General features: G+C 35.3%; 9 protein-coding genes and 3 pseudogenes across 12 annotated transcripts; 1 reads left to right on the top strand and 11 right to left on the bottom strand.

Annotated features, from left to right (window-relative positions):
- Window positions 1-2037: 2037 nt before the first annotated feature.
- Window positions 2038-4914, bottom strand: LOC147286810 (G-type lectin S-receptor-like serine/threonine-protein kinase SD2-5). The gene is made up of 2 exons (XM_086242544.1): window positions 3407-4914; window positions 2038-2225 (listed from the first exon to the last, which is right to left on the bottom strand). Exon 1 carries the CDS (start codon window positions 4706-4708, stop codon window positions 3419-3421), a length of 1290 nt encoding a protein of 429 aa, XP_086098670.1. The 5' UTR covers window positions 4709-4914; the 3' UTR covers window positions 2038-2225; window positions 3407-3418.
- Window positions 4915-5641: 727 nt separating this feature from the next.
- LOC147286811 (G-type lectin S-receptor-like serine/threonine-protein kinase SD2-5) lies at window positions 5642-8361 on the bottom strand. 3 transcript variants are annotated; one of them, XM_086242100.1, is made up of 3 exons: window positions 8237-8361; window positions 7073-8116; window positions 5643-6230 (listed from the first exon to the last, which is right to left on the bottom strand). In XM_086242100.1, the coding sequence occupies exons 1-2, from the start codon at window positions 8287-8289 to the stop codon at window positions 7081-7083; spliced, it is 1089 nt and encodes a 362-aa protein (XP_086098226.1). In that variant the 5' UTR covers window positions 8290-8361; the 3' UTR covers window positions 5643-6230; window positions 7073-7080. The 3 variants fall into 3 exon arrangements, with proteins under 3 accessions (XP_086098225.1, XP_086098226.1, XP_086098227.1); XM_086242101.1 differs by having other exon boundaries at window positions 7073-8112; window positions 8237-8360; XM_086242099.1 differs by having other exon boundaries at window positions 5642-6230; window positions 7073-8355.
- A 1768-nt stretch (window positions 8362-10129) lies between these two features.
- On the bottom strand, window positions 10130-11448 carry LOC147286812 (G-type lectin S-receptor-like serine/threonine-protein kinase SD2-5 pseudogene; annotated as a pseudogene).
- Window positions 11449-11570: 122 nt separating this feature from the next.
- Window positions 11571-13841, bottom strand: LOC147286813 (pentatricopeptide (PPR) repeat protein). Its single transcript, XM_086242110.1, has one exon. It carries the CDS (start codon window positions 13764-13766, stop codon window positions 11781-11783), a length of 1986 nt encoding a protein of 661 aa, XP_086098236.1. The 5' UTR covers window positions 13767-13841; the 3' UTR covers window positions 11571-11780.
- A 3192-nt stretch (window positions 13842-17033) lies between these two features.
- On the bottom strand, window positions 17034-21334 carry LOC147286814 (ATP-dependent zinc metalloprotease FTSH 2, chloroplastic). Its single transcript, XM_086239249.1, has 4 exons — window positions 21133-21334; window positions 18690-20191; window positions 17905-18145; window positions 17034-17530 (listed from the first exon to the last, which is right to left on the bottom strand). Exons 2-4 carry the CDS (start codon window positions 20189-20191, stop codon window positions 17192-17194), a joined length of 2082 nt encoding a protein of 693 aa, XP_086095375.1. The 5' UTR covers window positions 21133-21334; the 3' UTR covers window positions 17034-17191.
- A 2451-nt stretch (window positions 21335-23785) lies between these two features.
- Window positions 23786-25093, bottom strand: LOC147286815 (expansin-A3-like). The gene is made up of 4 exons (XM_086240038.1): window positions 25056-25093; window positions 24898-24962; window positions 24430-24748; window positions 23786-24095 (listed from the first exon to the last, which is right to left on the bottom strand). The coding sequence occupies exons 1-4, from the start codon at window positions 25091-25093 to the stop codon at window positions 23786-23788; spliced, it is 732 nt and encodes a 243-aa protein (XP_086096164.1).
- A 3211-nt stretch (window positions 25094-28304) lies between these two features.
- Window positions 28305-30037, bottom strand: LOC147286816 (uncharacterized). Its single transcript, XM_086241957.1, has 3 exons — window positions 29667-30037; window positions 29492-29568; window positions 28305-28866 (listed from the first exon to the last, which is right to left on the bottom strand). The coding sequence occupies exons 1-3, from the start codon at window positions 29838-29840 to the stop codon at window positions 28461-28463; spliced, it is 657 nt and encodes a 218-aa protein (XP_086098083.1). The 5' UTR covers window positions 29841-30037; the 3' UTR covers window positions 28305-28460.
- A 697-nt stretch (window positions 30038-30734) lies between these two features.
- Window positions 30735-34036, bottom strand: LOC147286817 (Peroxisomal membrane 22 kDa (Mpv17/PMP22) family protein). The gene is made up of 6 exons (XM_086241527.1): window positions 33580-34036; window positions 32099-32254; window positions 31816-31948; window positions 31667-31706; window positions 31083-31216; window positions 30735-30997 (listed from the first exon to the last, which is right to left on the bottom strand). Exons 1-5 carry the CDS (start codon window positions 33844-33846, stop codon window positions 31129-31131), a joined length of 684 nt encoding a protein of 227 aa, XP_086097653.1. The 5' UTR covers window positions 33847-34036; the 3' UTR covers window positions 30735-30997; window positions 31083-31128.
- Window positions 34037-37907: 3871 nt separating this feature from the next.
- On the top strand, window positions 37908-38438 carry LOC147286818 (protein FAR1-RELATED SEQUENCE 9-like). The gene has a single exon (XM_086240836.1). The coding sequence runs from the start codon at window positions 37908-37910 to the stop codon at window positions 38436-38438; it is 531 nt and encodes a 176-aa protein (XP_086096962.1).
- A 5719-nt stretch (window positions 38439-44157) lies between these two features.
- On the bottom strand, window positions 44158-46722 carry LOC147286819 (F-box protein At3g07870-like; annotated as a pseudogene). The gene is made up of 3 exons (XR_015121983.1): window positions 46598-46722; window positions 45094-46409; window positions 44158-44514 (listed from the first exon to the last, which is right to left on the bottom strand). The product of XR_015121983.1 is annotated as an F-box protein At3g07870-like (transcript).
- A 1589-nt stretch (window positions 46723-48311) lies between these two features.
- On the bottom strand, window positions 48312-52170 carry LOC147286820 (F-box protein At3g07870-like). The gene is made up of 3 exons (XM_086241959.1): window positions 52069-52170; window positions 50559-51889; window positions 48312-48733 (listed from the first exon to the last, which is right to left on the bottom strand). The coding sequence occupies exons 2-3, from the start codon at window positions 51872-51874 to the stop codon at window positions 48595-48597; spliced, it is 1455 nt and encodes a 484-aa protein (XP_086098085.1). The 5' UTR covers window positions 51875-51889; window positions 52069-52170; the 3' UTR covers window positions 48312-48594.
- Window positions 52171-62972: 10802 nt separating this feature from the next.
- Window positions 62973-64100, bottom strand: LOC147286821 (F-box/kelch-repeat protein At3g06240-like; annotated as a pseudogene).
- Between the last annotated feature and the right edge of the window lie 6639 nt (window positions 64101-70739).

Raw genomic sequence — 70739 nt, forward strand, 5'->3', positions numbered from 1 at the left:
AGTAAGAGCAAAAGCCCCATGTCCCACAAAGCAAATTAAGAAGACAAGAATCGCCCTGCACAAAATACAAAAACAGATGAGCAGCCCAGCAACATTCAAGAAAATACCTCCAAAATTGATTAACCCACCTCCGACCACCCATCCACAACTTTTTTGAACAATAAGTAATTGAGTACGGCAAATCTTTTGATTACTATGACACACAATTGTCTCACCACCTATTATAATGTTTTTTTGAATGATGTTTGGTTTATTAAGTTATGAACAATATCTTAACAAAACAATCAACATATAAAACATGCCATATATGCACATTTTGTAAATTAAACTTAGTGAACAAACATTTTCATGTCAATATTTACAAACATATTTAGATTTCTATATATATATGTATAAAGTATTATTCTTCCATTAAAAAGGCTCAACTACATTTACATCCACCAACTATAGAGCCTATTTCAAGTTGATCCACGAACTATTAAAGAATTCAAATGCACACTTAAACTAATCAAAACATACCAAATTGCCCCTCCCCATCTATTCAAGCATTCATCTTAGGGGTAAAATTGGATTTCTCTCATTTCTCTCTCTTCTCCTACGTCACTTTCTCTCTTTTCTCTCTTCTCTCTTATTCTTTCGCAACACATCTAGGAGCTGATTTTATTGACTGCATGCCTAGTTTCTGAATCAGTGTTCACACAAGCATAACAAATTAATAAACTATTTGGAAATTCTTATTACTTTTTCTTTAACTATGTGTAATTGAAGGCTCATATTTTGGCAATTTTGGTATGTGCCAGGCAAATGGGACAAGCTTAATTGGGGAGGCGTGGACCAAATGTAGATACAAACCCAAGCCCCAACAATGTTCAGATGCTGGTGGGATTAGCAGAGGAAATGCTGAAACATAGGAATGTTGAATCTGTGCTTTTTGGTGGCAAGAGGATTGGTGAGCAGAGCAATTTCGAGAAGCTTGACTGGTTCGCCGGAGAACTGGTGCTGGAGCATCAGAGGAGGAGTTGCAGAATAGCTTCCACTGTTGCCTTCAAGCAAGCTGGGCGAGCTGGGCCAGGCGGGGAGAGGAGAGGGAGAGGAAGAAGATGGAAGATGGAAGATGGAAGAGAGAAGGGAGAAGAGAATGAAAAAAAAAAAGAAAGAGAAAGAGACGGGGGAGAGGAGAGAGAAGAGAGAAAGTGATGTGGGAGAAGAGAGAGAAATGAGAGAAAAGAGAGAAATCCGATTTTACCCCTAGAGTGAATGCTGGATGGGGAGGGGCAATTTGGTATGTTTTGGTTAGTTTATGTGTGCATTTGAAATTTTTAATAGTACGTGGACCAACTTGAAATAGGCCTCATAGTTGGTGGATGTAAATGTACTTGAACCTAAATTTTATTAGACCATGAACAAATATTTTATAAATCTTCTAAACATTTTATAACCTTTTAGCACCCGCAGCATCGCGGCGGGTACAATTTCTAGTATTAATCTAAACATAATTCTTAGTAGGGGTGGGCATCAACCCGTCCAAACTCGGCCCGCCCGCCTCCACTGACCCGCCAAGCAGCAAGCCGACCCGTCCGATCACTAACGGGCCGGTGTCGGCCCGCCCCCTTCCACCGACCGTCGAAGCCGGCCCGCCCGCCAAGCTTCCAGCCACCATCTTCTCAGGCAAGCCAGTAGCCACCATCTTCTCAGGCACTACAAGTATGCAACCATCTCCATTTCCGTCACCGTTCACCTCCATTCCGCCACCAACCACCTCCATTTCTGCCACCAACCACCTCCATTTCCGTCACCGTCCACCATCGTCCACCATTGCAGCACAAGAACCACCTCCACCAGCCACCATTTCTCAGGCGAGCCACCTTCTCCTTCTCGGCATCTTCTCTCTTCTGCTTCTCCTTCTCCTTCCCGGCCAACCCATTTTCGGACCGTCTCCGACCCGTCCCCGACTGAGATCCGAGCCGTTTAGTCCCGAGTCGATTAGTCGGAGATGGTTTGGGCTCCCACCCGCCCGATGCCCACCCCTAATTCTTAGAATGATAATAAAATTTCAAAACCTCTATTAATCTAGCATAATCTTCCTTAATTCAATAATCATATTACATACTCAAAAGGATGAATTTTGTAGAGTCTAACAGAAAAGACAAATCCAAATAACTGGGGTTCTATCGATTATCGAGCACCCTCTTGCTAGCTTATCCAAACATCCTTCTCCTGAAAATCTGTTGTAATAAACAGAGTTAGCTGGCAGCTCAATAAACAGAAAATATCCATATCCCTAGACAAAGGATAAGGCCATAAATTAACTTATGATATTGCCACTCTTTGAACTATGATGTTAGGTGCGGCGGTATGTACTCTACCACTGGAGTGGAGAACCCCACGACCATGAGAAGCTTCACTGGTGCATAAAACCAATAACTCTGATGTACGTTAGGTGTGGGAGTAAATGCTCTCTACCACTTGAGCTACAAAACCCCACGATCATTAGAAATTTCACTGATGTATAAATAACAAATGGTACAAATGCATGAGTGCATGGATTTAACGAAAAAGGAGCACAAAGATGCAATGTTGCAGAATTCATGATATGCATATCCTTTCCTTGGATTACCATTTCGCACCAGAGTGGTATAGCTTAGTTACAACTTACAAGCATGAATGGGTCTATTATGCATTCCACATGGTGGCCATCATGCAATAAGTAAACATCTGAAAGTAAAACAAAAAAAGATGAAGACCCCAACTCTTATACAGAATGCATTCACGCCCCCACCTACATGACCATGAAGACGCCATGAATTTTGACATTATTCTCAGGAAACACACAGTACACAAAGAGAGATATGATAGGGTCAAATGGGTTAATTTAACTCCCTGGAAAATGGTTGGGACAGTGCTGGGAAACTCCAATGAAATGAACTTCATCAATAACAGCCCTGTAATCCCAAATATTTTGCAAAATATAACCTAGAGCATGCAACAGATTCCTACATAAGTTATAATTTGTTTTTAACTTTTATGGATAAATTTTTGGCCCTAATGGTAGCTAATCATTTAAAGAACAATTTCAGAGCTATAGCTACCTGCCTTGTTTACAATGATACTTTATGATGCACATTGGTCCTAGTCTTGTTAGATAAGCTAAAGGCTTTACATAGGGAAGTGGTGGGAATGAACCAGGTGAAATTGCAAACTCTTATTCAAATTGTCTTTTGAGATTACAATCATACTCCAATTTCTGGCAGGCTCATCTTGCATTTAAAATCATATATAGAAATTAATTTATATAGTCGCTCACATGGAAACTTAATGATTTCTAACATTATTTTGCAAACAAAGGACAACAAATGGAAATAATTGTTTACAAAGGTAAGTTCAAAATGCTCTATGTTGTTTTTACCTTAATTTCTTTTCATCTTGGAGCAGAAAGAATAGATGCTTGCGGTGCTGCAGAAAGAATAGGTTCTTCTGGTGCCACACAAATAATGTGATGATCATGATTTGCAGCAATAGGGGAGGCTATTGCATAATCTGCATGAGCAAACTTATAGATGATGTTGGGATCTACTTCCATATCTCCTTGTAAGGCTTTCACCACTGTTGACATGGGAGGCCTTCTTGTATGATCATCCTGCAAACACCAAGCTCCGATCCTGATCATCCTCACCACTTCTTCCCCATGATTTTGCATGTCTTCGTCTAAATCTTCTACAATATCGATAAGTTGGTCCTGATCTGCAGCCTTCTTCTGCAGCATCTGAAGTAAATGGAAGCTAGACACTGACCGCAAGCGATCCACATTTCTCCTTTGGGAAACAATTTCAAGAAGAACAATTCCAAAGCTATACACATCAGCTTTAACAGTGAATATTGATTGTTCCAACTCAGGAGCAACATACCCAAGAGTTCCCCTCATTCCGGTTCCAGTAATCACTCGGCTCTCATTCCTTGCAATTAGCTTGGCCAACCCAAAATCAGAAATTTTGGCATTGAAATCCTCATCCAAGAGAATGTTATGTGGTTTTATGTCAAGATGTATGATTCTCTGTCGACAGTCTTCGTGAAGATAAGCCAGCCCTTTGGCTATATGGAGTATAATCTTGTTTCGAGTTTGCCAATCTAGACCATTGTTCTGTTCACTTTGCTCGGATCTCTTGAAAATCCATTTGTCTAAGGACCCTTTACGCATATAATCATACACTAGAAGCCTATTTGAATTTTCTGCACAATATCCAATCAACCTCACAAGGTTAAAATGGTGTAGGCTCCCAAATGATTTAACTTCTTCTAGGAACCCAGTCACCTCTTGACCCATTCTATCCAACCGCTTTACTGCAATCCTTGTTGTGCCATCTGCTAGAACCCCTTTGAACACATGTCCAAAACCTCCCCTGCCAATAACTTTACTGAAATCCCTTGTTGCAATTTGCAAGTCATGGTATGAATAGCTCTTGAGCAATCCGGAAACTAGCTCAATATTGTCTTCCCCGTCTCCATCCAATTTGGCCTTCCAACATGTAATCGCAAAATATATGATAACTATAACAACAAGGACACCAATACCATATATACTAGTAACTAATACTATTTGAGGATTAGTAAGAGCAGCCCATATTGCCGTGATCGGTATCAATGTAAGTACTGCTAAAACTATAAGAATCTTTTGCTGTTTGGAACTCAGTTTGCGTAGATTACAGGCCATGATTTCTTTAAAATGGTCCCTGCGCTTTGGCTTTGCCTCTTGTAACAGAATGTTGGCTGGAGTTAGAGAGAGATAGAGAGCAAGACATGTGATAGTTGAAAAAAACAAATGAATACTTCATACTGAAATGTATGACCAAATTAATAGAAACAGAGGACTTATTATAATTTGGGGATGATTTCTTTGGTTAGAAATATAGTTCGATAAATATGTGAACTTTTAGCTCAAGTGGTAGTACAGTAGTACTAGAGCACTTTAACCTCATATCTATGACTATGACAACAGTTGGATTTTTGCTCTCTCCATGAATGGAAATGTGAAAAACATAAATATCATTTGATCAAATCTCATGTTTGCCGACAGCTTCTTTCTTAGCACAATGCCACATACACATTTGACAATATATGTATGTATGTATGCATGTATGTACAGATATAAATGCATGTATGTACAGATATAAATGCATGTAATATGTTGTTAATGGAAAAAAACCAAGCCTTCTTATCAGTATTTTGGATGCAACTGTTAATCCTTCATGTTGAATTTTAAACTGTTGTGGCGAGATGTAGACTAATACTTTCAGTGCTAGAGCACTTACCACACATTTACAGCTAAGAGTTCAGCTTTTGCTATTCTATTCCTTGAATAAATTTTTTTTTTTTTTAAAAGAAGAAGAAAAGAAGACTGTTATGGCATACATAAAACAAGAACTCAAGTCTCCCAACCTTTTAATAAGTCAACTGACCTTGACCCAGATGTCGGCAGTCAGACCCTCACCCAACGCAGAAAATACAGAAATGAAAATAAAGGTGATGGAGGACTAGACTTTTCAACTCCAAGTGGTACAAAGTGAAAAGTGATTAAAATATAGTCAGCATACGGGTTGGAAACCAAGTTTGGATGAGAAATCAAGTATCACGTTAAAATTATCATGTACATAATAAACATGACTACATGAGCTAAGCATCCGGTGATTTAAACTGGCTGGCTGATAGCACAAGTTGTTGTCAAAAATTATAACAGTATGTAAATCAGTAAATGTTTATAATGTTCTTGGCCTCTTCTTCTATTACCAATTGGAAAAACCTACACGAGGCTATAATTTTTTAATGTGAGACAACACACTCCCCATTTTTACATAAGTATTAAGGTGTATGAAATAAAATTGTCCCACTCTCAGATACGAGAGTCCAAAAGTTTTGAATTAAAATATACAGATTTTGGCAGGAACTTAATAGGTCATTCATCAATTTTTTGATTTGATGCCCCCTTCCCGGTTGAACAATTTCATTAACGATGCAATTTTCGACAGAGGTTTAAAATGCCAAACTTGTAAATTTCATTAGCGGCTAGCTAGCATCTGCTTCCGAGGATAAACAGAAACTAGTTGTGATACCCTCTTTGTCTCTGCTACCAATCATAGCTCTAAATGTCACCTGAGGTTGGCTAACGAAATTCGTCATTGTTCTGTTCTTCCGAGGGCATATGGATATGTAAATTTAACCTTTTAATTTGTCAACAACTGCAAGAAGGCAAACAATATTGAGATGAAATTTCCTTGGAAAACTAAAATTAACTTAAACATAATTCTTAGAGAGGAAATAACATTCCAAAACCTCTAGCAAGACTAGAATGAGCACCTCACCATCTCCTATGGAAGTAATTCTCACTAGCTAGCAATTAAGAGAAACCACTATCTGCCAAAGGGACCAATTTATTGACAATCAAATAACATATATAGGGTAATGATCGCTAGCTCATTGAACACAAATCACAACCAAATACCATAGGGTAATGATCACAAGCTCATTGAAAACAATCAAAATGATACCAAGAGCAAGCTTTAACTCCCCAGACAATGATTGAGACAGTGCTGGAAAACAAATGAGCTTGAACTCAATTTTCTACTATAAAGTCATTGCTAATTGAACATAAAACATGAAAAAACAGATTCCCACATAGTTTGACTAAAAGTTATATAGATCAAGTTTATTGTAGGTCTGATTAATGTTTGGTTGGTTGCTAATCATTTTAAGAACAATTTAACATCTATATCTAGTTGCCCTCTTTCCAATGATACTTCATTGACGCACATGGTTCTTCTTGTTTGATAATTAAGCTAAAGGCTTTTTATAGGGAACTGAAGTAGTGTGAATGAACCAAGTGATATCGCAAACTCATATTCAAACTGTCTTGTCAGATTTCACTCATAATCCAATTGCTGGTAGCCTCAACTTGCACTTGAATTCATATGTAGACAATTTATATAGTTGACCACATGCAAACTTAATGAATTTATGATTTTAGTTGCAAACAAGGATATATAACAAATGGAAATTTCAAACTGCTCTCTGTTCTTTTTACCTTGCTTTTCATCTTGGAGCAGACAGAATAGATTCTTGTGGTGCAACAGAAATAATATGATCATTTGCAGCAGAAGATGAAGCCATTGCATAAGAAAACTTATAGATGATGTCCGGATCAACTTCCATATCTCCTTGCAAGGCCTTCACTACTGCTGACATGAGAGGCCTTCTTGTGTGATCATTCTGCAAACACCAAACTCCTATCCTGATCATCCTCACCACTTCTTCCCTATGATTTTGCATGTCTTCATCTAAATCTTCCACAACATCAAACAGTAGGTCCTCTTCAGCCTTCTTCTGCAACATCTGAAGTAAATGGAAGCTAGACTCTGACCGCAAGCGATCCACATTTCTCCTTTTGGAAACTATTTCAAGCAGAACAATTCCAAAGCTATAGACATCAACTTTAACAGTGACTATTGATTGCTGCAGCTCAGGAGCAAGATACCCAGGAGTTCCTCTCATTCTGGTTAGCACTTGGTTCTCATCTCTTGCAATTAGCTTCGACAACCCAAAATCAGAAACTTTGGCATTGAAATTTTCATCCAACAGAATGTTATGTGGTTTTATATCAAGATGTATAATTTTTTGTCGACAGTCTTCGTGAAGATAAGCCAGTCCTTTGGCTATGTCGAGTATAATCTTTTTTCGAGTTTGCCAATCTAGACCATTTGTCTGCTCTGATCTCTTGAAAATCCAATGGTCTAAAGACCCATTAATCATATACTCATACACTAGAAGCCTGTATGAATTTTCTGCACAAAATCCAATCAACCTCACAAGGTTAAAGTGGTGTAGGCTCCCAATTGTTTCAACTTCTGCTAAGAACTCCCTCATCCCTTGACCTTTGTTATCCAACCGCTTTACTGCAATCCTTGTGCCATCTATCAGAACTCCTTTGAACACAGATCCAAAGCCTCCACTGCCAAGTTCTTCCTTGAAATCCTCTGTTGCAACTTGCAAGTCAACAAATGAAAAGCTCATGATAGGCAGGCCAGGAACTCGCTCAATATCTTGTTCCACTTCCTCCAATTGGGTCTTCCTTATGATCACATTGTATACGAAAGTTAAGAAAAGAATGGCACCACCAACAATTGCAAAAAGTGTTCCTGCATCCCAAAAAAATCCTACTATAAAGAATGCTACAACTAAAAATCCTAACCATGTATTGAATCTTCGTCGTCCTGAAAACCAGTTGTTTATGTTAAAGGCCATGATTTCTTTAAAGAAGTTCACTCCTTAGGCCTTGCCTCTTGTAGCAGAATGTCGGCTGGATTTAGAGAAAGAGAAGGAGAGGGCAAGGCTTATGATAGTTGATCCTTCATCTTGGAAAAGAAAATAACTTACAACCGTGTTGACGGATGTATGAAAATGTATAATGGAGAAGAAGTTGTGTACTTAATTGAGGATCTTAAATTATCGTGTACAACTTGTAAGTGACACTACAGTTACATGTTAACGTAGGTATTTTGTAATTGACCTAAAAAAACATGCAATACTATTATACTAACCCCATAGGCTCTTAATGGAGTCAACTGACCTTGACCCAGATGTCGATTGACGACAACCCAACGCGGAAAAGGTGATGGAGGACTAGACTTTTTTATTTTTGACCAATTGGGAGGACTAGACTTTTCAAATCCAGGGATTACTAAAGTGAAAAATCAATAATGTATAGACCACAGCATACGGCATGGAAACCAAGTTTGACTGAGAATCAAGTATCACGTTAAAATTATCATGTAAATAATAAACATTTATTAAGCATCCCGTGATTTAAATTGGCTGGCCCTTGGCACAACACAAGTGTTAGGGATTGTGTAGATCAAATACAATTGTCTCATGTCAGATAAGTAAGAGTCCAATATTGCATATGTTAAGAAGGATATCTCCTTAATTTACACAAAGACCTTCGAGACAAAACCTCATACATAGACACAGTCAACTTTACTATGCGGAGAGGCATACATAGCTAGTGGTGTTTTGATTCAAATTATATTCTGGCATAACATGCATGGTATTCATCTTCCTAAAATTAACGACAGATTTTGGCAAGAACTTAATAGCTCATGCATCAATTTGTGGATTTGATGACCCCTTCCCTGTTGAACATTTTTATTAACAACGCAAATTTCAACATAGGTTTAGAATGCCAAACTTGTAAATTTTGGTAGCGGCTTGCAAGCTGCATTCAAAGATAAATAGAAACCGAAAGAAAATTGGGACATCCAACCCAAAATCTTCTCCCAACAGAAACTAGCTGCAAGACCATATTCATCTCTGCTACCTACAATAGCTTTAAATGTCACCTGAGGTTGGCTAACGAAATTCGTCATTGTTCTGTTCTTCGAGCCATATGAATATGTAAATTATACCTTTTAATTTGTCGACAACTGCAAGAAGATGAGCAATGAGAGAGAAATTTCCTTAGCCAACCTTTAGAAAACTAATATTAATTTAAACATAAATCTTAGACTGGAATACCATTCCAAGACCTCTAGCAAGACTAGCATGAGCACCTCACCATCTCATGGAACTATATTCTCATTAGCTAGCAATTATCTGCCAAAGGACCAGTTCATTGACAATCAAATATCATAGGGTAATGATCACAAGCTCAGTGAACACAATCAAAATGATACCAAGAGCTAGGTTTAACTCCCCATAAAATGATTGAGACAGTGCTGGAAAACAAACAAGCTTGAGCTCAATTGTCTTGCATAAATTCATTGCTAATCGAACCTAAAACATGTGAAACAGATTCCTACATAATTTGATTAAAAGTTTTATGGATCGATTTTATTTTAGGCCTAATGAAGTATTAATGTTTGGTTGGTTGGTAATCATGTCAAGAACAACTTAAGACTGAAGAGCTATAGCTAGCTGCTCTCTTTACAATGAAACTTTATTGATGCACATGGTTCCTCTTGTTTGATAATTAAGCTAAAGGATTTCAATAGGGAAGTAGTGGGAATGCACCAAGTGAAGTTGCAAACTCTTATTCAGAGTGTCTTGTCAGATTTGAATCATATTCCAATTGCTGGCAGGCTCAACTTGCACTTGAAATCATATTTAGAAAATTTATATAGTTGACCACATGCAAACTTATATGAATTTTTTATTTTGTTTGCAAACAAGGATATATAACAAATGAAAATTTCAAAATGCTCTAGTTTACTTTACCTTGCTTTTCATCTTGGAGCAGAAAGATTAGATTCTTGTGGTGCCACTGAAATAATGTGATCATTTACTGCAGAGGACAAAGCCATTGCATAAGTAAACTTATAGATGATATCTGGATCTACTTCCATATCTCCTTGCAAGGCCTTCGCTACTGTTGACATGAGAGGCCTTCTTGTGTAATCATTCTGCAAACACCAAACTCCAATCCTGATCATCCTCACCACTTCTTCCCTATGATTTTGCAAATCTTTCCACAATATCAATCAGTCCATCCTCTTCAGCCTTCTTCTGCAACATCTGAAGTAAATGGAAGCTAGACTCTGACCGTGAGTGATCCACATTTCTCCTTTTGGCAACTATTTCAAGAAGAACAATTCCAAAGCTATATACATCAACTTGAACAGTGACTATTGATTGCTGCAGCTCAGGAGCAAGATACCCAGGAGTTCCTCTCATTCTGGTTAGCACTTGGTTCTCATCTCTTGCAATTAGCTTCGACAACCCAAAACCAGAAACTTTGGCATTGAAACTTTCATCCAAGAGAATGTTATGCGGTTTTATATCAAGATGTATTATCTTCTCTCGACAGTCTTCATGAAGATAAGCCAGCCCTTTGGCTATGTCAAGTATAATCTTCTTTCGAGTTTGCCAATCTAGACTATTTATCTGTTCTGATCTCTTGAAAATCCAATTGTCTAAAGACCCATTAGTTATATGCTCATATACCAATCCAATCAACCTTACAAGGTTAAAATGGTGCAGGCTCCCAATTGTTTCAACTTGACCTAGGAACTCCCTCATCTCTTGACCTCTGTTATCCAACCTCTTTACTGCAATCCTTGTGTCATCAACCAAAACTCCTTTGAACACAGATCCAAAGCCTCTGCTGCCAAGTTCTTCCCTGAAATCCTCTGTTGCAACTTGCAACTTGCAACTTGCAAGTCAACTTATGAAAACCTCAAGATAGGCATGCCAAGAACTCGCTCAATATCATCTTCCACTTCCTCCAATTCTGTCTTCCTTATCATCACATTGTATACAAAAGTTACAACTATTACAAGATGGCACCACCTATTACAAGAATTGTTACAGTATCAATAAAATATCCTATTACAAAGAATGTTACAACTAAAATTCCTAACCATATATTGAAGTTTCGTCGTCCTGTAAACCAGTTGTGTATAAGGCCATGTTTCCTTTAAAGAAGTCCACTCCCTAGGCTCTTCCTCTTGTAACAGAATGCTGGCTGGATTTAGAAAGAGAGAAGGAGAGGGCAAGATTTATTATAGTAAAACATATTTATATATCGCCCACGAGTTTGAATGAGTGAACTAGTATTGGAGATACCATACATGATCATTGATCAGAAGCTTCTAAATTGAGTTGTATAAAATAAAGTTCTCTCCATTGAAGAATGGTATGGTTACAAGCACAAAAATGAACAAGAAAAGTCAAAAATTTCTAAATGAGATGAAGACAAATAATTTTCTTGACTGTGGAACAGTATAAGTTAGAACCTCTGTTTACCAGTAATCTCCGCAAGAACACTTCCCACTTTTAAAGTGGTGAAATCTACTAGCATCACGTACAATAATTTCTCGGTTTTTGATTTGAGATATGTACTTAATAGCAACATGACAATCAATGCAGACGCGCAAGTTCTTCATCACCCTTACTGGTACACCTTCAGGAGTGTTCATTAAGGCAAAAGCAATAGCCAACTTTTCACTATGGTGTGCCAAGTTGTATTCTTTCTCCTCGTTATCCATGTCATGCAAAACAGAGCCAGTATCAGGCACATAACCATGCAACTTCAACTCTGACGTTAGTTCTTTAAGATACAAATCAATCACCATAGATTGTGGATGGGATTTATCACCCATACAGAACTGGTGAACTTGATTTTTAACTTCCAGCCAGCTTATACCTGGCTCCTTCTTGACCTTTCTATCTCTCATGGCTTTCCTCACCTCAGAAACATCCTGCCACCTTCTAGCTGAAGCATGAATGTTTGAGAGCAGTACATAGGAAGCTGAGTCCTCTGGATCTTGCCTAAGAACTTCTTCAGCAATCCTTTTTGCCACGTCTGCATTCTTGTGGATTTTACATGCGGATAACAAAGTTTTCCATATGATAGCATCTGCTTTAACAGGCATTGATCTGATCATTGCCTCGGCTTCCTCCAAACAGCCAGACCGGCCAAGCAGGTCAACCATACATGTATAGTGTTCTAGTCGAGGATTCAGTCCATACTTTTCTACCATTAAGTCAAAGAACTCAATTCCTTTCTCCTTCAATCCACAATGACTGCAGGCATAAAGCAAGCTCAAGAAAGTAACATCATTTGCCTCCAATTCTTCCTGCTCCATCTGTTCAAACAGCTCGATTGCTTTCTCTCCTCGTCCATGAAACCCATAAGCAGTAATCATGGAACTCCATAATACAGCATCTGCACCTTCACTTTCCATGAAAGCTTTCAGAGAATCTTCAAGACACCCACATCTTGAATACATGCTAACTAATGAACTAATCACCGCAACAACAGAGCTAGCCCCACCTTTAATCGCTTCAGCATGAATTTGCTGACCCTGTCCAAGTGTTGCCAATTCCGAACACGAACTAATAACACCCACAAATGTGACCTTATCAGGTCTAAATCCTGCTATTTTCATCATATTATACTGATCTAACACTTCCTCGGAATGCCCATTTTGGGCTTTCCCCGCAATCAGCGTATTCCAAGCAACCACATTGCGAATTGGCATTGATTTAATTACTTTTTCTCCTTCTACCAACCTACCAGACTTCATATACATATGAGCCAAAGAGCTCCCAACAACCAAATTGAACTCAAACCCGCATTTCATCACATAAGCGTGAACCTGATGCCCCGCGTGCAATGCTCTCAAACCTGCACACCCCCTAAGAACACTACCCAATGTGAACTCATCAGGCAAAAACCCCAACTCATGCATTTCTGAAAACAAACTCAAACCCTCTTCATTAAATTCGAACTGGGTCAAACCCGTGACCATCGCATTCCACGTGGCCACATTCCGTTCAGGCATTTCATCAAACACCTTCTGGGCACTTTCCAAATCAGCTTTTTGCACATACCCATTAATCAAAATGTTACAAGACATAATATTTCTCCTTGGCAGATGACCAAACAGAGTTATAGCTGCCTGCAAGCCTCCAACTTTGGAGTACAGGTTTAGGAGGTGATTGGATACGAACTTGTCTGAGGAACACCCAGATGTGACTATCAAAGAGTGGAGCTGTTTTCCTAATGGAAGTGACTTGCTGGGTATGCATGCTTGGAGGAGGTGTGAGAAGAGAGATGGGTCTGACCATATCTCGGATTTGAACCTCTCAAAGGCTTCTTTGATATGTCCTTTGGAGCAGAGATTAGTGAGTTGTTCAGAGAGAGCTTTAGAAGTGTTTGTGGACAGAGAGCGTGAGGTTGGGATGTGTATGGTGTTGAATAGGGTACACAATGACTTGCCCATACACCTGACTCGCCGTGGCGGGGTTGTCTTGAACAAATGTAAGGAATTTATGTACGAGTTTATAACTTTATATGACTTTTTTTTATTTATTCTCTTTTTCATATATTCTTGTCTTTCATCAAACCGAAGTCTCACGGTTAGCTACAGTGGTGAGCCAGGATAGAATAGAATAATATGTTAATTGTTAAGATTGAAATAAGTTTGGAGTTCGATTTTTATTAATATAACAAAAAGAATTTGCAAAAGCTTTTATATTAACCCTTCTATTTTTCAATGTGGCATTTTCGATCATAATAAGTAGTCATTTAAATAGTCTGGACTTTTAAATAATTATTTTTCCAATATAAGTTATAAATACCAAAATCCAAAATATTTCTTATCTTGATCTCCTAAACCCAAAAGGGACAATTAGATTCCAAGGCCCTATACAAGCATACTTGGTCTAAAGCCAAAATACTTTCAATTTCCAAGCAAGAGTAAAGCCCCATTTCAGCATCTAAAACTAGGCCCGTGAACCCACAAAAGCAACAATAGCATAAGACCAAAACCAACAGATGCACCATGCATCACATATATGCACTGATGCAAATACAGTCAAATATGCACCGATGCAGCGTTGATACAGATGAAATACTGATTTACAGATGTAGCAACTTTTTCTAAAGAAAAAATAGATTCCCTCGTCAACAATGTCCGTTTGTAGAACCATGCATGGCAAAATTAATTTCAAATCAAAACATAGCAATATTCGATTTCATTTGTAATCTAGCGTGCCTCAACATGCATATATATGCATGAGGCCTTCCATGTTGCAAAGCACGGCCAAGAGAAGAAAAAAAAATTTGTGCTCCCTGCTCTCCAATCCTCTCTCTCTTTCACATCTGTAATCAACCTCGTGTACTCAAGCAATCAAACAATAATATTTAGTAAGTTTTCATTAACTCATCTTTCTCTGTTTCTTTAAGTTTAACTTCAATTTCAAAATAGGAAAATACTATCCTAATATATTATTATCTTGATAAACACGTTCCTTGTATATATTTCTTTTCTCTCGCCATTAAGCATATAGACACAAGAAGCTTTTGAGAAGCTCATCGCACAACTATAACAACAAACACAAGCAAAAGGAGACAACTAGCATTTTTGAAATATCCTCACTGACGAAGAACTCCACAATATTGAGAACATGATGGAGCCATAGCCATAAGTCATCTTCATATTTTGCAATTATGGAACAGCAGTAGCCACTTTCAGCAAAACTCTTATCGAGAATCTTATCATTGTCCTATACCAAAGCATGGACAATACATCCAAATTTTTCATTGTTTGATAAGACTGGTGCTGGACCACATTAAGGAACCCTTGGTCATTGAAGAAGAATACATGGACAATACAGTCATTTTGCACAATACAGGGCCTTTAAACCAATATATGGGTATAAATGACCCTTCAGCCTAATTTTCCCAACCCAAAATGCTTAACTCAAACCCTGAAACAACTTTGTCTTAGACATAAACACAACATTAGCATAAATATATAATATAAACAAAGGATATCAAATAATAAGGTTAATTGATTTTGGCATTTATTTTTTTGGAGGTTGATTTAAATAATGTATACCATAATTAAAAAGTAAAAACAAACAACATCACTCAATCCCAACTAAACGGTGGAAGCCTTGTAAGACCAATTCTAAGGGAGTTAATGAATCAAAGTTGAGTCAGTTACAATAAAATCTCTATAAATTAATACTATGGGGACTAGGGGTGTGCAAAAATACAGAAAAACCGTGTTTCGGATAACAAACCAAGCCAAACCAATGATGAACGGTTTGATTTTGGTTTTCAATATTGAAATTTTCGGTTTTAACCGAATCGAACCACCACTTATAATATATATTCATTTTTATTTATTAATTGGTTTATATATGATTTTAATACATATTATAGAGTAAACCAAATTTCCTTTTATAGTTTATATATGTTTGTATATGTTTATTATAGTTTATAGTAAAGTTTATAGGTTTATAGTATATGTTTATATATGTTTGTATATGTTTATAGTATAGTTTATACTTTATAGGATTACTCTATAATTTATAGTATGTATATACTATACTACTAGGGTATATATATACTAAAACAATTATAGTTAAAGGTATATGGATTAAGGTATAGAGTATAATAGTATAGGTAATTGATATAGAGTGTACTCGTATATGGTATATGAGTATATGCGATAAGGTATAGGGTATAAGGTATGGCGTTTAGGGTATATCAGTTGTTATCTGGTTTTCGGATAACCGAACTGATATTCTCAGTTAACCAAACCAGTCGGTCAAGGCTAGGCTTGATTTGGTTTTGGTTCTCAAATTGGCCATTTCGAAAATGTTGATTTGGTTATGGTTATGCCTTTGTGGTTCGGTTTTTCGAACCATGCACACCCCTAATGGGGACTAAGAAAAATTATTGTTTTAGAGGGGTTATTTATATATCAATAAATGAATAATTTAATAATTTACTAATAAATGAATATTTATTAATTTAAAAATAGTTTTATGTTTTGTTTGTTCATGGTTTTTTTTTTTTTTTTTTTTGACAAAGATACATGTATCTTATAAAAAAACACAAACATACATGTATTTTAAGGATGAGGTTCAATTCGGTTTAGGTACAAAGAAAAGACAAACAACTTTAAAGGCATATTTTGAGAAAAAACTGAATTAAGAAAATAGAAATTGTTAAGTAAAAAATTCCTTAATATGTATTATGAATTTTTATGTACTATTTCTTTTATGTATTTCATCAATTATTAATTTATATATTTGCTGGATCCTAAATAATTTTTAAAAAAATTATTATCTCATACATTTAGCAAAGTTATTATTTTAATACACTAGCCCGAGTTGAGACAAATTTTTTTTTTTATTTAACCAAAATTATTAATTTATCGAACTTTTATTTATAGGAATTTTACTGCAAGTAAAATATTGGAGTGCTATTACCATTCAAGGAGCTACCCAAGGCAGCTGGGTTCAAGATCCTTAATTATCATCTAGGATTATTTCTTTACAGAGAAACTGTTCAGTGTGTGACTTATGTAGTGCAAAACTGATTGATTTGAGTTGACCTAAAGTGCTCAATGAACCCACAACATTTCCACCAAGTACAAAGTCCCTTAACCTGATATACAAGTAATCAATTCATTATATATACATGCACAGAGAGAAGTAGAGAACACAACCACTTACCAGTTCAAGCCTGCACAGAGTCGTAGGGAATTGTCATAGAAACCAAAGGCCCAAGTATATTTGGTCATTCCACATTACAGTACTTTACATATGATCAAAAAAATTACAGCTTTTATACATTTAACCAATTATAGGTGTTTTAACTAAGTGTCAATGACAGTATGACTTCCACTATCTAGACAGTGACAGGTGTTTGAACTGAAGCAGGGACCCGGTTTTCAACTGGGATTTCAACGAATTCGGAAAGGATTGCCCGGAATTCATCCCCAGTCATTGTTTCCTTCTCAAGAAGGACCTCCACAATCTTGTCAATGGCTTCACGGTTGTTTCTTATGTGGGTCAAGGCAATCTCATATGCTTCATCGGATAATCTCTTAATAGCAGAATCAATGTCTTCAGCAAGCCTTTCTGACATTGAGTTCCTTGCCATCATTCTCATTATGACATCACCACTCTGAGCTGCGTCCATCAATGACCACGGACCAATCTCAGACATTCCAAATGTGGTTACCATCTGCAATAATGTCAATTGAATTCTTCAGTCCAGTTCATTTTAACATGTTAAATGAGCTAATGAGAAGGTGCTCCTGAAGCAATAAACTGAAGGAGCACAGTAGGAAAGGCATTGAAACTGCTAACAAATGGTACTGGAAAACCACCATTTACACTGACAATTTCAATTTTCTGCCTTAGTCCAAGGGAGAGAGGCGGGGAAGCTAACATGAGTTATGAGTTACAATAATAATAACTCTCTTGTTCTGCCTTACTCATATCCTAACCCTGCCCCCCTCCCATAAAAAGTGGGAAAATAAAAGATAGAAGACCAAGGATCACACTAATTCCACAGTTTAAAATTTCTATTAGTAGATGATGGCTATGTTCAGTTACCTGTTTTGCCAGACCGGTGATCTGCTGCAAATCACCAGCTGCACCTGTTGTCACTTCAGGCTCACCGAAGATTACTTCCTCGGCAGCTCTACCACCAAGCCCACCAACAATTCTTGCAAATAGTTGCTGCTTGGAGATCAAGGTAGGATCATCAGCAGGAATAAACCAGGTAAGACCCCGTGCCTGACCTCGTGGGACTAGAGTCACTTTTTGGACAGCATCATGCCCTGGAGTCAATGTCCTGCATTGAAGAGAAAATAAAAACATTTTTGTGGGTTATTTAAGTTTCCTTTTCTACAATTTTCCTTAGAAGTTATTTGAGCTTCATAAGCACAACCAATAAAAAGCTAAGAAAGATACGTTTAGATATATCGAACGATAGCATGGGCAAGTGGGAGTAGAAATGAATACAAGAGAAATAAGCAAATAGCAAAAAGGGTGAGCATTAACCATTGAAACATGGTTATGCTTTACAGCCACAATAATGCTCGTTGATTCAATCATGATCCAAGTCCCTCAACTAAATTTGATAAAAATGCATTTAACTTCTGACGGTTCAGCTTTGAGTCCAATGTTTAAGGCTCAGTTATAATCAAAATGAAATTCTGGATCTGTATTCATACAGTCAAATCTGACTAGTTTAACCTGACTATTCACAATGCATAATATTGACGGGTGTAATGTGAAGAGGAAACCAGTGTAAAGATAGAAGCTTGGTCTAGTGAAAATTTTCAGATAAAAAATTTCCTAAAGAAATAAAAACCAGAAACTAAAATGTCACTTACCCACAGATGGCGTGTCCAACTTCGTGATATGCCACCAGACTTTTGCTCTTCCCATCTGTCATTACTGTTCCTTCCATTCCAGCCACTATTCTATCAATTGAATCATCAATCTCTTTAGATGAAATAGCTGTCTGCCCACGCCGACCAGCCAATATAGCTGCTTCATTTAGGAGGTTTGCAAGATCTGCTCCACTAAAACCAGGAGTTCTCATGGCTACAACATCAAGAGAAACATTTCCATCGAACTTCTTATTGCTAGCATGAACCTTTAAGATCTCTGTTCTACCCCGTATGTCCGGAACATCAACAGACACCTGCCTGTCAAATCGGCCGGGCCTCAATAAGGCAGAGTCAAGAATGTCTGCCCTGTTAGTTGCCGCAACCACAATGATACCAGTGTTGCCCTCAAAACCATCCATTTCTGTCAAAAGCTGATTAAGGGTCTGTTCTCTTTCATCATTCCCTCCACCAATTCCAGTTCCTCTTTGCCGTCCAACAGCATCAATTTCATCAACAAATACAATGCAAGGTGCATTCTCCTTGGCTTTCTTAAAAAGATCACGGACTCGGGAAGCACCAACACCAACAAACATTTCAACAAACTCAGAACCTGAGATGGAGAAAAATGGAACACCAGCTTCACCGGCAATTGCCTTTGCTAGCAGAGTCTTTCCAGTTCCTGGAGGGCCAACAAGAAGAACCCCTTTGGGAATGCGAGCCCCAATAGCAGTGAACCTCTCGGGCTTCTTTAAGAATTCCACCACCTCCACAAAATCCTGCTTGGCTTCATCTACCCCAGCAACATCATCAAATGTCACTCCAGTGTTTGGCTCCATTTGGAACTTAGCTTTAGATTGACCAAAAGATAGGGGAAAGCCAGGTCCACCGGGACCACCCATGCCTCCAGATGAACGCCTTGAGAGTAGGAACAAGCCCCCAATTAAAATTAGTGGGAAAGCCAGATTTCCAATCAGGTTAAATAAGAGAGAGCCTGAGTCTTCTTGAGCATTATGTGCTGCAAAATCAATGTTCTTTTCCCTGAACTTCTGGAGGAGCTCTTGGCTTAGTCCGGGAAGTTGAACACGAACTCGCTGCAATCGGTTCCCCAACTCAGGAGAAACAGCCTCAACAATAGCTATAGTTCCATTCTCAAATAAATCAACTTTTGTCACCCTGCCCTTGTCTAGATACTCCAAGAACCTAGAATAAGACATCCTTGAAGAAGAGACCCCTTGATCATCGGCTTTAGCACTCCCTGCTCCAAGTACAGCAGGTGCTGCTATTCCCGCATTTCCAAGCAACAACTTCATAAAGCCTCTTCTTCCCTCATGTTGCCTTTGGTCCAACGATGCCTTTGCAAGAACTGTTTTTGTCACCTTACCCAATGATGGCAGAGCTGAAGATTGGAAGAGATGTCTCCCACAAAAGTCCTTGCTCAAAGTTGGTTTAGTACCATGGGTCGATAACCCATTTCCCACAAGGCATGCTGATGATGCTGCCATCTGTAAGTATAGCACGAAAGGCACTTTTAAGTTAACAAATTAATGAAAAATCCAAAAACTAATGTATATTTATTTCAATGGAAAGAATGACTGTTAGATTATGGAAATGAAAGTGAGTAGTTCAACAACCATGCAAAACAAGATCAAACTACAAAGGACAGATGAGCTCAGCTTAATCTACGATTGCATCTCAACCACCAAGAGTAGCTAAATTAAATTATCAATTGTTCAACAGGTGCTCAATATCTCAATACATACTGTTATAATGACCTTAAGAAACAAAAGGTGCATGAATCAACATTATTGGAGTAGCAATTAGAGCAATTAACATTTAATAGAACAAAGGAAATGAATATCAACATCTTCACCCATATCACACTAGTTAAACAATTTCTGATGAATGGGAAGAGAGAAAGGACCGAAGATGAAAGTTTAACACGGACAACCCCATCGCAACACATTCAACTAATCCTTTAATGTCTTTTTAACCCCATTTACTTTTTTCGTAAATCCATTCAATCAAAAGCAAAAATAATAGCATAATTATATGTGAATGAGGAGAAAACCAATAAAGCCACCAAGAGACACAAATTGGACTAAGATGGTACTTCTGATTCAATAAAATCATAAAAAAGTTGCAAATAGAAACTTAATTATCAATAACATTAAGCTATCTTCAAGAAAGAAGCAGCCAATTGAATGTAACAAAAAATTCACATTCAGGCCAAATACATCAAACCCATCTCTGGATTTTGTCTTTTCAACTAGAAATACCAAGACATAGACCAAGAAATACACAGACCCATATGGGTACAAGACCACTTGTGCAAACCTGCTCGCACACATGAACTCAACTGTACTAAAACTAAGCAATTGAAAACAAACCCATTACAGATACCAACTGATGAAAACCACAGAGCAGTAGAAGAAGAAGTGTGTACCTTGAAAAATGAGGATTGCGAGAGAGAAAGAATAGACAGAGAACTGAGGAGAAGAAGGAACAAGCAAAATGGTATTTTTGAAGGAGTGGATGTGGTTTCAGAACAGCGTACGTGTCTTGATGTGAGTGGCTGGTTGGTGTCTTTTTCACCTCTTTAGATTTTTATCGGCGGTTTGTGAGGAAATTCATCGTTGGTCAGAAGAAGACTCAAGTTATTTGAGATTTTTTCAGCGGACGGGTCTGTTGGCTACTAGGCTTTCTTTACTTTCCTTTCTTTTAAGCTGGGGATCTTAAGAGGGCACGTCACACACTCTTTGTGGGCATAATCAAAACGTTCATAAGGTTTTTTTTTTTTTTTTTTTTTTCTGATTAGGAAAAAATGATTTCATGTCTAGTAAAAGAAAATCGAATTAATTAGGTTTTCTAAATAAAATATATGTCCCTATTGAAATATAAATAAAAGATTTAAGTGCATTTATATTCACCAACTATAAGGTCCATTTCAAGTTGGTCCATGAATTATAAAATATTTCAAATTTTCTCATTAATTATAATAGGGTTCATTTCAAGTTGATCCATAAACTATAAAACATTTCAAATTTCCTCATTAACTATAGGGTTCATTTCAAGTTGGTCTACGAACTAACAAAAAACATACAGAATGGTAGACAAAATCGGGTTGACAAATAAACCGAACCAAGCCGAATTATTTATATATATTTTTTATTTTTTTATTTATTATATAAAAGTTATATATTTTGAATAAAAAAGGTATATGGTGTTTTTGGAACATGCTGGGTTTGAACCCATGACCACTTGAGGAAAGTGAAAGTGTGAATTCCCACTACACCATTTAGTCACTTATGATATTTAAGTACATGTAATATATTTATATGCATACTGATACTTGAAATATAATAATTTATAAAATTATAATTGGTATTCTACACCATAACTTTATACACTAACCATAAAGTCTGAAACTTTATAACTTAAAAATTAACCCTATATTATGATAATTTTAGTATATAAATTATAAATTATAGTTTTGGACTTTCAGTAATATGTTTACAATATAGAAACTATAAATTATATAAAATATAAACTATTAAAATTTTTAGACTTTTTGCAATGATAATATTTAAATAAAGACCTAAAATAATATCTTAAAAAAAAAAAAGGAATGATATATAAAATATATTTCATTTTATAAATTATTATATTTCAAGTATTAGTATGCCTATAAATATATTGCATGTACTTGAATTTCATAAGTGGTTAAGTGGTGTAGTGGGAATTCATACTTTGACTCTCCTCACAAGGTCATGGGTTTGAACCCCAACATGTGCAAAAAACACCTTACATCTTTTTTATAAAATATATAAAAATAATCTAGTTCGGTTCAGTTTTTTTGTCAACCCGATTTTGTATGTTTTTTGTTAGTTCGTGGACCAACTTGAAATGAACCCTATAGTTAATGGAGAAATTTGAAATGTTTTATTGTTCGTGGACTAACTTGAAATGAACCCTATAATTAATGAGAAAATTTAAAATGTTTTATAGTTCGTGGACCAACTTGAAATGAACCCTATAGTTGGTGGATATAAATGTACTTGAGCCTAAATAAAATTACAAGTTAAGGAGTTTTTTTAATTTTTTTTTTCAAGATCACTCAAAGATCTAAGAAAATAAAGAATAATAATCAAATGGATAAAACTATTCGTACAATAACATGATACACATAATTTTCTATCTTTGTGTTAAGATTTGTGTTGCACACAGTACCTTAAACTCAACTTAATGTGCTTATAAGAGAATTCCTCTATACAAAACACAGCTAATGTATTCTTTAAATTTAGTTTAATTAATAAAGTAATTATATATTTTACTAGCATTTTCCCTCCATTCTTCACTTGTGGTTATTGGTTCGGATATTTAATTAACTCTTGCATGGTTTGTGTTAAAGTGCTATTTCTAGCACTGAAATTAGAGGCCTCTACTGAAATTAGCTAGCTGTTTTAGTGGCTTTTTCTGTCTTGTTTTTCTCTTTTGGGCTCCCACTCTGTCTTTGCTGTTTGCAGAGAGTGGGCTTTCGTTTGTGTTCTCCTTCGGGCCTTTGCGCCCTTTCTATGACGTTTTAAAAACCCAAAAAAAAAATAATAATAAATAAATTGAAGTCTAGCTAGTCATATCAAGTTATCAACAAATGGATCAATATTTTATATTTTTATATATCATTATAGTGAACATGAAGTTTTAATCATAAGTGCGTGGTGAATTGCCACTCATATGCTCAAAAGTCAAAACCAAAAATGAAAAAGAATTTAGTGTCCATTGAAATGGAAAGACACTATGATGTTGCTCTATGAATAGAATTATTATAATAATTATAATTATAATTACATTGCAATATGAGACAATAGGTAAATAAAAGTTAATTATTTAATTGAAAATATTGAAATTTCGTTACAAGAAGTTGTACTTCTGTTAACCGAACGTATTGTACATGTACAAGTTTCTTCCCTTTGTGTATGAAAAACGTATAACCAGTTACTCATTGTGCATTTCCAATGAGAAGCCAATCTATTTCAATAAAAGGTACGTACATGGAGAATAGTATGCATGAAGCATCGAAGCTTGGGATAGTGTGTTTCTTAGCGGAAATTCTTGCCTTGGAAAGTCTGGCCAAATTGCCAATTCTTTGGAGCTACATGCCATGAGGTTGAATGCCTTTTATCACTTGCTGTGACTCGGAAGGTTAGTGACTCCCCAACCATCTTGGCGTCAGTAACCCACCTCTGACCCCACATGCGCTTCATCATTGTCCATTTCAGCTTGTCACTGCCTTTCACTTGCACACTCGTCAAATCTCCTGCACCTCCAACATTCCACACCATTACTTCATTGAAATAAGGATTCCCAGTTATTGTAAATCGAATACCTCCCATCTTTTGGCATGGAACCCTGCAAAAAAAAAAAAAAAAAATTCCAACAATTGTGAAAATCTTCCTTAATTATGAAATAGCACTTTACTTATGTTGAAGACAGGAATTAAAGCAAAAAATGTTCACTGGTCAGATAGTTTGGATATATATATAGTTATGTTATCGTGTTATAAATTTCAAATATTGATACAATTATGTATGTGGTATAAATTAATAAATAGAAAAACATATATATAATATGTTAGATATCAGGAAAGTATCTATCAATCCCAATAATTCAACAAATATATGAGTATATAAACTACCAACCAATCTCTTCATTGACAAAGAAAGGGAAAAAGATTGCATGTAACCTGCGATATACGACTGGAATGATGCCAGCTTTGTACTCAGCAATATTGAGGAACACAGGTTTGGCTATATCGAAATGCTCGCGTGGTGGATTGCACCATCCTCCATTGTCACTTGGCTGATTCAAATTTGGTGGGCAATGGTTGGTTGCCGTAACATGCAGAATTGGCTGCCCGGGCTTGCACCATTGAGGGCTGTCCACACATTTGATATCGTAACATGCACCACATGATTGCCCATTGTTGAACAATGCATCACTCAATGCTACTGTCTCTAGGCCATAGCCTTCTTGAACAACATCATGGTAACCACAAGCTCCACCTACAATCAAAATTAATGTTTCATATATGAAATTAGCCACATAGAAAATCATAATAGAATTACATATATATATATATACCATTGCATAGTACTTGTAATTGAATTGGTTGATGTTTGAGGAACTTAATATTAATAATTTTCATATATACCAAATGATCCGGAGCCTCCTTCATAGAAAGTGGCATGAGCATGTTTCCAAGGGCCAGCAGTGAACCTTGGCTTATGGTGCTTGCGGGGAAGTCCAACTGGTGCACGATTAGCGGCAATGACATGAATATGGTCAGGTAATACAAGAAGAAAGAGAAGCAATGATCCCAAAATGACTCGCGAATTAGGTAACGTCATGGCGTAATTGGCACTCATAAGCTTAGATTTTTTTATTCCTTTTTGGTTTTAAAGATTCTTGAGGGGGGTGGGTAAATATAGTACAAGATTCTAGTTATTTTGTTGCGGTTGTTTTGATTTCGGTTTAATTTGTTGTTGATTCATTGTTGGCATGCAAGCAATAGTAATTCATGAGCCGTCATTTTCCAACAAATATTGTAATAATAGCTTGGATGAGCTATTTCTAGCTTTTGGAACTTTAAACTCGTTAACATTAGATACTCATTAACATGGAAAAAGAAAACAAGCGCGGAAGGCTTGACTCCTTAATTTGGACTAGTCTATTACCGTGTTTTTCAGATAGACAGTTCTATTATGAAATTTTTTGGTTTTGGACTTGAAAAAAAAAGTCTGTGTATGTATATAATTAATTTTTTTAAAAATATGAGAGAATTGAAAAGTGATTCGAACTTAAGACCTCTCCAACATAATGTAGAAAAGTATCACTAAACCGGCCAATAACTATTCGGGAACAACATATCATTGACAAATAGTATTTTAATATTGTACTTAACATATTTTAATCGTTGTATCATTTAGAAGTTTTAAGCCTTTTATCATATTAGTTGATCGTTTTTAATCCAACAACTTAATTAGAACATAGAGCGTCTTATTAAAATATGAGCTGGTATATCTTAAAACTAGTGTATACTATATATAAAGAGTGTCTTATTTCATAAGACATAAGTTCATACCTGGTAGGACGAACTAGGGCAAAATACATAACTAGCTAGAACTACATACAAAATGGCACTGGTAGCTAGGTACAAAAACTACCATTTTCCGGCTTACCCTTTTGGTCCTGTAAAATTACTTGCGTAGCTTCAACTTGTAATTAATGTTGCAAAAATTTTCCATACTTATTATTTCTTTTTTCCGATACATCATATATGCTTTCACATTTTAGATATGATACATATTATATATGGAATATATAGATTAATTATGATATGATATACATCTTATTGGTGTAAAAGGGACTGAGCTAGCTTCGAGGAGTATGGGATGGGCTCAATATGTTAAAATGTGCACGCGCGGCACAACCCTAGCTATGCTATATATATCATACCACTCAGTCACTCAAATTTAGCTTTGTTTAAAAAGAAGGTAACATATATGTGATAGATGGATCTCTAATTAAGAAGGGGAAATGATGTGTTTTCTGATAAACAAAATTAAGGCTCTTGCCAATATTGAAATTTTGTCTGCTAAGCCTCCCAGGCATACTGTCCAGCTGCGTTGGTCTCCTCCTAGTGCAGGTTTGTTCAAGTTAAATGTTGATGGGAGTTGTTTAAACTTTAAATGGTCCTTATCCTGAGCTTTGGGTTGTGATTGGCTTGCAATGAAGGCATCAGACACATTTATTGTGAAATGGACTGCTGTGGTCCTGTGGAGTAGGTTACCACTAACTTACCAGTAATGTGAGGGACAGTCATCCTTTATACAGCCTAGCTAATTACTTGTTGCAAAGAGCTTATGAGTAGGAATCGGGCCTGCTCTGTGAGCCACATCTTTAGTGTGCAAAATTTTGTTGCGAACCATATGGCAAGTTTGAGTCATGGGCTTGTTCTGGGCCTACATCTTTGCTCGGACCCTCCCTCTCTCTGTTAGCTCTTTTCTGGTAGATGATGTCAATTTTTTGACTATAGGTGTAGGAGTGTTCTCATGTAATTCTTTCGATTTTTTGGACTTTGGCCTGCCATTGTATCAAAAGAATTAGAGCTAATTATAATTTACATCCCTTAAGTTTGAGGTGATTCACAACTTGTACTTTATTCTTTCAATTTTTTCAATTTAATACTTAATGTTTTAATTTTGATACAATTTGGCAATATCGTTTGTCTGACTGTCAAACTATATATGTTAAATGTGGACGTATTGCGTATGGGGCCAACATTTTGGCCAACCTGTAAGGCTGACCAACATCTCATCAAGGCCTATGTGGTCTAGATAAGCTGCTGGTGGGGTTGCTACATCAATTCGTAGATCCGAGAGCCAAGTAATTTGAAACTTATGCTTCTAGTATGTAAGCCATGTGTACCATATTTATTCGTGGTTGGCTAAAACATGGACTCGCACATGGCACGTCAGCATTTAACGTCCGATTTGATAGTAAAATTACTATCAACGGTGGTGTGAAATTGTATCAAAATTGAAACCTTGGGTTGGGTACAAAAATAGAAAAAAAAAATGAAAGAAAATGGTGCAAGTTATGAATTAATCACCCAAAACCTCATAGGTGAGTTGTAATTAGCTCAAAAAATGAAGGCTCTTAATTGGGCACGAGAGAGCTAGATCAGTTTTTAGTCTAGTTTTTTGTTTTAGTAAATTAGTCAAAACCTCCAAAATTTCTCAGCCGGGCAGATCTCTAGTTACGAACTTATGTGGGATGTTTTTGTCTTTCCAAGTAAAACTAGCTTGTATTTATTTTTTGATCCTGCCACTCATTCTTAGATGTTTAAGATTTAGGATTTAAGAGTTCAGATACTTTTGGAAAATTGGGAAAGGGAAACTCACCCTTCCTTTCTTATGTTTAAATTATTAGACATGAGAAAGAAGTATCATTCACATTCACAAGTCCCATTCTCGCAAAACAAACGATACATAAGAGTTAAATGTTTATCACTGAAATTACAAGTCCAAATAATCTATTTGATTATAAAGTGGAATATTTTCATTGAGTACTCAATATATGAAGATAAATTTTAGTGTATTCAAATGTGTGTGAACAAAAAAGAGTGGTTAAATCTCAGTATGGACCGATCCGGTATTCCCACTATGGTATATCAAACTGTTCTTTAATAGCGTTGAGAGAGGAGTACTACTAAACCAATTGATAATTGGTAGTGCAACATTGAACTTTAAAATATGAGTATGCATTCATATTTGACCTTAATGTTGAAGTAAGCAGTCGGTTTTGAGCCAATTAGGATCATTAAATTATTGAAAGGGACCAAGATAAAGAATTTCTAACTGCTTAATTAAATTTCCACTATATTGTTAAGTACAAGCTTCGTTTAATATATACAGAACTTTGAGTTATGCATCTGGGCCACTTCTACATACATGTGCTTTTTATTCCCAACTTTTTTTAAACAGAATAATACTTTGAAACAAAGTGTCATGAGCTCAACCCATAAAAAAAGAAAAAAAAAAAAAAAAAGTCTCAAAGTTGATATTGAAAGCTTAAAATTAGTATTAACATCACATTTGATACAACTTCAAGTGACCCTGGGCAATAAGGTCAATAAATGTGATACATGTAGTGTTAATAAAAAACTTCAAGTGATTATAGGCAATAACTCAGTAAATGTGGTACATGTAATTACTAACATATTGCAAACCTACAGACTGGGCAGTGACCATTGCTCTTCACCCATGGCACAATGCATTCCTCATGAAACATGTGGTTACATGGGGTGAGCATGACCTCTTGTTTTGGCTCAAAATCTTCCAAGCAAACGGCACACCTCTTACCATTTTCAAATTTCTCCATTTCATTCTCTTGGACAACAGTGTCCCTGAAATACAAGTTGACCCTCTGTGAAAATCTCCTGAAAGGATTGTATATTTCTTTCTTGAGCTTCTGCAATGCCCTCTTTTGCTCATTATGGGTCAATCTGGAGTCTGCTTGAAGTACTGTAGGAGTCGCCATATCCCATTGGTTGCCCTCTCTTGTAAATTCGTTGCCAAGTAGCAGAACATGAATTCGGGAACCCGCTGGTGCTAGTGAACTGCAGGAGAGGGAAAACAATTAACTTGTACAAGAATTGGAGGTGGTCTAATGAGGACTTAACTTGGGAACTTGTATGTTAGCTGCTAGATCGATTTTGAACGGTTGAAATGCATTTTACCTATTTTTACCCATACTACATCTCATTCGTATATATCTGATCTAATGGCTGAGATATAAGTCCTCAAGTTGTATAGTACGCTAAGGCATAAAGCTGACCAATTCATGTATCCTTTTAGCATCTATTGCGCCAAAAACATTTGGCAGAAAACAGAGGATATGTCCTCAGAAGACTTGGGAATGAAGTTATTCCCAAGATTAGTAACTTTAAGTTACCCCACCCACAAATTTACTGTAGTTGAACAAGTATTAGCCTTAACAATAAATCAAGCTAGAACACAGGAAAAAAATTTATCTGAATTTTGGGTGATTACTAGTTGTTTCATCAGTGCACATAGAAATGCAATCATAATTCTCAAGTATTTACCAAGTATTGCATATAGAACCAGAAAATTTTGCAAATTTTGCTATGCAAAGCAGTTGAACAATGATGTTAAATGAAGAAGAAGAATTTGTATGTCTAAGTGATGTGGGAAGCACGAGGGAATAGGCTGAAATGTGATTACCCTGCTGAGCCAAGAGGTCGTGCCATCGTTCTCCCAAATGGTCGCCTTGAATCCGATGCACCTGTTCTGGTACTAACCTGGTGATGTAGCCAAAATAATTCATGTTATAATCTCTTCCTCTTTGATAAGAAATGTTTAGCACCACCTAAGTTATAGAGAAAGAAATTAGACTTACTTGAAAGTTATCGAATTGGGGACTAGTAGTGTGGCCCAAAGGCCATTCACCAATATCATCATCAAAAGCTGAAAAAAAGTAGTCATATGGAGATGGAGGATAAGCAAAAGTATCCGGTGGAGGCCGGGGATGAACCCGCGCGACCGGAATGTAATTGTTTGTGCTTCTGCTCATGATGTCTTTGTTCAGTCTATCCCCAGAATTTTAACTCCCCATGTAGATGCAATGTTGGTGGTGGTTTTGGGTTTTAAAGATTTTATAGCTTTTATTCCTTCCCTCTGCTTGAAGGTCATTCAGGCATGCACTAGTGAATGCACATATCCTTCTCAATGCTTTCACATTTTGCTTTTTTGTTCCACACTCTTTTTGTCTGATCCACAGTGGTGAAGTATGTGATGGTTTCTCCATTCTCTAGATGCTTTGTTTGGTGGCTTGTGTAAAAGAACGACTATAGATTCGATGAAAAGCAAGGTAGGAATTAATACTTTCCCATTTAAGATGCTATCTTTTTCTTGTTCCTGTGATGTGACAAAGGGTGACAGTGCTTGTAATTCCATGGTAGAGATTCGCTAGCATTAGTCGCTCGAGTAGATGTGAATAACCGACAACCGTTCATTAGTGTGGACTGTGGACTTAACACAATTGCTTAAGCACACATATACATATTTAGCAAAATCTTTACAAGGTAATCAAATATTTATTTTTGTTATTTTTCTCTTTGGGTAAAAAATAATGACGACAATGTTTTGCGGCAAGTGGCAAGAAATTAATGAAGTTAGAATTTTCTAATAGTTGATATTCGTCGATCACTTGAATTTTATTCCTTTGACCTTTCAGACTTTCAGTGGTCAATTTCTAGCCCCATTAACTTTGCAAGGCATCTAGTATTTGATAATGCATGTTCAAGAAAGTTAAAAATTCCAATGTCCAAGAAAGTTATTCCGGTTTAAGGAGCAAAACGAGAGGTAAAATGTTCAAGAAACATTAGTATAATTCACTCTAAAAACGGAAAAACAATATTAATAGTTGAATTCAAAGTACATGCTTCGGTTTAAGGAGTCACAAAAATGAATCATGAATAATTTGATTATGTGAAAGATAAAAGTAATCACCAGGTAATTCAGGAAAAGTATCAGTTCATAATTGTTTTACTTTTTTCTTTTTTCTTTTTGAGAGAGAGAGAGAGAGAGCACGCAAAGGATCTGTTCACAAGGTACAAGTTATAACAATATTTAAATTTGTAGCATATGCATTTCAACTGAACTGTTCCTTCTGGTCCTCATTTTCTTCTCTACCTGGGGTTCTACCAGATGTCAGACCAACAAATTAACCTGTACAAAGTGAGAAATAACATAAAGCAACAGGAAGAACTAACAAGCTCAAATCCAGAAAAGAGACTGGATGCGCAAAAGATACCTCATTTCTGTTTGCTGATAACAAATGTTGATAGTTTGCACAGATGTTACTTGCTCATAGTTGAAGACAAGCAGAAATTCCAGAATATTGAACCCACAGACATGAAAGCGACACGGGCTTGCAGAGGTACCACCCTGTATAGAGCCAATTAAATCAAATCAAAACATATCACAATAGGTATTTAGATTAAATTATCACACAAATCTACTACTACACAATACACACACACACACTCACACAAATAACAGGGTTTACACACACAAATAACTGGATTTACACACACAAAAATAACTAGATTTACTAACAGTCTCCAGTGCTGATCACAAGCACACACACACACACACACACACATTCGCATTGTCCTGCATTCTGTATCCAAATTGAGAAAAAAAAAAAAAGTGTGTTTGCCACTATACATGCATCAATATGACATTTCTTTAAGTTTCCCTAAACCATTTCAAGAGAGCGCATAAACAGATAAAAAGAAAAAAAGTCTATGATTAGGATAGAGGCACTGCTTAAATTTTGCATGCCAACTAGAAGGGGGAAAAAGGAGTGAAAAATTAGAAGAGAAAAAGGTTTACCAAAAATTTAATACACTGACAGGTATCCAGAACCTAAATCCTGCATAGAATAATAATAATCAAAATTAAAAAGAATATCAGTTCATGAAATCTGAATTGGAGTATCAAGTGAACACAAAAACACATATAACAATTAGAAGTGGTTTTACCATAAAGTAAAGTTGGAAGAGCATCTCTCTGATACTTGTCTGGAAGCTGTGAGAGTTTCCCTTGCCATAAATTGTTCCAAGCAAAAACAACAGCAATCACACATGGACCTAGCACAATTTGGTTTAATAAAACCTGTAAGAAAAAAAGCTATGAGGTACCTTTCAAAAGTTGCCATTCTTCTTTTTTTCTTTTTCTTTTTTCAAACTTTTGGTTGGATTTATCCTAGTTCCTTAAAGTCTTAATACCTCGACATTTAAAGTGAAAATCTAAAAGAGGTCTTACCTTCAGCATTAGGTTCCCCACCGTTTTCCCTGGCAAAGAACAATCAAGATACTGGTACCAAGCATAAGAACCAGGGCCATACAAAAGAAACCCATAGGAAGTCATCCGCATTGCACGAAGCCAATCATGGTCTGAGAGGAGAGCATGTGTTACATCCTAAGGAAGAACTTTTGGTTAAAAATTAAACTCAAAGGATCCCCATGAATGACTATAATAAACAAAAAACAACATAACAAAGCATCCTTACAAGACATAAAAAACTATAACAGAGTTATTTGAGTGCCTAAAGTAGACAAGAGTCACAAGACTAGACCAATTGACTGAGTGACAAAAAGTTAACAGGCCTGGAGGATGGACCAGCCAAACAACTGGGAAGCAGACCATGAAATCTCTACTAATATGTGTCCAGCCTAGGTTCTGGTTTCTGGCAAGAAAACAGATATCAGAGCCAATTTTATTGAGAATTCAAAGCACAAAGTCTTGATCCATCATTCCATCCTCTACAACCTTAAAACCACAATCTTTGACTAAGCCTTAGCTTAGCACATAAAAAGCTGTAAGCTGGAAACTGGTGGTCTAACAGGGCCATCCAACATCATAGAGTACATTTATTCGTCCATAAATGTGATAATTTCTGGTTATAATACAGTCGTCTACCCATCTAAGCATCTCATCAGCATTGACTCAACTACTGCCTTCTGTTGATACTTCACTTTTCCTATGTGTCTGAAAATATGCACAGCACGAGTACAAATATTTTCTTGTTTTTTGGTAACAAGTATCAGTACTTTCCATGAAACACAAAGCAGATAGATACAATGTCTTCTTTCAAGGTCCCTAGTAGATACAAAGAACAATCAACTCGAAACCTTGTCTTGTTACTTTTCCAATATTTTATCAGCAATCATACAGAACGCACATACCAAAATTGGGCATCAGCACTTATCCTAGTCAACTTAACAGAAACAAGCTTCAAGAGTTTCCTTAACTCTACTAAAAAAGCATAAACATGAGCTTTAACACTGAATTTGGTCAAAAGAAAATCAGACTTCAAAATTTATACGTAGGTGTGCTCCCCTCAGAAGTATAGAAGAAAACTCTAAGTTACTTGTCATTCACAAAACTGAAACCTCATTTCCTAATAGGCTAATACCCAACCCACAGAATCCAAAAGTTTATAATTTTCACAATCCAACCCCAACTATTAATAATTTAAAGTCCCAATCTTTATAAACCCCTCTACGTTTCCCACATTTTATGAGCACCCAAACAGAGCAAAAGGCTAAAATTTCCCTTACCCCGACCCAACATTAAAAAACATTCAACGTCATTTTTTCCACATTTTCTCAGTAACCAAACGTAACAGTAGTCACAACAGAAAAAAACAGAACTCTTTCATAGTTTCATTACATTAACTTTTCCTACATTTCCTCTGCAACCCAAGAAACCCAATAAAACAAAAAAATAAGAACCTCACAAACCTGAGAATCAGAAAGAGAGCTCTGTTGGTTTTCAGCCTTGGCTTTCGTCCAGCGCTGTCTGAGCTGAGCAATTGTGTCTCCAGTCAGAGCCAGTGAGCCGGCTGTGACGGCTTGCTTCAAGGGGAACCGGTGACCGGCTCCTCCGGTCGCCTCCACAGAATTGGAGGATTGGGAATCAAATCGCCTCTTCTTTTGTTGCTTCGGTTTTCTGGGTAAAGGGTTCCAACCCCAGAACTCGCCATGGCCGCCACCGCCAAGAGCATGCATTCTGAAAGCAAAGGAATGAAGCAAAACAGAAACAATTATTCTTTGTTTTTTTTTTTTTTTTAAATAATATTGGAAATGGCTTTAAGTAGATTTTTGTTTTCAGAACGAAAATATCTTTGGTTACTGGCAGTGGAGGACACTGGACATAGTCTGCTCAACCCGATGGGTCAGGGTTGAACCCGACTTAGTTGGGAAATGTCACTTTTCGTCGCCGCACTTTGGTATTGTATTTCGATAGCAATTAGGTTCATCTAGTCAAGTCCGTCAATTTTAATAACAGCTTTTATTGTTATCATAATAGCAGTATGGTACCAAAATTGCCATTTGGAAGGCCAATTCGATTTGGGAGTCACGAGGGGGCACATGATGCCACATTAGCATTTTTCGTCACTAAAAAATTAACGAACTTGACAGAGTAAACATAATTGCTATCTTAATAAAAGTACGGTATCAAAATTGTCAAAATTAAAAGAACAAAGACAAAAGTGAAAATACTGTCAAAGTATAGGGACAATAAGTGACATTTGGCCTATCTTTTCTCCAGCCAAATTATGTTTGTGGTCTTCATAGTTTAGGCCAAGTTTCACTAAGATCTCTATAGTCTCAATCGTCTACATTTCGCTCCTATAGTTTTTTAACAGTTGTGGTTTGAGGATTGCCTTTTTTTGTGGCCAGGAGCATTGGGCTCCATGCCCAGCGTATTTTTCCAAGTGATTTCATTAAAGTGAAATACATTAAGAATTGCTTTTTGATAGTAGACCATAAAAAAAAAAAAAGGGCTATTTTCTATTATGAACTTACAAAAAAAAAATCTTTTAATAGGTGGACATCGAATTTACCACTAAATGAGACAAGTATTATAATTTGAGTGCATTGATAACACTATCTTAGCATGTCACGTAATATTATAGTTATATGTACTATTAAATAAGGCTCAAGTACCAAGCGCCAACTATTCGGTGTATTTCAACTAAGTCTACTAACAACCATGACATATTTGCTTATTTAGACATAAACATAATTTCTTTTCTTTCTAAACAAAAGGGAATGGTTAATTCCACAAAAGAAGTCTTTTTTTTTTTTTTTTTTTTTTTCACAAGAGATCACTTGATGTAGTTGAAATAACTGAATTTTGGTTTGTTGAGAAAAAGATGGCTTTTCCCAGACGAAATGAAAATTGGATTCATGTAACACAAAATCTTTCAATCATGTCCATGATCGAACTAATTACTAAATTGAAAAATTGACTTATGTAAGATGCATTGTTAAGTTTAGGGGTTAAATTCCAACGTGGCCAATCATAAAGCAACATGTTTAATGATGTGGCGCTAGTTCCACGCCTCGTCCCACCCAATCCCTGACATGTGTCCGCCTACTTCCTTACATGGGCCCACCACTCACTCCCGTTTCCCGCTTAGAGTATATTAATTTCTCACATAAACATTTAGAAATATAGTTGTACTTTTGTGAATTTGAACTCCTTCCATTAACTATGCGAAAAAGGAGAGTGAGTGACGGACTCGTATCACGAAGTAGGCTGACACGTGTCGGAGATTAGGCGGGACAAAGTGCACATAGAACTGATGTTACGTCATTAAACATACTACATTGTGATTGGCCACACTAGCAATTAACCACGGTGCATCTAACATAAGCCAATTTTTTAACTTAGATATAGTTTATGGAAGCATTTGAAAGATTTTATTGTTCGTGTACTTAGTTAAAATACCCCCAAGGTGAGTAATTTGGTACTTGAGCCACTAAATAAACAATGTAAAAGTCCATTAACAGGTGCTGATCATCATGGCTCCGTTGCATCTGTTGTTGCTGCAGATCATGAAAAATTGGAGCCTGTCTCACCAGCCAGGGCTGAAACAAAAAAAATGTTACCAGCTAATGGCTACTTCCAAATAGCTTTGATGTATTATTTTTTTCTTTGAATAATACTAGCCTCACACTGCACACGCAAGACGGATAGGTCTTTCAGTTATATATATATATATATATATATACAGGCTAATTCTGTTGAGGTATACCTCAACTTATTTATGTTGAGGTATACCCTGTTGGGGCGTACACGAGTCTTTTTGTGTCAATCCGAACCGTTCATTTTTTACATCTCCATAAATAGATCATTCTTGCAAAAAATTAGCCAAATCGAAAATCATTTGCCTATCTAACTTTGATCAAATAAATGGACGAACCAAATATTTTCGATGAAACCGTCTATTTGTTTTATCAAAGTTAGATAGGCAAATGATTTCCGATTGGGTTAATTTTTTGCAAGGATGATCTATCAATGAAGATTATCCTTGCGAACGGTTCGGATCGACACAAAACGACTCGTGTGGGCTCCAACAAGGTCATACCTCAACATAAATAAATTGAGGTATATCTCAACAGAAGGAGGTAGTTTATTTTAAATAAATAATAAAAAATTGTAATATTCCAATAATGAAAGTTCTCAATTGCTCGTTGTACGGGGTCCCTCAGAAAAGGTCTTATTAACTAAATTATGTAAAGGTGGCTTCTACAGTTCTACTTAAGGCTATTTCAAATGAGATTTGTGTTATCGTCCAAAAGAAAAGATTTATACAAAATTGTGTTGAAAGTTGACAGTAAAGAGCCATAGGATAATACATATATATGCAAATGAAGTAATGAAAGCCTAACCAAAGGGACAAATTATATATGACCAACACTTGATAAATTGGAGTGGATAAACCATATATATATAAATGGATATTTGTATATATGTGTGTGCGCAACATGTGCATTTTTTTTTTTACCAGAGTAAGCAAGCACCATGAACAGCTTCACTACTTTATATATATCATTCGATTTGAACTAATTAGTACTTTTTCCAACAAATGAAGACCGTGTACATGCATGTCATCTAGTGGACCAAATGGTCATTAGCCATGAAATTATGTTATTAATTCAATTCTTAATTTTAAATAGCTAGGGACATTTGGATTTTGAATTAGAATAATATTAATTGGAAGAAGCATTTGCAATAAGCTAGATATATATGAAAATTTAACACATATCATGGTGATGCAATGAGGAATTTAAATTGATAATTTAACTAGCTTGAGCACAACATGTTAGATCGATCTACTCTACAATATAGTTTGATGATCCAAATTGTCTATTTTTAAAGTCACTCTTCAATAATCATTCTTATTATTTTGAGTTACATGATTTTTGGTTATTGCCTCCTTGTTGCCAAACACTAGGTACGTTTTGATCATAGGCTTTTTTTAATTGTTTTCGATTTTTTTATGGCTCATCATATTATTATTTTTCTCTCACCCTTAATATTCTTATTTTTTTCATTGTGTATTTGTTTTACTTTCTCATTTAGATCATAGAATAGACGTGGTTCATAAAACTTTTGTTGAAGGTCATAACTATAAACTTACAACTCCTAGTAGAATACACTTGTTAAGATCACAACGAAGGGTTTCACATGTGGCAAAGTCCCTAATACAAGACTTTGAGATAGCAAATGTATCCACTAGTCAGCAAGTTAGACTAATGGCTAAACAAGCTGGTGGGATTCAAAACATTGGGTGTACAGTGAAAGATATTAGAAATTACAAAAGAGATATGAGAGAAGTGAAGAAGGGGCACGATGCGATGATGCTGAAAGAGTATTTTGAATTGGAACAAAAGAAAAATAGTTCATTTTATTTTGAGTTTGACAAAGATGAAGAAAATAGGATGACCCGATGTTTTTGGGTTGACCCTATTGCAAGAAGAGCACTCAATTTCTTTGGTGATGTAGTTGTGTTTGATACAACATACATACCAATAAGTTTAGTATGATCTTTGCTCCACTTACTGGGGTTAATCACCATGGTCAAACAATTGTCTTGGGTAGTGCTTTCTTAAACGAAGAAACATTTGAATCTTTTGTTTGGTTGTTTAACCAATGGCTTGAGGTTTTCCCCAACGGTCCACCCAAAGTTATTATAACAGACCAAGACCCAGCAATAACAAAGGCCATAGCTCACGTATTTCCACAGACATTTCATCGCTATTGTATTTGGCATATCATGAATAAATTTCGTGATAAAATTGGCCCAATTGCTGCTCGAGATTACCTTGGATATTTTAATGCTAGTGTGTATAATTCAGAAACTGCAAAGGAATTTGAGGCAAGTTGGAGTGATGCTTTGCAGAAAAGTAACTTGGGAGATAATTCTTGGTTGCACACAATGTATGAATTGCGTCATAAATGGGTCCCTGCATTTGTCAAACACATCTTCAGTGCTGGAATGTCAAGTAGTCAAAGATTAGAAAGCAATCATTCATTCTTCAAAAGGTATATTGACTCAAAAAATTCATTAATGCTTTGTATCACACGGTTTAATATGGCGCTTGAGTACCAACGACATGAGGAGTTGGTAGCTGATCATATTGACATTAATGAAACTCCGAAGTTGTTGTCAAGGATTCCTATGGAGGAGCAAATGTGTGGTGTCTATACAAGAACAATATTTATGAGGCTTCAAGAGGAGATTTTTGAAAGTGATGCTTATTTTGCAAAACTGAAAAATGATGATGACATGAAGTCAGATATGTAGTTGAAAGGGTTCGTAAAGAGGATTTTAAAGTGCGAGAGCTTGTGTACGATAAGATTTCTAATTTTGCAAAGTGTAGTTGCAAATATTTTGAGTTTGAAGGAATCCCTTGTAGACACATTGTAGCATTTTTAAAAGTGCATGGTGACTTTTATTTGCCTGATCAATATGTTTTGAAAAGATGGACTAGAAATGCAAAAGTTGGAAAGGTATGGGATAACCATGGTATGGAGTTGATAGATGGACATAAGTCATTGATGATGGAAAATACGAAGTTATCTCAACTTTTTTTACTGGCAGTTGATCTTTCTTTGCTCTCAAAAGAAGGGACTAAGTATTTAACAGAGACACTCGAATCAGTTGTGGATCAAATTAAGCAACTCAATAGCACTATGAATATTGAAGAGGGGCAAGTAGCGAATAAAGAGTGTGAGCTGGTCATTTATGAACCACTACCAGTTAAAGCAAAAGGATCAGGAAAAAGAATGAAGCCAACAAAAGAGAAGGCAATCGGTAAGCCTAGACTTTGTAAAGCATGTGGACAACGTGGAGTGGCACATGATAAAAGAAATTGTCCAAAATTGAAGGACCGGAATGCATTTTATAGTTGTTCTTTGATCATTTATTTCCATTTAATTACATTATACTTGTGTTGAATTTTTATTTTCTTTTAGGTCTATCATCCTAAACGACAAAGAAACGCATGTTGAAGAATTAACCAAATTTTAATGTGTACTCTCCATCTTTTGAAGAACCACTTCCATGATTATTTTCTCTCATAAGGTATGTGAGCCAAAAATTATTTACTACTACTTTGCACTTGTCAAGTTATCAAACTGTAGTCACATTTTATTTGTCATTTCTCCATTTGCCTACAGGTTTTATCAGGTTGGGCTAGTTATCTTATGCGGATGAAGAATTATAGATGACTAGATGAGTCAGATTTTTTTTTTTTGGAGAACTATATTTTATATTATGACAGTGACTTTTATTTTCTATTTTCTGTACATTTAATCAAGCTACAATTGTCTTGAAATTAAAGTGATCAATGATTATTTTCCCTTTGATATAAAATTTTATCACCAAGTTGTGTCAGAATATGTGAGTTACGCCCAACGCACTATTCGCTAAGCTAGTGATTATGGGAACTAGTTTGTTACTTGGATCAATAATCAAATAGCATATATGAATGGCCACTTTTTCAGAAGTACACCAGCTGAATTTCACTTGTTCAAGAAAATAGGACCACTTATTTTTATTGGACAAATTGGTTGCCAAAACAAGAATGTTTGACACACTGTTGTTTAGTGGAGAAGCATGAGACATTAAAATTTGTTTAGTTGTAAGTGTTATTATCATAGCAAGTTAGCAACTAATAGCATCTACAAGAAGCTTGTAAGCAAGCTTAATTAAAATTCACAGCTTTAAATTGATGTACTTTTGCACCTCATGCATCTTACGTACTATTGGACAAATATATTGCCTCAACTTGGTAAACACAAGCAACCTTCCTTCGCCTACAAAACGAATGATATACTTCATTTGAAATTGATATTTGACACTTTCACAAGAAAACAAAAAAAGAAGAAGATTATGTTTTCATGGTGACCAAGCTAGTTAACCAATATGATCTATATACAAGTACTATCCAAGATTGATAACAAAAAAATCAAGGCTGATATTATATCACAAAAGTAGAGCTGCACACAAGCACAAGGTGAACCTCTCTCGATCTATAGATCGATAATCAAATTGCTTGTACAAACATTAGTAATTATATATACAATACCAACATTAGCTCAATTCTAACAAAAGAAAAACAATTTTGTCCAGAAATATCCAATAAGTCCTTCTAGACCTTCCACCTTCAATGGGGTTTAGGAATGCAGAGATAGAGTTGTAGCAAATTAAAGAAGTTCGATTGAGAATATTCCCTACAAATACCCAGAAAAAAAAAAAAAGTTATAGGCAAACCAAATTTGGAGATACTGAATTAAACAAGCATAAAATCCTTTAAAATTATCATAGAATAATATAGAGATTGTAAATGATGAGCCATAAAAAATTGAAAACAATTAAAAAAGCCTATGATCAAAACGTACCTGGTGTTTGGCAACAAGGAGGCCAAAGGGAGAGCGAGAGAAGACGATGAAGGGGGGAGAGAGAAGGAGAGTTAGGGTTCGCAATGCTTTTGAACGTGGGAGAGCTAAGGTTCTGCAATGTGAGTTTAATTCTTTTTTTTTTTTTCTTGAACGTGATTTTTTTGGAATGGGTGGGTTTTTGAGTTGGGTCAAGTAATTTAAGTTGGATAGTAGGCTGAATAAATTGTAGCCATTAGACTTCCATCTAATGGTTTAGAGAGATGTTAGTTTCTTATTATTTTATAAACAAGTTAGTTTTAGAGCGCTTTTGTATATATATATAATTAATACAATTAAGTCATTATGATATATATATTTTTTAATATGATTTTATTTTTGAATTGGTTCTCTTTATTAACTACCAGAAAATCTTTAATTAATTCGTTGGATTTGATTCTCAGGATCTCAAAATATTTCCTAGTAGTTTCCAATTCCGAAAGAGCTAGCTGGATATTTAGAGAGAGAAATTGTGAGTTGATTTAATTACTTTAAGGTCAAGTTAGAGCAAGAAAGTTTAATTACAATGTGGTTGTCGGTTGCGTGAGACTCAATCTAGCCAAACGGAACCCATATGAGCAACTCCACTGCCAGAGTGCCAGTACGCTCCACTTAGGGTTTCTGTTTCGATCTCACAAGTTAATCTTAATTTCTTCTACTTCGATCCACTGCGAGCAAGCGGCCAGTACACTTGTCCACTTAGCGATTGTTCAGTCGATCATCTGTTTCTCGATCAATGGCGACCACCACATCTTGTGAGGTTCATGGATTTCTTAAGGCTTGCAAGAACGTTAACAAACGGAAGATGGTTTCTTCTTCAAGGAAAGTGGCCGTCTCCGCCGTCACGACTCTGCCCAAACCACCACAATTTGCGGCTCCGCGGACTCCTCCTCCTAAAGGCTTGAAGCGTGTTCGTTCAAGTCCATCCGACTCGGAGCCAAAGATTGTCAAGAGGGCAAATATTGACGGAGCTGCGTGTAGGTCGGTGCCGGTACGCCAAATATCATCAGTAGTAGGTCGTCCTCCTGCACATGATGGCGGCGCCGCTGTTGTTGTCGGTGATCAAGCTTCTGAGTTGTCACCAGGTAGGGCGGCTCGGGTTGCTTTGTTAAGGTCGAGGTTTGCGGGTACCATTGTTAAGGCACAACACACTCTTCTTGGTACTAGTACTGGTTTTGGTGATCAAAGTAAATCAACGTCGACGGAGGCCAAGATTGCTGGGTTCAGAGCTATTGAAATTGCTAGAGCCAATGAATTGATAAAGAAGCAGCGGCAAAGAGACAGAGAAGCAGCAAGGCTTGCCCTCACTGAGATGGAAAAGAATGTGGTGATTGATGATAATTTCAGAACCATGAAAGAGTTTGAGATGTTGATTTCTGGCCGGGGCCACTTGTTGTAATTGATTTGATTAATGTAAACACTGCTACTTAATATTAATTGCTTGCTTCTGTAGTTAGTTAATACTTAATAGAGTATGTTATATATGCCACTGTGTAGTAGAGACTAGCACGAGTACTCTACTCATCCTCAATTTGGTAGTCATCGATCAGTTACCAGATTTTTAGTAATATACTAAAATGCTATGTATAAACTTATAATTTTTTTGAGGAAGGTAGTTTACTGGCAATTCCATATAGATTTTTGTTCTACTTCTTTAGGCCCTTCCTTGTGTTACTTAATATATGTCTGTGCGCAACATGTGCATTTTTTCTTGATCAGAGTAAGCAAGCACCGTGAATAGCTTCACTACTTTATATCATTAGCAAGACAGAGATAACATATCATGTATAATTGATGTACAATATCTAGTAAGTGAACGCAACTAATTAAAAAAACAAAATGTCATATTAATTTGTTCTTTATCTAGTCGAAGATAATATAACTCAATTCATCTAGATCAAAAGACTGATTAAAAAACCTGAATGATAATTCAGATTAAATGCGAAGCAAATTATAAACATAACGAGTGATTTATGAAACTTAATTTAAATGAATGCAAATAGAATGAATTGATTACTTTCTATAAAAATTATATATACATACATATAACATATATAAATTTTGTAAGCCCCATAATGTGGGCTCACGGTGGTCACCCCTCCCTACATAAAGGCTACATGACGTAAAAATTTGTGTTGATTTGGTCACGTACTCTATAATTATTGTAATTCAATGACGTGTTAACATTTTTGTTCATTAAATCATCAAATTTATTAGCAATTTAATGACAGATTTAATAAATTAATGAACGAAAATGTTAAAGTATCCTTAAATTGCAACAATTTTTATAAAATTTATGACCAAAATCAAAACAATTGAAACTATATAAATCAAAGTGAACTACAAATACCAAAAAATAAAATTAAGCCATATGCAAACTACAAGAACCACAAACGACCTATCATATTTTTATCTGAAACCGACCGAGAGAGATGAAAGACGGATCAATCCAACCAAATTTTCGAGGAACTTGGTTGTTGATTTCAATGAGAGCTACTATTCATACTTTTTTTTTTTTTTTTTGGTTTCTTACTATATCACTATAGATCTTTTCTTATTGAAAGACATTATGCGCACGAGATCGTTAACAGCTTGACAATTCCCATATATCAAAACAGGATTGTGGGTTGACTCAGCGAGCTGTTTCATTGACTAATCATTCATATGCTAGCGACTTTACCCGCCAAGGCGCCAACTATATATATGGTTTGGATTGTGGGTAATGAATCAAACCACCACACTAAATTTTTTAATAAATAAAAAATCTTCCTAATAAATAAATAAATTCTTAAACTAGAAAGTAAAAAAAAAAAAATTATATTGAAGTTTTGAAATTTATTTACGGAATCAAGATGGTAAATAATTAGAATTGACAAGTTATGCATCACTACAATATAAATACATCCCAACTAAATTGACATTTACACATTTATTTAACAATTTAGACTTCTCAACTCAATCATACTTCGCTAGCATTTCATTAAAAAAAATGGTTACTTTCATAGTAACATGTAGCAAACACATGTAGGGGGGGAATGTAGGGGAAGGGAAAGGTTGCAGGCCAAGCCCGGAATCAAAAGTAAGGCTCAGGCTTAGCCCTTCATTTAGAAAAAAACCAGGTCAGAGAGGTCCGTCGTTGACCACAGCCAGTCGGGGCCAGACTATCAAATGACCCATCAACAGAACAAATATTTTGTTTGCACAGACTCATAGACTCCAAAACCCAGAAACCAATATAATCCCTGGATGATCTGAGATTTAGAGTGATGAAGATAATAAGGGTTCAAAGGATCTATGCCCTCAGCTGCCTTTGATGAGAGAACACCTTGATGAAGAAACAAGGAGAGGAAGAATTTCAAAGAGCTCCCAGAAGCAACATATTTCTGATACCATATACAAAAATGAAGAAGACTAGAAAGACTATGCAAGAAACATATATACAAGTAGCTCCTTTGATTGAGTTTGATAGTTACAAAAGGACAGCAATTAGAATACACACCTAATATCAAATCCCTAAAATGAAGAGTAACAAATAAGAAAGCAAAATTCCAGCAGTTATGGTAATTAATAAAAAAAAAATATCAGCAGTTAAATAATATCTTTCATTTTCCAAATTAACAAAGCTATAGATGATATATAGCATCCTAATAAGCATTAGCACTGTACTTTCATAGACAACTATATAATATTAAGGGCATTTACAACCCTTTAACAAATGGTATTTTGACTCTACAGCCCAACCCTCTAGATGTAGATTGAAAGTTGACACTCCATTGAAGAGTAATTTTAGTCCCCTGTTTGAATGCATTACCACAACCTGCATTCTCGCCTCTTTCTAATTTCTAACACCCCACCGAGGAATAACTTTTAATAGCATATCAGCATCTTTTTCCTCCAAAGCAAGACCTCTACTTTCTCCTGGCAGCTTGCACTCCGCATACCTGTATCAACAGTTGTGACATTTAAGGTATCAAACTTGAATACAGAGCAGTTTACTACTGTGTATAAAGACCAGTATGATAGCTTCTTTTGATAACCTTAGACGGAAACCATCAGAGACACGAGAAAGCAACTAAAGAATAAACATGAAATTCATGTACAACTAAAGAAACTAAAGAAACTGAAATTCATATTTGTTCTTCATTGAACCAAAAAAGAATAAAATTCTATTCATGTACAACCAAAGACTGAATCAAAAACATGGGATGACCTTGTTCAAATTGATGGGTAAGCAAATTATAAACATGCTGAGATATTTATGCATCTTTAGATGACAGCCAAGCATACATGTTCATCCATATATATGTATTTGAGGTTGTGGAATATTTTTGGAAAAACTCTTCATAAGAGGTAACTTGGCCATGCAGAACAAAAGAAAAAAAAAAAAAATACAAACCAACTTCCCTAAAGCATACTATGAAGTCTCTTGTAGTTTGATAACCTGAGAAAACAAGACCAGCACAACCAATTCACGTTAAGTGCTAGAAGGCAAAATTGTATTAAAATCATCACTTCCTTACCTTGAATTTATATACATTACTTCCACATCATCCCCCATCAAAATGTCCTTGAGCGAAATGAAGCTTGGAGCATGACTAATTGCATCAAAAACTGAATCAAGCCCACGAAGATATAGATAAATTAATCTGTAGTTTCTTGAGTGGTAGTCAATTAAGGTAGTAGTATCAGGATGAAACATCAACAAACCCCCGTTATGCAAGTATTTAATTGGTTTATAGAGACCATGTGGGCAAGTATCTTCAAAATTAATAGAAACCCTTTTCGTCCAAGATTTTTGTGCACCACAATCTTCCCTTACCCACACATCGATAAGATTATCATGAGCATTGCACACACAAAGACAACCTCCCAAAACTCCCAAGCTCACATGGCCAAAATTCTCCAATGGAAAAGGTGGTGGTGGAACTGACTGGAACTACTCATTGTCAAAGTCAAAAGAAACTATATAATATAAATTTTGTATGAAGGTAAAATCCAATAAAGTGCTCCTTTCAGATAGGTGGGGTCTTCTCGCATCCAGTCTGCTGAAGACGGAGCTCTAACAAGACTTGTCCATGAACTAGTCCCAAGTGTGTGAATCTCAAACAGCCTAATGGGTTGAGGTCTTGTTTGCATAAAGATTCTTAGCACCTTAAACTGATTATTCTTTGGACTGAACCCAAATCCACAACGAATAGAAAACAGATCACCCTCGTTCTTCGAAGCTTTGGGAAGTTTTACAAACTCACCGGTTACTGGATTGCACACTACAAGAGGGTCCTTGAAGTATGCCCCAGACAAGCAAAGCAAGCCATTACACGAATTCACCATCTTGTAACTGTGATTTTGTGGATGTATCTTGATGCAAGATTTCCCTTTAGTGCCAATGCCATCATAGTGGCAATTGACTGCCTCCTCCTCATCATTGAGCAATAGGATTTTCCATTTGGAAATACTCATGGGGAGATGAAACTCGTCAACCTCTGATGCGCCACTGTCCTTGAGATCAAAACCAGAGCCAGCTTCAGGGTCAACCATGTAAAGGGTTCTTGACACACGCTTTGTAACCCAGGGCTGGACCAAAACACATGCCTCTGCTTGTGCAAAGTGCAGCTTAGCAAATCGAGGGTCCATAATCAGGTCACGCCAAGTCTTGCACACATATTAGCACATGACAATGCTCTTTGGTGGGAGCTTTAGTAGGACATCTTGAACTACAGACTTTGGAAGATCTCTTATAGAAGGACCCATTTGTTGAATGTTTTCATCTTCCTTGGTTATTTGGGTGGCTAAAGTTTTCGACTTTCTTTTCCTTTTCATGGTTATTTTTATAAATCTATGGAAGCAGAAAAGAAAAAAAAGAAAAAAAAAAAAAACATTAACATCACTGTTTCAGAAGCCCCAAACTGACTGACCCACTTAAAACCGAATTGAAAGAAGCATACCATTGAAGAAAAACGAAAAGCAAAACAAAAATGCAGTGTGAAATAGTAGAAATGGAGCTGAAATGATCGAGAGTATTACCTGGAAGCAAAGATTGAAGCCCTACGGGTACTTGCAGAGAGAGAGAGAGGGACAGCAGAGAAACCTAACGCAGTAACTAACACCCGAGGAGAAAGCTGATTTGTGATTTTACCAGAGCATTCTGCTTGACGGTGGACAAAACGGGGATGTTTTACAAGCTCAGTGGGCTTCTAATAAGGACAAGTGTCCGACAATGTGGATATATCATTATATCATATATTATCAAGGAATTTTTAAAACTTTTTTTTTTCTTATTATTTTTAATAAAGACCAATTACAAATAACTCAATAAAATTTTTCAAAATTACATATTCATCAATGCACTTTTTTATAATTTTATTTTAGTTACTATTAACCAAAATTAAAAAGATAAATCACAATAGATTAATAAACATATATTACCATGCATATTCAAATTTGTATTAAGTTTTGTATTTTTTAATTTGACTGCTACGCAGCAAAATTGCTTAAAGTTTGGTTCCCAGACCGAAAACAGGTTTATATTTGATTGCTACATAACAAAACCCTAATTATAAACCCTAAACTCTATTTATATACCCTAAATCAAATCAAAGGTAATGTCATAATTTTATACCCATAAGTAATGAACAATTTAGAATGGACAAATTGGTATTTTTTAACGCACAAAAAATACATGACATCAATAAGTGGATTGAGCTTAGTAACTAAAGTGGCATAAAATTTCAAAACTCATTGACCTTTATGAGAAAATAAAATTCACATTGATTATTATGTAATATTGAAATGTTTTATTAATTCAAATGTAATTTGTTAATTTAATAAAAAAATAAAAAAAAATAAAAGGAAAGAAATTCAAACTTATGACATTTCCAAAAATGGTTATGACATTTCCAGAAAATGGTAAAGAAACGAATCTAGACCAGTGGTTGGTTAGTTTTTTAGAAATTTATTTTAATACTCAAAGAAGTTTTTATCAAAAAATTGAATAGTTTAATATTGAATTTTTACCTTCCTAGTTGATGAATAAAAATGAGAAAATTGAAAGTTAAATCACAATTTCTAAAGTTAGGGTCCGTTTTTTATAAAAAGAAAAGATTAGATATATTTTTTTGTATGTCCAAATTAGTAAATACAATGATAAATAGGAGAAACGTTAAAAAATTATGATAAACCAGTCCACTTTTAAGTTTCATTGTCAGGCATTCGAACCCTCGACACAAAACTTCCAATGCTTGCTTGTAACTTGCTTGAAACTGTTTGACAAATGCGTTGTTCATAAGTTGCATTCCACAAGTATCTCAAAAGAATAATCACTTGCATAGTTTTTTTCTTTTTACATGTTGCATGTGAAATATTAATGCACAACTACCAAAAATCAATATAATCCCTGAATGATCTGAGATTTAGAGTGCTGAAGTAATAAGGGTCCCAGGGATCTATGCCCTCAGTTGCCTTTGATGAGCAGAGAACACCTTTATGAAGAAACAAGGAGAGGAAGAAGGATTTCAAAGAGATGCTCAAGAGAACACCTTGATGAAGAAACCAATATATATATATATATATATATATATAAAGCTCTTCCGTTGAGCTATACCTCATCTTAAACATAATGAGCTATTCCCTTGATAGAGTTTGACAGTTCCTAATGAACAGCAATTAGAACAGACCTAATATCAAATCCCTAAAATGAAGAGGAACAAATAAATAAACAAAATTCCAGCAGTTATGGTAATGAATAAAAATAATATCTCTCATAACCAAATCAACAAAAGCTATAGATGATGTATAACATCCTAATAAGCAAAGTCTTTAGCACTGTATTTTCAAAGACATAACAAGTAATTTTCTGATCCAAGACTATTAAGACTCAAGTAACTTACAATAAAGTTCCGGTGTCCAACTATATAATATTAAGGGCATTTACAACCCTTTAACCAAATGGTATTTTGACTCAACAACCCAACCCTCTAGATGTAGACTGAAAGTTCACACTCCATTGAGGAGTTATTTTAGTACTACTCTGGTGCACACCACAACCACCTTTCTTGCCTCTTTCTATCTCCCCAGCGAGGAATAACTTTTGATAGCGTATCTGCATCTTCTTCCTCCAAAGCAATACCTCTAGCTTCTCCTGGCAGCTTGCACTCTGCACACCTGTATCAACAGTTGTGGCATTTACTACTATGTATAAAGACCAGATGATAGTTTTATGGTAATGTTAGATGGCAACCATCATAGACAAGAAAATATACAATATGATAGTTTACTACTGTAATGTTCGTATTTTGTCATTGCACTACCTCACGAAGAGAATTCTACTTTTATGGGCACAGGTAAATAGAGTGGTAAGATGATATTGTCACTTATGAGACGGGCACATGCAAACAGATTGGTAAGATGAAATCGTCTCTTAATGGCTTTATAAGTAATCCATACAAAACAAATGTGCAACATCTTGCCCTGCTTCTACAGCCCCAATGAGATGTGTAAAGACATTAATAATTAAGGTAAGAAATCTAAATCACCATATATATGAAAATGAATAACACAGAACCCTACTTCCTCAAACGTTACTTGTATATAAAGACCCGAAGATAAGTTAATCAATGTAGAAGGCTATTTCAAAATGAAAAATGTATTGTTGCCCAAACGATAAAGATTTATACCAAATTAAGTTGATAGCTGGAAATAGAGGACCGTAATATATATATATATATATATATATATATATATATATATAGATGAAGTAATGAAATCTCAATCAAGGGACAAATTTAGAACTGACGCTTAAGAAAATGGAGCAAATAAGGCATACATAAATGAAATCATGTATCTGGGTGTGCATGTGCAAGTGCCTCAAATTTACATAAGCCTTATAGAAGCAACCATTAGAGATGCATGAAAATATACAAAATGGTATCCAAAAGTTGAAGGCTCAGAAGACGAGTACAGCACTAGTATTGTTATTGCAGCACCTCACGTAGAGAACCTTACTTTTATGGGCACATGTAAATAGGGTGGTAAGATGATATTGTATCTTAATAGCTTCATAAGTAAAGCCATAAAAAAATGTGCATAATCTTGCCCTGCTACTACAGCCGCAATGACATATCTAAAGACAATAGCAATTAAGGTAAGCAATCTAAATCACCATATATATGAAAATGAAAAACACTGAACCCTACTTCCTCAAACGTTATATGCATATAAAGACCCGAAGATATGTTATCAATGATTCAATGTAGAAGGATATTGCAAAATGAAAAATTTATTATTGTCCATGAGAAAAGATTTATAACAAATTATGTTGATAATTGAATGTAAAGGACAGCAAATTATGTATATGAAGTAATGAAATCCCAACCGAAGGGGCAAATTGGACCGAAGCTTGAGCAAATGCAGTGACTAAGACAGAATTCAATAAATGAATTCATGCATCTAGGCATGCATGTGCATGTGTCTCAAATTTGCATAAGCCTAATAAAGTATACGCAGCTGACCGGAACAAGCAAGCACTACGTCAACTGCTTCACTATTGTCATTGAACAAACAAACTCACATATCCTATATAAGTGAAAGCAACTAAAGAAACTAAAACTCTTACTTTTTCTTTATCTAACCAAAAAGAATGAAATTCAATTCTTGTACGATAAAAGAAGGAATAAAAAACATGGACAACATTGTTCAAATTGATAGGGAAGCAAATTATAAACATGCTGAGATATTTATGGAACTTTGGAAGACAGCCATGCATACATGTTCATCCATATTTCTTTTTTTGAGAGTTGAGGAATATTTATAGAAAAAATCTTCATAGGAGGTAACTTGGCCACTGTGAACAAAAAAAAGGAAACAAAAAACCCCTAAAGCATGCTATGAAGACTTCTGTAGTTTGATATCCTAAGAAAATACGACCAGCACAAAAAGTTCACATTAAGTGGTAGAAGGTAAAAATATACTAAAATCATCTCATCCATACCTTGAATTTATATTGAGTACTTCTACATCATCCCCCATCAAAATGTCCTTGAGCGAAATGAAGCTTGGAACATGACTAATTGCTTCGAATTCTGACTTCAACCCAACAAGCTTAAGATGAATGAATTTGTAGTTTCTTGAGTGATAGTCAATTACAGTAGTAGTATCACTATGATACATCAACAAACCCCCACTTTTTAAGTATTTCATTGGTTTATAGTGGCCACCTGGCCAACTATCATCAATATTAATAGAAACCTTTTTTGTCCAGGATTTTTGTGCACCACAATCTTCCATTACCCACACATCGATATGATTATCTTGAGCATCGCACACACAAAGACAGCCTCCCAAAACTCCCAGCCTCAATTTGTGAGATCCGTCCAGTTGAAAAGGAGGTGGTGGAACTGACTGAAATCGCTCATTGTCAAAGTCAAAAGAAACTATGTAATCTGAAATGCTGCCATAGTAAATCCAGTAAATTGCGCCCTTCACATAGGTTGGGAATGGTGACATACGTTCTGCTGTGGGTGGAGCATTTCCGAGACATGTCCATGAACCTGTCCCAAGTGTGTGAATCTCAACCAGGTTAATGAGTTGAGGTGTTCCTTTCTGAAAGGTTCTTATCACCTTGTATTGGTTTGTCTTTGGACTAAAACCAAATCCGCAACCAATAGATCCCCTTGGACCTTCATTCTTCGAAGCTTGGGGAAGGTTTATAAACTCCCCAGTTACAGGATTGCACACTACACGAGGTTCATTGAAGAATGTTTCGGACAAGCAAAGGAAGCCGTTACACGAATTCACCAATTTGAAACTGTGATCGTGTGGATCTGGTTTCCTTTTAGCGCTCCACTTCCTTTTAGGAAACGCTTGGATATAATTATAGTAGTCGATTGCCTCCTGAGCATTGTCCAATGGGATTTTCCATTTGGAGATATTCATGGGAGGATGACACTGGTTAACCATTGATGTGCCACCTTCCTTCAAACCAGAACTAGAGCTATCTTCAGGCTCAACCATGTAAAAAATTCTTGACACGCGAGTTGGACCCCAGGGTCGGACCAAAGTACATGGCTCTGATTGTGCAAAATGCAGCTTAGCGAATTCTGGGTCCGAAATCAGATCACGCCAAGTCTTGCATACACTTTTGCAGATGAGAATGCTCCTTGGAGGGAGCTTTATTAGAACATTGTGAAAGACAGACTTGGGAAGATACTCAGTTATAGAAGGACCCATGTGTTGAACTTCAATGGGGGGTTCATCTTCGTTGCTTACTTCGATGGCCTTAGTTTTTGACTTTCTTTTTCTTTTCATGGCTATTCTATGAATCTATGGAAGCATAAAGAAGAAAGACAACAACATTACTACTGTTTCAGAAGCCACAACCCGACTGATTCAATCAAACCCAATTGAAGAACAACGAAAGGCAAAACAAAAATGAAGAAGATAATTACGTACAGACATAAAGATGTAACAGTAAAAGGAACTGAAATGATTGAGAGTATTACCCGGAATTGTAGTTCTACGGCTACTTGCAGAGAGAAATGGAGAGCGGAAAAACCTAAGGGTTAAGGGGAAAGCTAGTTTATACCATAGCTTTCTGTTTGACGGTACAACACGGTAACGTTTTACCACCTCAAATGGGCTTCCAACTTAAGCCCAATACCCTGGAGTATTGAATTTTTTTTCAATTAAAATAAGAAAACGTATTTTAATTTCTATAATTTATTTTTACTATTCAAAGAAGTTTCTAACAGAAAATTTCATGTTTTAATATTAAATTTTCACTTTTGGATGAACGAAAATCGGAAATTGAATTTTTATTTTTTTATTTTAGCTGGGAGGGGGAGATTCGAACTTGAAAAATTGAATAAAGCACAATTTCTATAGTTATCCTTTTGCAAGCTTTTATAACTTTTTGTAAGTATTTTTTGCTTTTACACATTTGCAAGTGACAAGTTTGTGTGCCATTATATCCTTGATGGATTTTATGGACACCCAAACCTGTAATCTGCACGCCTAGGCTGCCTAGCCTTTAAATTGTTGGACAATTTTTTTTTTTTACTTTTGTCTTTATACTTGAAATATTTAATGATTTAAACACTAATTAGATTTTCTCATAAAAAGAAAAAACACTCATTACATACTTTCTAATGATGAATCAACCAACTTTTTTTTAATCACCTTTTTTTATCATTATATTTTCATTATTTTCTACACATTTAAATCGTGTGTCCAAAGACACTCAGCCACAAATAACAAGCATGTTACTAATCGACACTAACAATTGTACTATTTTTAGTTTATAAGATTTTTTTCTTTGTATATTAATTACTTATTGAAGAAAATTTTTATATCCTATAGGACAAGCATCATTCAACCGGCCATAAGCACTTGTGTGAGGCATTAATTGTCTTAAGGCTATAGTAGTATTTTGTGTTTGGTAGAGTGTTCAAATAGGTTAATGGATTGTATTGCTTATGACCTTTGTAGGTTTCAATCTATAACACACACCACGTAACTTAATAAAATTTAATATTTGCACTTCATATTACCTTCCTAAGTCCCATAGTTGTCCCAATTCAGCAGATTTGAAACCGATAAAAACCAGGTCTGAGATTCTGAGTGAAGGGTCCCAAGGATCTATGCCCTTGGTTGCCTTTGACGAGAACATAACACACTTTGATGAAGAAACTAAGAGAGAGGAAGAACAACTTTAAATTAAGAGAGAGCCCAGAACAACATTCTGATACCATGAACAAAAAATGGACATGAAATTATCCACCATATTTTTCCATGTCAATGTTTACAACTTGCACCAGTATATATAGAGAAGACCTGCAGAACTATACAAGGAAACTCAAGTAACTTCAAACAAAGGTTCCGATGTGCAACATTAGAGAGTATTAAGGGCTTTTACAACCCTTTAACAAAAAAAATTAAAAATGGTTTTTTTGACTCAATAACTCAAACCCTCTAGATGTAGATTGAAAGTTGACACTCCAATGAGTTATTTCAGACCACTGTTAGACTGCATCACCACCACGGGTATACTTGACTCTTCCTAACTCCATACTGAGAAATAAATATTGAAAGTATATATATCCGGGTCTTATTCCGCCAATACTTTGACCTCTAGACTCTGGACTCTCTCCCAGAAGCTTGCACTTTGCACACCTGTATCAACAATTGTGACATTTAAAGTATATTACTTGTATAAAAACCAGCAAGATAATTTGACAATTTATACGTACTTTTGATAATACTAGACAGCAACCAACAGAGACACAACATATACAATATGGTATCCGGAAGTTGAAGGCTCAGAAGATCGATGAGTGCAATGTTGGTATTTTGTCATTGCAGCACCTCATGTAGAGAACTTTACTTTTACAGACATGTGCAAATAGAGTGGTAAGATGATATTGTCTCTTGATGACTTCATAAGAAACCCTTAAAAGGAAAAAATTATTGCGCAACATCTTGCCCTGCTTCAACAGCCCGGCCTAGTGAGCTAGATATGTATAGACAATAACAATTAAGGTAAGCAATTAATTTCACTTTATATATAAAATGAATAACACTCAACCCTACTTAATTTCTCAAATGTTCCATGTAGATAAAGACGTGAAGATAAGTTAATAAATGTAAAAGTTTATTTCAAAATGCAAATGGATTACTGTACAAAATTAAGATAATATTTATAGCAAATTATGCTGATAATTGAAGGTAAAAAACCATAAATATATATATGTGGTTTAGGATCGTGAATCAAATATTTTAACAAATAATTTTACAGTATCTTTAAGCTCTTATATTTAGTTACATCCAAGGAATAAAATTTCGGGTTTCGAGGAAATTTCGATGGAAATTTCGACGGAAATTTCGAAAATTTTTAAATTTCGACAAAAATTAGACGGAAATGACGGAAATTGCTATCAAAATACGGAAATTTTGAATGAAACTTTACCATATGTTTATTTAATATATTATCTACTAAATTGATAAAAAACATTGAAGAAACCAAATTATATAGTAAGTTTTATGTGATATAAGATGAATATAGTACACGCTGAAGACAAATACTGTTAAATAAAATTAGTATATTATTTATACTCTATAATCTGTATACTAAACCCTATGTATTTTATAATCTATATTCTATATTGTTTAGGATATGGTATATGATATTAGGGTTTAGACCTTTTAGGATATTTTAAATTATTTTTATATAGAAATATATTATAGTTTACTAGTTTATGGTTTAAAAACAACTAAACGAAACTCCAAAACGGCCAAATAAAACTTCAAACCATTTTTTTTCTTTACAATTGTCCAAAGGCCCAAACCCCAATCAATCCTAAACATTTTAATTTTTTTCTCTTTTTTAATTTTTTTTTTTCCTTCCTTTCCTTTCCTTTCTTCTCCCCCGAGTCTCCAGTTCAGCAGCTACTGTTTTTTCTTCATCCTCTCTCTCTCTCTCTCTCTCTCTCTCCCCCTCTGCCGTCGCCCCCCCGCCATCGCTCCCCCGATGTCGCCCCCCCCGATGTCGCCCCCCCGATGTCGCCCCCTGCTGTCGCCCCCCTGCGATCGCCCCCCCCCCCGCTGTCGCCCCCCCGCTGTTGCCCTCCTGCCGTCGCCCCCCCGCCGTCCAAAAACCCAGATCTCAGTCGGGGGAGATCTCAGTCTCACCGCCTGTCGCCCAGCTTCCCCCCACCAGTCTCCTTGCTAAGGTTTCCATTTTTTTCCAAAAACCCAGCCTTCCTTCCAAAACCAGATCTGTCTCACCGCCGAAAATTTAACAAAATTGGGTTTCAATTTCGACACCTCAAAAAATCGAAATTTTCGGCGAAATTTCGCCGAAAACTTCGAAATTTAACACCTTGGTTACATCCTAGGGCTTAAAAAAGATCATTGGCTTTTCAATATGCTACTAAATGATTTGGCAATGACATAGGAAAAAAAAAAATTTGAATTAAAACTTTTAGAAAGAGAACCCTAAACAAGAGAAAGACAAGGGCTCCATCATCTCCAGCCGCAACTATGGGAATTTGATCTAATCTTGAGTGGCTCTCTAGAGCAGATGACCCCTATTTTTTTTTTTTTTGGGATTCTCAATTAGTGATGAGCTCTCAGCGATAGGTTCTATTTAAAAATAATAATAAAAAAAGGGTGAGCGCTTCTTGCAGTAAAATGGCTTATAAATGCTTTATGTTAGGTTTTAACTTTGAAATTTTTGGCTAATTAAAACCTAACTTAAAAGCTGACCAACTAAGTCTGATCCCTTGAAGAAGAAGAAATATTGTACTACTGAGCGCTCGGTGCCTCAAATCTGTGAAAAAAAATGGTTAACTGCTTAATCTAGAGAATGACCATATATATATAGATGAAGTAATGATATCCCAACCAAACCACATATTAGGACCGACACTTGAGAAAATGGAGTGAATAAAGCATGCATGTGTATGAAATTTAACAAGCCTAATTAATATAGTAGAAGCAGCTGACCAGAATAAGCAAGCACAATGTCAACTGCTTGACTATTGCATTCAAAAATATACGGTCATGAGTGGCAATATCGAGTAAGTGAAAGCAACTAAGTAAACTAAAATTCATATTTGTTCTTCATCTAACCTAAAAAGGAATAAAATTCAATTCATGTACGAACAAAGAATGAACCAAAAACATGGCTGGCATAGTTCATATTCATAGGGAAGCAAAACACGCTTCTGACAAAAAAAAATTACAAACATGCTGATGTTGTAAATATCATTAATTATGTGGCTGTCCATTATCATGTTCAATATTTATCTCATGTATTATCTAGAGCAATTGTATAGATAATTATGAGGAGTCCAATTCATTGTAAAATAGGAGACCTTAAGGGTCTATCTCAGGTCATCCAAGAGCCTATAAATAGAGGCCTTATGTGAATGAGAAATACACTCTGATTCCTCCTCAATTCTCTCTTATGTTCTCTTTACATTTCTCTTTATTTTATAACACGTTATCAGCACGATAGTCTCTCTTATAAACTCTTCTAGATCCAAGAGTCATATGGTGCAACCTTGTTGCTTTTGACCAATACTCTTGATCTTAGAATTGTTCTATTTATATATTTTATGTGTTATACTCTTCTTGTGCCTCCATGATATGTGTCTTATCTATACACGAGTGCTTCGAGATAGGTGTTTTCAATATGGATGCTTAATTCTCACGTTGAATGATCTGATTCAGTTGGGTATCAACTGCTTATTCTATATCTGCTAGTTTTCCTATATCTCGTTATATGCTATTCAATTTATATATATATATATTATATATATGCGTACATATTGTTGATAGTTTTTCCAAATAAGTTGATGAATACTTATATATCATATGAGTTTACAAGTTTACTAGCTTGCTTCTTTGAATTACCCGAGGTACATGAGTTAAAGGCTCCAATAAGAAGCACGCTTTTCTATTTCATTCCACTTATATATATATATATGAGAAGTATTTTTTACTGCAGGTTGAAGTATATCATAATCTTGTGCACAGTGGGGACCTAATAATCGTTTAAGCTAACACATATTCCATGTTTCCATATTGTTTTGTTTCACTCTATGAATTGACATGCAGGTTTGAATCCATTGATTCAATTCAATTCATCGTGAATGTTCCTATATTGAGAGAACAAAATCATGAGTTTCTTTTACGAAATATTGGCTTATATATTATGCTCTCATACTTAATATATTATGTATATAATTATAAGTTTTGATCAATTATGTCTCGTGTGCCTATACAGAAAAGAGAATATATATATTTGCACCTGTATATGTTATCCATACCGGCCTCTTGCTATCATGGGGTTTTCTTATTAATTGGGTTGGATCAATTTTGTTAGTTTACAGGTTTGTTGTTGAATGACTTTGATTTCAATATATATGATCTCCCCCTAACTTGTCGGCTCCCTATGACATATTATCAATTTCTTGTCATGATGGTTTTTTGAGTTTAGTCATCAAAAGTTTCAATATATATAGATCTTGCATTCAATTGTGAGTTTTGGGTTGATTATATGATTTCATATGTGATTATTATTATTGTTGAGGTCAGAACTAAATGTTGTTAGATCCTTAAATTAAAATCAATTAAGGACCAGAAGATCCTAAATCCTGTAAAAATCAATTGAGGACTCGAAGATCCTTATAAAATTGAATGAGGGCCTAAAGAGCCTCATTTCTTAACCAATCTGGTGAGGGCCCAAAGTTCCTCAATTCTTGTATTATTAAATTAGGGCAAAGTGCCTCAATTGTTATACAACTAAATAAGATAATTAAGGACCCGAAGGTCTTTATTTCTTATCATATAAGGATGACTCATACACAAGGACTTGAAGTTCCTTAACCTTAATTATTATAAGGGCCTGAAGTTCCTTATCATACGATCCAATCGAAACCTGAAGTTTCATGACTCAATCGAAACCTGAAGTTTCATGATGATTGGTCAATATTGGAACAATATGCAATGAAGTACACGTTCGATGATAGTGCAAATATGACATATTCGATCATTGAGGTCTTGATATTGTTGAGCACTCAATTTTGCTTTATATATGATATACACGACGATTATCACATATTATATTAGGACCTGAAGCTCCTTAATTTTGATTAATCATTTAATCATACGAAGATTTGAAGTTCTTCCATTTTTATGAGGACTCTAAATTCTTTGGTTCTTATCATGTGATCAAATCATAATCTTGAAGTGTCTTGTTTTTATTATATATAATAAAGACTCGAAGTTCTTCAATTTTTATCCAATCGTGTAATTAAATGAGAACCTGAAGTTTCTCAATCTCTATATACAAATCATGACCCGAAGTTTGTTGATTCATATTATTGGAACCAGAAGTTTCCATAGTCTATTTTAATGCAATGTTTTACAATTTCTGCTTTAATTTAATCGCTCTATTTATTTCCTTATTTTAATTCTTAACTATGCATTATTATTTTTATGGACCTGTTGTCCTAAACATCGAACCTGAAGCTTCGAGTATAGATTTCATTTTGAACTTGAAATTCTAATTAATGCAGCCTCAACCTTGAAGTTTTGAGCAAATCATTTTTGGCCTGAAGTTCAAAATATATGAATCTTGTTAAGAATCGAAAGTTCTAACATAGTACAAACAATAGGAAAATAAGGACTTGAAGTCTAAATATGAACCCGAAGTTCAAAGCTCGAACATTTTAGACTCGGAAGTTTTAAATTAAATTCATATCCATGTTTTGAATCTGGAATCTGAAGTTTCAGAAATATGCTAATGTGGATATGATGTTCATGTTATGACTTTTGAAGAGCAAATATTTAGAACCTGAAGTTCTAACCTACTCCAAATTTGAGGTTTTGGGAATACATGAGAACATATTATTTGTATTTAATTTGCCAATATTGATTGAACCAGAAGTTCAGATCTATAAATTTAGATGTTGTACATTGGTAATTAATGTTTTTCATTATGTACACTAGTTGGGTATATCACTTTCTTTATATAGAACCTGAAGTTCTAAATCTTTGATCTGTACTGTATTTATGTCTCCTGTCACGGAATAAAGAGATCAAACTTATAGAGAAATTGATATTCTAATGCATACAATGTGAAGTTCCTTATTCCTTGGTTTTACTTAAAACCTGAGAAATTTGAAGTTCATGAAATATAGGATTAGAACATGTAGTTCTACATTAAAAAGTCAAATAAGAACCTGAAGTTCTTTGACTTTTTGTTTCTTTATCAGAAGTGGATGAAAATTGGAGATGTGATAGAACTTAATGTTCTTATAATTGATTAAAAATTTGTAGTTCAATGTTCATTACTTAATCAAGTCAGAACCTGAAGTTCCTTGATTTTCATGCTCTATGTTATAGAATCAAATTGAACCAAAAGTTCTTTGATCTATCATTCCATGATTTAGAACTCAAATTTTTCATAACTCCATAATTTTTCTTATGAACCTGAAGTTCTTGATTAAGTATAGATTAAGCCGGAAGTCTTTATTCATATGATTCATTAGAGCTTATAGTTCTATACTTTTAAGAACCTGAAGTTCTACCTATATTTTGTATAGAAACTTGAAGTTTCATCACTTCAATTTAGAACATATATGGCATATATGTTCATAGTTGTTCATAATTAATTTATTAATTCACATTATAACCTGAAGTTAGATGTTGAAGAATTATTTGAAACCAGAAGTTTCATATACCTACATGTGCATTGCAAACCTAATTATGTTTCGTCTTTATATAACCTGAAGTTATATAAGCATTTGAGTTTGTATAACCACTCACTCTATTGATTTTTATATATGCACTTATGAAAATTTTCCCGCCGTTAGGGGGAGAAATGACCGTTCCTGAAGAACGGCGTGAAATATCATAATATGCATATACTAGTCTTTTCATACCATTAATTCAATATGCGAATGAGATATGAATGATAATGCAAATCTAGTGAATACATTTATTTGAAAGCTAGATGCATATATATTTAACGAAACTGCAAAGTCTCGTATAGAAGATTTATATATGCCAACATGGATTGATGTCCTAACATGGTAGTCCATCAATTTGGCAGAAAATGGTTTATTGTATGCCTGAAGCGTGACAAATCTATAGGTTCCAAAGTTTAGCTCCCCAGAAGTGGAGAGTATATGAAATGGTCCACACAAGCCCAATTAATTAAATTTAAAGATCCACATTCTGTACACAAATCATCCTAGAAGAGATGACAGTCCCTGAAGAGACTATAAAAGCCCCTGAAGAGGCATGTGTACCGATTACAAAGATATATATTTATATCTAAAGCATGCAAATGAGAATTGTGAGATCGTTGATATATTGATGATGTGTTTTGTCTATGGTAGCTACTAAAAATCATCATGGGCTATAATAATGTGGAACCACGTTTATTATAAATGTCGACAAAATTAAATGATTGGCCAAACTGGAAAGAGGCAATTCCAATAGAATTGAACATCATTATAAACATGAAATAATGAGAACCTATAGTTCAAACACCAAAGATGTTAACCCTGAAGGTTATAGAGTGTTTGAAATAAAGTGAATGAAATCACTATTTATAATGGCACAAGGTTTCTCTAAAGAAACATGGGATTGTGGTTATATATTCTCCTGTTATAGATGCAACCGCATTTTAACAAATTTGGTAAATTAAATGTGTTTATTGCATATAGAGAAAACCTTTAGAGATTATGAAATGTCTGAAGCATATCGCCAGGTTTCTCTAAAGAAACATGAGATTGTGGTTATATATTCTCCTGTTATAGATGCAACCGCATTTTAACAAATTTGGTAAATTAAATGTGTTTATTGCATATGGAGATAACATTTAGAGATTATGAAATGCCTGAAGCATATCACCAGAAGCGATTTCCTATAAGATATAGGACAAATTACTAAATCAAATCCCAAATTGAAAGTGCCATGAAATATTATGTGCTTGAAGCAAATCCTTGAAGGATTGAAAGAGCTTGAAGCTCAGAGTATGTACTCAACCTTAACACTATGAATATGTTCAAAATTGCCTTATTGAGTACTTTGATTAGAACCCGAATTCGGAAATTGTTGCAACATTTTCAAACTTTTGAAAGAAGTTATGAATTAATTTAGGCTCCTGAAGAGCTCATAAGATTATTGAATGCTTGAATATTGGATTTGATATAAATAACCTTGGGAAATGAAATAGTGTCTCGAGCTGCAGATCGAGTACTGTACTAGTGAAATTCTTATGCCCAACGGTTATTCAATCTATTGGCACTAAGAATGATTACTTGCTTCCTAAGGAAGATGTAAAAAAGATCTTTGGTCCAGAAGCACCATATCTTAATGTGCCTTATTCAACTTAAACACAATGCAGTAGACCGAATAAGCATCGGTGATTGTGTCATATAATTTTTCCAATACTCAAAGTATTTTCATAATAATTCATCTCTTTTAGAGATAATTGTTTCTAACCACTTTATTTAGTGGAATTATATTTTGTTTGTATTACTCCAATCTCAACAGGATTTCAATATATGATGACAAACATATAACCCCTGATGGTATAGAAGCCATGTTCATACAGGCATTGTCAAACTCCATTCTCTAGAAGATGGGATGTGAGATATCATTATTTGCTGGATTATTGAGCTAGTCAAATTAAAGCTTGTTGTTATCAGGGGGAGCATCCAACCATTTTGCGTGTTGTACTCTTTTCCCTTCGACTAGGTTTTTGTCCCATCGGGTTTTTCCTAGCAAGGTTTTAATGAGGCAAAGCGCATCCAACATTGTAGCAGTGATATTGCAAAAGTTGCACTCTTTTTCCTTCGCTTTGGTTTTGTCCCATTGGGTTTTTCAAAGCAAGGTTTTAACGAGGCAACATTCACTGATTGGAGAAATATATCAACATTAGGGGGAGCGTGCCATCAAACATTGTACTCTTTTTCCTTCGTCCAAGGTTTTTGTCCCATTGGGTTTTCCTGGCAAGGTTTTAATGAGGCAGTGTCGTGCACCCATCATATCTATCAGAAACACATGAAGATTGTACTCTTTTCCTTAGCTAGTCTTTTTCCCATAGGGTTTTGGCTAGTAAGGTTTTTAATGAGGCAAGGGTTTTGGCTAGTAAGGTTTTTAATGAGGCAACTATCATATTCAATGGACATCCAAGGGGGAGTGTTGTAAATATCATTAATTATGTGGCTGTCCATTATCATGTTCAATATTTATCTCATGTATTATCTAGAGCAATTGTATAGATAATTATGAGGAGTCCAATTCATTGTAAAATAGGAGACCTTAAGGGTCTATCTCAGGTCATCCAAGAGCCTATAAATAGAGGCCTTATGTGAATGAGAAATACACTCTGATTCCTCCTCAATTCTCTCTTATGTTCTCTTTACATTTCTCTTTATTTTATAACAGCTGAGATATTTATGGATATTTAAATGACACCCAACATTTTTAAAACCTCAGGGGGTGTATGTGTAATTATTAAAACTCCAGAGGGTGTATGTGAAAAGACAATAAAATTCAGGGGTGTAAGTGTAATTAACTCCCAAAGAAAACAACACCAGCACAACCAATTCACATTAGTTAGTAGAAGGTAAAAATAGATTAATTGAAAACCATGACATCCATACCTTGAATGTACGTTCAATACTTCTACATCATCCCCCATCAAAATGTCCTTGAGCGAAATAAAGCTTGGAACGTGACTACTTGCTTCAAAATCTGGATCAAACTCTTGAAGCTAGCTGAAGATAAATGAATCTGTACGTAGTTTCTTTGGTGATAGTAAATCAAGGCATTAACACCATCATGAAACATCAATAGACCCCCATTTTTTAAGTATCTCATCGGTTTATATATAGAAGCCACTGGGCCAAGTGTGATCAATATTAATAGAAACCCTTTTTGTCCAAGATTTTTGTTCACTACAATCTTTCATTACCCACACATCAATCTGATCATGATCGGCATTGCACACACAAAGACAACCTCCCAAAACTGATCCCAAGCCCACTTTATGATATGTCTTCAGTTGAAAAGGAGGTGGAGAAACTGAATGGAACCGGCAATTATCAAAGTCAAAAGAAACTATATAATTTAAACTGGCAGTGTTATAGTAACACCAATAAAGTGCTCCTTTCAGGTAGGTGGGGAATGCTTCCATCCTCGCTGCTGAGGGCGGAGCACGGCCAACACATGCATGTCCATGAACCTGTCCCAAATGTGTGTATCTCAGCCAGCCTAATGTAAGGAGATCTTATATAGTTGCTGAAAAATTCTAAGCACCTTATATTGGTTAGACTTTGGACTGAAACCAAATCCACAACAAATAGATTCCCGTTGACCGTCGTTCTTCAAAGCTTTTGGAAGGTCTGTAAACTCACCGGATATTGGATTGCATACGGCAAGAGGTTCATTTGAGAATGGTTCTGACAAGCAAAGCAAGCCATTACACGAATTTACCAACTTGTACTTGTGATTGTACGGATCTATGTTGATGCGACGTTACGTTTTAGTTTCAAATTTCCTTCTAGTGCCACCTTTCTTTTTAGTGCCATGTTCCCCTTTAAGTATCGCTTTGACACCATTGTGGTGACTGATTACCTCTTCAGCAATGCGCAATGGGATCTTAAATTTGGAAATAGTGATACAGAGATAACACTCGTTAACCTTTGATCTGCCAAAGTCATTGAAATCAAAACCAGAGAAATCTTCATGCTCAACCATGTAAAGAATTCTTGACACACAAGTTGGACCCCAGGCTTGGATCAAAGAACAGGCCTCTGCTTGTGCAAAGTGCAGCCTAGTAAATTCTGGGTCCAAAATTAGTTTACGCCAAGTCTTGCATGCATACACATTTGCAAATGAGAATGCTCCTTGTTGGGAGCTTTAGTAGAACATCTTGAAAGATTGATTTTGGAAGATCTGTTATAGAACCCTTTTTGATGGCTTTAGCTTTTGACTTTCTTTTCCTTCTCATGGCTATTCTATGAATCTATAAAAGAAAAAAAAAATCCCAACAACAACAACATAAATATTTCATAAGCCACAACTGACCCACATAAAATCCAATTGAAGTGGTAAAAGAACCATTTATTCAATTGAAGAAAAATGAAAAGGAAAACAAATATGAACAAGAAAAAGACGCACAGACATAAAGATGTAATAGTGTGAAGTAGTGAAAACGGAATTGCAATAGTCGAGAGTATTACCTGGAAGGAAGGATTGTCGCACTACTTGCAGTTGCAAAGGAAAGAGAGCAGAAAAACTCAAAAACGTAATGTCTAATATAAGGAAAGCTAATTTCTAATGAGGCTTTCTGCTTGACGGTTCACGATACGGCACCGTTTCACTAGTTATCAATGGGCTTCCAGCTTAAGCCCAATATCATCCAATACTTCCATCCACTATTTGCATTGTCTTAAAAGGGAGTCAAACTCCGGCCTCAGGGGATAAATGCTCTATTCACTTTGGAGGTATAATTCCACACAGATTTCCCAAAACCTTTTTTTTATTCATCAACCATCGTCCATAAGATTTGGACACTAGATTAGATGTGTCAAATAGATCGGTCCAGCCCATTTAAGTTGGGTCCATTGGTATTTTTGTGCCGTACTTGTGTCAACCCATTTAATATCATTGTATTGTGCTCGTGCTAGCTAGCTCAGATAGCTAAGACCTAGGTCAAGCACCGTCTCGGGCCATTCATGCTCGTGTTGTGTTCTTATCATACCTTAAACGGGCCAGACCATGGACCATTTTTTCTCTTTTCATTTTAGTGTGAAAAGCTTATCTTAAGATATATATATATATATATTTTTTTTTTTCATAATTAAAGATTAACATTTCTTTGCATGGAAAATTGAATTTTCTATTTGTTGAAAAGTTCTTTAAAAAGGAAAAAAACAATGTTAAATTTAAACGAGTTGTACGTAGTTCGGACATTTTGTGCTTGTGGTTGCATATTGTGCCGTTCTTGGCCCATGTCGTGCTCATATTATGCCGTGCCTAATGGGCTAAAACCTTCAGCCCAATCCGGCCTATTTACATGTGTTGTGCTCGTGCCAGCCCGGCCCTTTTTCGTGCTCGTGCCACACCGTGCCCGTTTTAATTATGCCCTTTCAACTTATGTTGGTTGGTGAAGTAAACATTGATGATTGACTTAATTTTCATATCTACAAAGTTATATTCAATTTATAAATGCAATATGAAAAAGATCTAAATAGATACAATTATTAATTACATTTCCATAACGTTACCGAAACGCTCTTTTGAATTCACTATAAATGAATTAGGATAGTATACTTGGCCAATCATTAGAAAATAATCTATTCATAGCAAAGAGTCATTCGATACAAGAAAAGTTTTGAGGCCACCATTAGATTTTCTTTGACTGTTGTGAACTCGATCTTTCCAATCCCATGACATGTTTATATTGTAAGATATATCATATCTATAAAGCATGTTTTATTTATTTTATTTTCTCACATACCCAACCTTAATTCATTTTTTCTCCCATTTCATAAGATTTATGCTTCCTTTAATTTGTACGTAAAATATGAAATAGCTGTTACTCTACATTCTCACATTATATACAATCATCTTTTTTCGTACTAGCTAAATGGTTTTTATGGCAGATATATGTTATTATGTAGTTATCAAGAATCCCCAAATTGATGCAAAAATTTTATTGGAAATCTAGGTTAAAAACTAACTTATCAAGATAATTAAGTGTGGTTTATTTGATCTACTCATTTTCACCTCTTTTTTTTTCCTGCTAATGTATATACTTATTTCCTCATTGCAGCAATCTTGGAAGACTTTTTGAAAACAATCATGAGAAAGTCTTATTTGAAAATATGAATATACATATTGATAAAGATGAATATTCACATTCAATCGGATCAATGATTTACCAGATTATCGGATCGTATAGAAATCATGGTATGTTGAATATATCTCTTAATTATCTTAAGAAAATGTTCTCTTTTTATTTTATTTTCTCTTCCAAAAATTGTTATTGTTCTTTTAATTATTTACATATTTCAGTATTTTGCAAAACTATTAACCAGATTTTAATGGTACCTTCAGCTAGCTGATGAGGCCAAGCTAGACGAAGAAGATATAATGAAATGGGTTATGATGCTAATGAGAGATTTAGACGATCATGATAACGAGCAAGCAATTGTTGTGGCCGATCATGAAGCAAACCCAACTGGCTGACCCAGATCGATCAAGAAGAAAATAATTGGGCCATATAAAACCAGAGTAGAGGAAGATGAAGAGTCAAGAAAGGAAGGGAATTTAAAACAAAACTTTCTTGGAATTTTATAACACCAACCCTTGTCCCCCCCTCATGCTTCAAAAGGAATCTTGGCTTTTTTTAGGAGCAACTTTGTAATTTTTTATTTCATTTATAGGAAGCAAAAATTTAAAACGGATAATAGGTATAACCGTATAAGAAAGAAAATGGTGAAAGAAAAGAAGAAAAATCATTGTGCAGAATCTATTGTGTCTATCTTCTTCAAGCTTTGCCCTTCCAGAATTTGTCCTAAATCAACAGGAGTTGAGATTTTTCTGCTACTGCCCAAGAGTCAGAAGAAAAGCTAAATGTTAGGTTTTAGTATATACTTTGAGCGTTTTTTTAAGGATATGTACATCTGGATGTCAATGATAATAATTCTTCAGTATTTTCAATTATTATTATTTTTTGGGTTAACAGAGAAAGTGTTGACTGCAACTGCAAGCCACGCAGAGTTTTGTAATTCCAACATGCGAGATGGATTAATTGTTTTGTGTATAGAGAACCTTAATTTTGTATATTAATAGTTTTACAATTTCCATCATGCTGTCATAATTTCCTAAATGGATTAATAGCTGTCAAATATATGTTATTTTGTAGTTATTAACCCAGGCAATATCCGAATCACGCCAACGTTATGGATTAATCTTTAACTAAAAGGATTGGCAGACAGTTTTGTGTCATTGCCCTTGATGTAAATTATAAATGAATTGAGTTTTACTGTATCTGAATAAAAATGATTTCTCATAAGGATATTCATACATTTGTTTACAAACTTGTAGAACTATTCAGAATTACACTACAGTGGTAAATAAAAAAAGTTTATACATAAATATATATAAAGTGCTGCTATATGCATACCTATTTCTTTCTCATAACACACCCTCTTTATTTAATTTGTGAAATTACCAATATCTTCCAATATCAAAGACAATAAACGACAATATTTTTTTTGTTTTTTAAAGAGATTTTTTTTAATGGAAAAAAAAAACTCAAAAACCAGAGCCAACCACCCCTTGCCGACTTCCTACCACTGCCCTCGTCGCGGGCGGTTGAGCCCCATGCCGTTGGCACCCTCCTCTCTCTCTCTTTCTCTAATTTCTCTCTCTTCGCTGGTACCTACAAGACAGTCGACGCCGGCCTCTGGATCAGAATTGATTGACCTGAAGTCTGGCATGGTCGTCGACCTCCCTTTCAGTCCAGCAAGGGGCACAAAGAGAGAGAAAAAATAAAGAGAAAGAGAAAAAAAGAGAGAGAGAGAGAAAGAGAGAGAGTGTGAGAGAGAGAGAGAGAGAGAGAGAGAGAGAGAGATAGATAGATAGATAGATAGATAGATAGATAGATAGATAGATAGATAGATAGATAGAGACAGAGAGAGATAGATAGATAGATAGATAGATAGATAGATAGAGGAGGAGACTCTCTGCCTCGCCGGCGAAAAGGACAGCAGAGTTTGGCAAATGGGTGGGAGGCTGCAGACGGGGTAGGCTCTGTTATTGGTTTTTTTATTTAATGTAGTGTGAGTTTTTTGGAAATATTACGTGTATGGATTGAGAAATTATAAAAATGAAATATGAGTGTGTAATGAGAAATGGGGTGTGTAGTGAAAAGGAAAAAGGTGTGCTTAAAGTAGCCCTCTTTATAAAAAGGTATGAATTCACCAAGTTCCCTTTAAAACAAAAACCTTTTTGTGTGTGTGTGTGTGTGTAAGAGATAGAGCTTTTTGATGATGAAATAATGTATAGCTAAAAATGAGAAATTATTTTGTATAACTAATATGGGTGAAAGTTATTAATATTATAACTTATAAGTATAACATGTGGATTTATTATAACTCATAGCTAAACTCGTCGTCCACCCATATTATAACATGTGGATTTATTATATATATATACCACGTAACATTATATCTGTTATACATAATATTTTTTGCAAAACGTGTATTTCATTGCCTAAGGCCCTAAATTAAACCATACCCCTCGTATATAATTATTCTTACCAATAAAGTGATCATTTTACTCTTAATTTTAATGTTTTTTTATTTATGAAAAAAAATAAGCTGTTTGGGTCTTATTTGCATTTTCTTAAATGGGCCAATTACCGCGAAGTTAATTGGGTCATCAATGAGATGAGTCCAATTAATGGAGGAAGTACCTGATGAATGGGCCGCAAGGATACAAGACGAAGCCCAAACCGAAGAACCATATGAAGCGTCATGGGCTGAGCCCACTAGCGACAATAGGACCATGCCTAGAAGAGACCAAATCCCATTGGAGCAAGGACTCGAAGAATCCCCATAATTTAATCCCCTATTCGTCATTTAATATATTCAGTTTGACGTTGAAACTTCATATTTTTTAAAATTAATGGTGTTCAATGGCAGGTATGAACTTACATAGATATCCAGATGTAGTAAGATATTTGAAATGTCATTTACGTGCAAAATACACCGAATTTTTCATCATCATAGCGATTTGGATTTAATTGCTATCGTATTGAATATATGAAACTGGAATTGTCAAAATTAAAAGAACATGACCAAAATAGAAATTTCATGATCGAAAGTACATATACAGAAAACTCTAGCCTTAATATGGGGATAAATGCCTGTAACGTTGGAGCTACGCAGAAGCACCCACAGATGACGCACAAGCATTTAGGATGCCTTGTGCAAAATAACATTGAGCGCCTTCGACTATATAAAAAAGAAAGAATTATAATGAGAAAGTGAGAAAGAAAGTTTGGATAAAAATTTAGCGAAAATTTTAATTAAAGGACTCCAATTATACCCCATGTCTCTATTTAGGACATGAATTTCACTTTGTGTCAATTGAAAACTGAAACTTTTATTTTGTGTCAATTAAGGACCCTATTTATTTATTTTTTTTTTTAGTTTTTATCTCAACTTTGGCCCGACATTGGACCCATCAAACATCCACAAAATTCAGCGAACTTATACTGGGTTTAAAGCTATGCATCTCCTCTTTATAACCATATAAAGATCATAAAAATCGGACATCTACAACTCCAGATAATCGACCTTAAAGTAGGGTACCCAAAACTATCCAATCAAACCTCTGTAAAAATATCTAGAAAATTGGACAGTTTGGGGTACCTTAGTTTGGGGCCGATTATCTGGAGCTATAGAGGCCTGATTTAGGTGATCTTTATATAGCTGTAAATAGGAGATGCATATCTTTATACTCAGTATAATTTTTCTGAATTTGGTGGAGGTTTAATGGGTTCAACGTCGGGCCAAAGTTGAGATAAAAACTGAAAAAAAACAAGGTTCTTAATTGACACAAACTGAAAATTTCAGTCCTCAGTTGACACAAAGTGAAATTCATGTCCTGAACAGAAATATGGGGTATAGTTGAAGTCCTTAAGCTAAAATTTTCTCAAAAATTTATCATTGAAACATATCAAAAGCAATACAACATTGGAATGAAAAACAAGAAAGACAAACAATACAGTCTGATTTTGAACCCTTAAAGGAAGTCCAAACTCCAAAGTTTTGACTACTTTTTTGATCAGAAAAGCAATTCATAAAGCTAAATAAACAGAATAACAAACAAAAGCCACACACGGCCAAAAAAAATCATGAAAGAGGAGAAGGGACTATGAGCAATTCCCAAACTCACAGAAATACAAAATAAAGAAAACTAAAAGAAATATATAAAGTATAAACACAAATACAGCAAGAAAACCAGCAAACTCTGAAGAAGAAAGAAGTTTTAGGAAGGGAAAAGTAAGAAAAAATTGGGAAATTGGATAATTTTTTATTTTAATATTTTACAATTGATCTTTTATGTAGTTAGTAAATAAAATAAGAGATAATTAGGATCTAGTCCCTACCATTTTAATGATGTGGAAGTTGAACTTGTAAAACTAAAAATAAATAGGTCCACTATTAATGAAATGCATGAAGAATTAAAGCCCAAAACAGAACAACCATGTTTACATTTACATCTTTAACTATGAGCTTAAATATTGGTAGGAGGCCCTTTAATGTGCTAGGCCATATGCAGGGGCACAGCCCTCGCACCCCAGGGCAGGCCCGATGGATTTTAAATTATTAATGATTGACTTAATTTTCAAATATAATAAAATCGTATCCACTAAATTTATAAATAAGATATGAAATATCTTGGTAGATACGATTATTAATTGCATTTCCATAATGTTACTGCAACTCTCTTTTGAATTCACTATAAATAAATTCGGAGAGTATGCTCTGTCAAACATTAGAAATAATCAATTCCCCATTCGAAACAAGAGAGTTTAATTTGAGACCACCATTGGATTTTCTTTGGGTTT

Source organism: Dryas octopetala, chromosome 4 (assembly GCF_963921425.1).
Source record: "Dryas octopetala chromosome 4, drDryOcto1.1, whole genome shotgun sequence".
Taxonomy (NCBI): Eukaryota; Viridiplantae; Streptophyta; class Magnoliopsida; order Rosales; family Rosaceae; genus Dryas; species Dryas octopetala.

Excerpts from the sequence above, each read along its gene's own strand:
- LOC147286813 (XM_086242110.1), bottom strand. The coding sequence starts at position 13,766 with ATGGGCAAGTCATTGTGTACCCTATTCAACACCATACACATCCCAACC.
- LOC147286811 (XM_086242099.1), bottom strand. The coding sequence starts at position 8,289 with ATGGCCTTTAACATAAACAACTGGTTTTCAGGACGACGAAGATTCAAT.
- LOC147286818 (XM_086240836.1), top strand. The coding sequence starts at position 37,908 with ATGAATAAATTTCGTGATAAAATTGGCCCAATTGCTGCTCGAGATTAC.
- LOC147286816 (XM_086241957.1), bottom strand. The coding sequence starts at position 29,840 with ATGAGCAGAAGCACAAACAATTACATTCCGGTCGCGCGGGTTCATCCC. Across the intron at positions 29,569-29,666 it reads CCCAATTCGATAACTTTCAA|GTTAGTACCAGAACAGGTGC; the intron begins GTAAGTCTAATT and ends CTACATCACCAG. Across the intron at positions 28,867-29,491 it reads CGACCTCTTGGCTCAGCAGG|TTCACTAGCACCAGCGGGTT; the intron begins GTAATCACATTT and ends CCTCTCCTGCAG.
- LOC147286810 (XM_086242544.1), bottom strand. The coding sequence starts at position 4,708 with ATGGCCTGTAATCTACGCAAACTGAGTTCCAAACAGCAAAAGATTCTT.
- LOC147286815 (XM_086240038.1), bottom strand. The coding sequence starts at position 25,093 with ATGACGTTACCTAATTCGCGAGTCATTTTGGGATCATT. Across the intron at positions 24,749-24,897 it reads AGGAGGCTCCGGATCATTTG|GTGGAGCTTGTGGTTACCAT; the intron begins GTATATATGAAA and ends TTTTGATTGTAG. Across the intron at positions 24,096-24,429 it reads ATTCCAGTCGTATATCGCAG|GGTTCCATGCCAAAAGATGG; the intron begins GTTACATGCAAT and ends TTTTTTTTGCAG.
- LOC147286814 (XM_086239249.1), bottom strand. The coding sequence starts at position 20,191 with ATGGCAGCATCATCAGCATGCCTTGTGGGAAATGGGTTATCGACCCAT. Across the intron at positions 18,146-18,689 it reads GTTGGACACGCCATCTGTGG|GACATTGACTCCAGGGCATG; the intron begins GTAAGTGACATT and ends TCTTCAATGCAG. Across the intron at positions 17,531-17,904 it reads TCACCGGTCTGGCAAAACAG|ATGGTAACCACATTTGGAAT; the intron begins GTAACTGAACAT and ends ACATTATTGCAG.
- LOC147286820 (XM_086241959.1), bottom strand. The coding sequence starts at position 51,874 with ATGAAAAGAAAAAGAAAGTCAAAAACTAAGGCCATCGAAGTAAGCAAC. Across the intron at positions 48,734-50,558 it reads GTACTCAATATAAATTCAAG|GTGTGCAGAGTGCAAGCTGC; the intron begins GTATGGATGAGA and ends CTGTTGATACAG.
- LOC147286817 (XM_086241527.1), bottom strand. The coding sequence starts at position 33,846 with ATGCATGCTCTTGGCGGTGGCGGCCATGGCGAGTTCTGGGGTTGGAAC. Across the intron at positions 31,707-31,815 it reads TCTTCCAACTTTACTTTATG|GATTTAGGTTCTGGATACCT; the intron begins GTAAAACCACTT and ends TATTCTATGCAG. Across the intron at positions 31,217-31,666 it reads GTCAGTGTATTAAATTTTTG|GGTGGTACCTCTGCAAGCCC; the intron begins GTAAACCTTTTT and ends GGCTCTATACAG.